Source organism: Lithobates pipiens, unplaced genomic scaffold (assembly GCF_037356315.1).
Source record: "Lithobates pipiens isolate NorthernLeopardFrog02 unplaced genomic scaffold, aLitPip1_a1.2 Scaffold_11, whole genome shotgun sequence".
NCBI classification, from domain to species: domain Eukaryota; kingdom Metazoa; phylum Chordata; class Amphibia; order Anura; family Ranidae; genus Lithobates; species Lithobates pipiens.
Genome location: NW_027507696.1, coordinates 24,052,430 through 24,124,518, shown reverse-complemented (window position 1 = coordinate 24,124,518; position 72,089 = coordinate 24,052,430).

The following is a 72,089-nucleotide window of genomic DNA, read 5'->3' as shown; positions in this document are numbered from 1 at the left end:
TGTAATTGAACTTTGTTGCAACATTCATATGGAGGTATCTCTGTTAATAACTATATACCTGGTTATAGGTGCACAGTTCCATCAGGAGTCTTGTTTGGCCCTTTTGCTGATAATCACTGTTTGTACATTGGATGTACAGTATGTACTATTGTAAATCTTTTCGTATGTAGAGATTGTACTATTTCCATACTGGTGTGCATCTATATACAGCTATATACTTATGGTTAATGTTATATACTGGTTACAGTAGTTTCTTTGCTCCCAATTAGGGATGAGCCAAACATCCCCCGGTTCGGTTCGCACCAGAACCTGCGAACGGACCGAAAATTCATGCAAACTTTAGAACCCCATTAAATTCTATGGGACTCGAACGTTTGAAATGAAAAGTGCTAATTTTAAAAGCTAATATGCTAGTTATTGTTCTAAAAAGGGTTTGGGGACCCGGCTACTGCCCCAGGGGACATGTATCAAAAAAAGATTTAAAAACTTACGTTTTTTCAGGAGCACTAATTTTATTGACGCTTAACGTGAAAAAAAAAGTGAGATATTCCTTTAAATATCATGCCTGGGGGGTGTCTATAGTATGCATGTGAAGTGGCAGAACTTGTTTGAAGTGGCAGAAAGTGTTTAGAACAGTCCCTGCACAAAATGAAATTTCTAACGGAAAAAAAGTCATTTAAAACTGCTTGCGGTTTTAATGTAATGTCTAGTTCCGGCAATATGGATGAAAATCATTGAGAAAAATAGCATGGGTAGCCCCCCTGCCCATTATCAGCCCCTTTGGGTCTTGTATGGATATTAAGTGGAATCCCGTACCCAAATTAAAAAAAGAAAGGCGTGAGGCCCACAGGCCCTATATACTCATAACAGCAGTATACAGGTGGTGCAAACAAGACAGGGACTGCGTAGGTTTGTTGTAAGTAGAATCTGTTTGAAATGTTGAACTGGTACATTTTTAAAGTGTAGCTCCAGTCAAAAAAACTATTTTTAATCTTTTTTGAAAACATAGGGAAGGGTTATCACCCCTGTAACATTTTTTTTTCCGTCTGTGCACCTCTTCAGAAGATTTCACCACATTTTCTGTCCCAATGACCAATGTTTTTTGAAAATTTGGTGTTTTTAGTAAAGCAAGGATTGGGATAAAGCATCAATGGAGAGGAGACACATTTTTCCCTTATCAACTCTTACAGGAGAGAATTTCCCTTCCTAGGGGTAGATGTGCCTAAAACACAGCACAGTATATACCTGTATCTACCCTTTATTGCTGGTGTTCTCTAATACAGGCATCTGCAGTAGTTAGTGGGTGCTGTGTGCCTCCAGCACAGTATACACCTGTATCTACCCTTTATTGCTGGTGTTCTCACATACAGTCATCTGCAGTAGTTAGTGGGTGTTGTGTGCCTCCGGCACAGCACAGTATACACCTGTATCTACCCTTTATTGCTGGTGTTCTCTCATACAGGCATCTGCAGTAATTAGTGGGTGTTGTGTGCCTAAAACACAGCACAGTATACACCTGTATCTACCCTTTATTGCTGGTGTTCTATCATACAGGCATGTGCAGTAGTTAGTGGGTGTTGTGTGCCTCCAGCACAGCACAGTATACACCTGTATCTACCCTTTATTGCTGGTGTTCTCTAATACAGGCATCTGCAGTAGTTAGTGGGTGCTGTGTGCCTCCAGCACAGTATACACCTGTATCTACCCTTTATTGCTGGTGTTCTCTCATACAGTCATCTGCAGTAGTTAGTGGGTGTTGTGTGCCTCCGGCACAGCACAGTATACTCCTGTATCTATCCTTTATTGCTGGTGTTCTCTAATACAGGCATCTACAGTAGTTAGTGGGTGCTGTGTGCCTCCAGCACAGTATACACCTGAAGCTACCCTTTATTGCTGGTGTTCTCTCATACAGTCATCTACAGTAGTTAGTGGGTGTTGTGTGCCTCCAGCACAGCACAGTATACACCTGTATCTACCCTTTATTGCTGGTGTTCTCTCATACAGGCATCTGCAGCAGTTAGTGGGTGTTGTGTTCCTCCAGCACAGTATACACCTGTATCCACCCTTTATTGCTGGTGTTCTATCATACAGGCATCTGCAGGAGTTAGTGGGTGTTGTGTACCTACAGCACAGCACAGTATACACCTGTATCTACCCTTTATTGCTGGTGTTCTCTCATACAGGCATCTGCAGTAGTTAGTGGGTGTTTTGTGCCTACAGCACAGCACAGCACAGTATACACCTGTATCTATCCTTTATTGCTGGTGTTCTCTCATACAGGCATCTGCAGTAGTTAGAGGGTGTTGTGTGCCTCCAGCACAGCACAGTATACACCTGTATCTACCCTTTATTGCTGGTATTCTCTCAAACAGGCATCTGCAGGAGTTAGTGGGTGTTGTGTGCCTACAGCACGGTATACACCTGTATCTACCCTTTATTGCTGGTGTTCTCTCATACAGGCATCTGCAGTAGTTAGTGGGTGTTGTGTTCCTCCAGCACAGTATACACCTGTATCTACCCTTTATTGCTGGTGTTCTATTATACATGCATCTGCAGGAGTTAGTGGGTGTTGTGTGCCTACAGCACAGCACAGTATGCACCTGTATCTACCCTTTATTGCTGGTGTTCTCTCATACAGGCATCTGCAGTAGTTAGTGGGTGCTGTGTGCCTCCAGCACAGTATACACCTGTATCTACCCTTTATTGCTGGTGTTCTCTCATACAGTCATCTGCAGTAGTTAGTGGGTATTGTGTGCCTCCGGCACAGCACAGTATACTCCTGTATCTACCCTTTATTGCTGGTGTTCTCTAATACAGGCATCTGCAGTAGTTAGTGGGTGCTGTGTGCCTCCAGCACAGTATACACCTGTATCTACCCTTTATTGCTGGTGTTCTATCATACAGGCATCTGCAGGAGTTAGTGGGTGTTGTGTGCCTACAGCACAGCACAGTATGCACCTGTATCTACCCTTTATTGCTGGTGTTCTATCATACAGGCATCTGCAGGAGTTAGTGGGTGTTGTGTACCTACAGCACAGCACAGTATACACCTGTATCTACCCTTTATTGCTGGTGTTCTCTCATACAGGCATCTGCAGTAGTTAGTGGGTGTTGTGTGCCTCCGGCACAGCACAGTATACTCCTGTATCTATCCTTTATTGCTGGTGTTCTCTAATACAGGCATCTGCAGTAGTTAGTGGGTGCTGTGTGCCTCCAGCACAGTATACACCTGTATCTACCCTTTATTGCTGGTGTTCTCTCATACAGTTATCTGCAGTAGTTAGTGGGTGTTGTGTGCCTAAAACACAGCACAGTATATACCTGTATCTACCCTTTATTGCTGGTGTTCTCTCATACAGGCATCTGCAGTAGTTAGTGGGTGTTGTGTGCCTCCAGCACAGTATACACCTGTATCTACCCTTTATTGCTGGTGTTCTATCATACAGGCATCTGCAGGAGTTAGTGGGTGTTGTGTACCTACAGCACAGCACAGTATACACCTGTATCTACCCTTTATTGCCGGGGTTCTCTCAAACAGGCATCTGCAGGAGTTAGTGGGTGTTGTGTGCCTACAGCACAGCACAGTATACACCTGTATCTACCCTTTATTGCTGGTGTTCTCTCATACAGGCATCTGCAGGAATTAGTGGGTGTTGTGTGCCTACAGCACAGCACAGTATACACCTGTATCTACCCTTTATTGCTGGTGTTCTCTCATACAGGCATCTGCAGGAATTAGTGGGTGTTGTGTGCCTCCAGCACAGCACAGTATACACCTGTATCTACCCTTTATTGCTGGTGTTCTCTCATATGGGCATCTGCAGTAGTTAGTGGGTGCTGTGTGCCTCCAGCACAGTATACACCTGTATCTACCCTTTATTGCTGGTGTTCTCTCATACAGGCATCTGCAGTAATTAGTGGGTGTTGTGTGCCTAAAACACAGCACAGTATACACCTGTATCTACCCTTTATTGCTGGTGTTCTATCATACAGGCATGTGCAGTAGTTAGTGGGTGTTGTGTGCCTCCAGCACAGCACAGTATACACCAGTATCTACCCTTTATTGCTGGTGTTCTCTCATACAGGCATCTGCAGTAGTTAGTGGGTGCTGTGTGCCTCCAGCACAGTATACACCTGTATCTACCCTTTATTGCTGGTGTTCTCTCATAAAGTCATCTGCAGTAGTTAGTGGGTATTGTGTGCCTCCGGCACAGCACAGTATACTCCTGTATCTACCCTTTATTGCTGGTGTTCTCTAATACAGGCATCTGCAGTAGTTAGTGGGTGCTGTGTGCCTCCAGCACAGTATACACCTGTATCTACCCTTTATTGCTGGTGTTCTATCATACAGGCATCTGCAGGAGTTAGTGGGTGTTGTGTACCTACAGCACAGCACAGTATACACCTGTATCTACCCTTTATTGCTGGTGTTCTCTCATACAGGCATCTGCAGTAGTTAGTGGGTGTTTTGTGCCTACAGCACAGCACAGCACAGTATACACCTGTATCTATCCTTTATTGCTGGTGTTCTCTCATACAGGCATCTGCAGTAGTTAGTGGGTGTTGTGTGCCTACAGCAGGGTATACACCTGTATCTATCCTTTATTGCTGGTGTTCTCTCATACAGGCATCTGCAGTAGTTAGTGGGTGTTGTGTTCCTCCAGCACAGTAAACACCTGTATCTACCCTTTATTGCTGGTGTTCTATCATACAGGCATCTGCAGTAGTTAGTGGGTGTTGTGTGCCTCCAGCACAGTATACACCTGTATCTATCCTTTATTGCTGGTGTTCTCTCATACAGTTATCTGCAGTAGTTAGTGGGTGTTGTGTGCCTAAAACACAGCACAGTATATACCTGTATCTACCCTTTATTGCTGGTGTTCTCTCATACAGGCATCTGCAGTAGTTAGTGGGTGTTGTGTGCCTCCAGCACAGTATACACCTGTATCTACCCTTTATTGCTGGTGTTCTATCATACAGGCATCTACAGGAGTTAGTGGGTGTTGTGTACCTACAGCACAGCACAGTATACACCTGTATCTACCCTTTATTGCTGGTGTTCTCTCATACAGGCATCTGCAGGAGTTAGTGGGTGTTGTGTGCCTACAGCACAGCACAGTATACACCTGTATCTACCCTTTATTGCTGGTGTTCTCTCATACAGGCATCTGCAGGAATTAGTGGGTGTTGTGTGCCTCCAGCACAGCACAGTATACACCTGTATCTACCCTTTATTGCTGGTGTTCTCTCATACGGGCATCTGCAGTAGTTAGTGGGTGCTGTGTGCCTCCAGCACATTATACACCTGTATCTACCCTTTATTGCTGGTGTTATATCATACAGACATCTGCAGGAGTTAGTGGGTGTTGTGTGCCTACAGCACAGTATAACACCTGTATCTACCCTTTATTGCTGGTGTGCTCTTATACAGGCATCTGCAGGAGTTAGTGGGTGTTGTGTGCCTCCAGCACAATATACACTACCCAATTGCTGGTTTTCCCATCTCCCTGCAGGCCATTACTATGTCTGGAAGGCCAACACGGAGAGGCAGACAGTCACAAGCCAATAAAAGAGGGCAAGCAGGCTCTGTGTCTAGAGACAACAGTGCTGGTCGTGGACGTGGTGCATCGTCATCAGAACGTGGCCATGGGACATGCTAAGAAATAAAGCCCATGGATTTGCTAACAGCTAGAGCGGTGTTCCCATATGCAGGGCGTAAGAGTGTAGCCCTGCATATGGGAACACTGCTCTAAATGTTAGCAAATCCATGGGCTTTATTTCTTAGCCCTTTGTCGGGTCCACTCTGCGGGAAAGGTTCCAAACAGTTTTAAATGACTTTTTTTCCGTTAAATGTAATTTTGTGCAGGGACTGTTCTAAACATGGGAAACATGTAGCACGTCACAGGCATACTATAGACACCCCCCAGGCACGATATTTAAAGGAATATTTCAATTTTTTTTTCACTTTAATCGTCATTAAAATCAGTGCTTCCAAAAAAACTGCAGTTTTTAAAAACATTTTAGACATTGTTCCCTGGGGAAGGAGCCTGGTCCCCAAACCCTTTTTAGGACAATATCTTGCATATTAGCCATTAAAATTAGCACTTTTTATTTCGAACGTTTGAGTCCCATAGACTTCAATGGGGTTCTAAAGTTTGCACAAATTTTCGGTCCGCTCAAAAGTTCTGGTGTGAACTAAACCGGAGGGTGCTCATCCCTAGTGGTGGTGGTGCTGATGCCACAATACTGTAAGTCCTCACAGTTACTCTTGGTGGGTGCTGGAACAGGCCCTGCTGTGAAATATTATTTCAAGAATTGTAATTACATGCACCTGTTAAACAGGGGCTGCAAAAATTGGGCCTTAGGCACTGGTGCCACAAAACGGCAACACCTCACAGAAACTCTAGTGGAGAGCAGGAATGAGCCCTGCTGCAAAGTATTGCATCAAAAATTGTAATTACATGACCCTGTTAAACAGGGGCAGAAAAATTGGGCCTTAGCCACTGGTGGCGGTGCCCAGAACCAAAAATGTTCTTCCAAGCTATCAGCAGGATCATTGAGGAAGAAGAGGATAGTCAGTTAGTATAATAGGATAGTCACTCAGCATCAGCATAGGCAGTCTTGAAGTGATGGGACATTTAAAAAAAATATATTCTGTTACATCAGCTTCGGGTGCTTAGTAGCTGGTGGGGATCCAAGACTGATTCATCTTTATGAAGGTCAGTCAATCAACTGAGTCGGTGGACAGGCGCACCCTGTGATCGGTTACAAAGCCTCCAGCAGCACTGTATGTGCGTTCTGAAAAAACGCTGGATGCAGGACAGGCCAGTAGCTCAATTGCATAATGTGCAAGCTCTGACCAATGATCCATCCTCAAGACCCAGTAAGCCAGAGGATTTTCGGGGGGAAAGGTGTCCAAGTCAGATCTTGCCCCTAGCTATTCCTGCACCATGTAAATCAGACGCTGGCAATGGTTGCTGGAACTGATCATACCTTGGGGCTGTGGACTAAAAAATTGTCTGAATGCATCTGTCAGACGGACTCCTTCTATGACTCTATGACTGACCGAAGCCTCAGCAACACGTTGTCCAGGACCAGGAATTTGTAACCTCCCAGTCTCCGGGAACGCGTTGCACAGACCTTTCTGCAAGGCCTCCCGGAGATGTCTCATCCTCTGCTCCCTCTGCGACAGCAAGATAAGGTCTGCAACCTTACCCTTGTACCGTGGATCAGGGAGAGTTGGCAGCCAGTAATGATCCCTCTCCTTGATCCGCTGAATACGAGGATCCTTCCACAGGCTTTGCAGGATCAGGGAGGCCATGCAGCGTAGGTTAGCTGAGGCATTCGGTCCGGAGTCCTCTGGGTCACTAAGGAAGACATGATCCGCAGCCACCTCCTCCCAGCCACATAAAAGTCCAAGGGTTTCTTGGGACTTTAAATCATCGTTAAAAGACTGTTGCTGATGCTGAGTGACAGGCTCCACCTCCATGCTGACACAATCCTCCTCCTCCTCTTCCTGTGTGAGCAGGAACACTGTCTTGATAAAGGGGGCCTTGAGAGGCAAGGAAGTCCTCCTTTTTTCTTGCCTCTGTTCTACCTCAGTGCCCTGTCCATTATTCCACACAGCGTATTCTCCAACAGGTGGACAGTGTCACTGATGCATGCACTGTCACTGCTCGCCGTCCTCATGGCCTCCTCAAATGGTGACAGGACAGTGCATGCATCCCTGATCATGGCCCACTGGCGTGGGGTTAAAAACCGAGCTCCCCTGACCCTGTCCTGGTGCCAAAGTCGCACAGGTTCTCATGGGCATGTCACAGATTAGGCGGTTCTTGGGCAGGTTCAATTCCTTTTGGAGCTCAGGTAACCGAGCACAGGCATTATGACCGGCAGAAATGTACACAGACTTTCCTGGCCTGCCTCAGGACATCCTGTAAGCCTGGGTACCTGCCCAAGAACCTCTGCACCACCAAGTTAAGGATGTGAGCCACACAGGGCACATGGGTCAGTTGGAGGATGGAGGATGGAGAGGAGGTTGGGCGCCATTGTCGCAAACCACCATTCCTGGCTTAAGCTGGAGTGGCGTTAACCACCTCTCAGCCTGCCCCTGCAGAGCTGACAGAATATCTGCCCCAGTGTGGCTCCTGTCCCCCAAACACACCAGTGCAAGCACGGCATGGCATCTTTTTGCCTTTTTACTTGCATAGCCCCTTGGACGTCTATGGAGCACCGCTGGTTCTGAGGACAAAGCACAGGAAGAGGCCATGGAGGAATAAGAAGAGGAGGGGGTAGAGGAGAGAGGTGTGTCACAACCAGTAGTAGCATTTTGGAGGCGTGGTGGTGAAACAACCTCCAACACTACTGCACCTTCTCCTGCATCCTTCCCAGCTGCCAGAAGAGTCACCCAATGCGCTGTGGAAGATAGGTAGTGTCCCTGTCCATGCCTGCTGGACCATGACTCAGCGGTAATATGCATCTTACCATTGACTGCCCTGTCCAGCGAGGCATGGACATTGCCTTCCAGATGCCGGTAGAGAGCCAGAATCTCCTTCTGTGAGAAAAAGTGGCGTTTGGGAACCTGCCACTGAGGAACCGCACATTGCACAAACTTACAGAAGGGGGCCGAGTCTACCAACTGAAAAGGCAGCAGTTGAAGTGCTAGCAATTTAGCCAAGCTAGCATTCAACCGCTGGGCATGTGGATGGCTGGGAGTGAACTTCTTTCGACGGTCCAGCAGCTGGGGCAGGGAAATTTGTCTGGTACAATCAGACCTCGGTGTACCGCTAGCAGATTGCCCACAAGTACATGGCTGTGATACACCTAATTCTACACCTTCATTCCTCTCAGTGCAGGTTTCAGAGAAGACTGAAGGCATAGTGGGGTTGGAGATCCCAGATGATGAGGAGCAAGGAGAGATCCGCGTTGTTCTTTGGTGTGGGTCTTTAAGGTACGCTTGCCAATGAACTGCATGGTAGGTCAACATATGTCTGGTCAAGCATGTGGTGCCCAAGCGACTGATGTTTTGGCCACATGAGATACACTTGAGACATATGTTGCAAATAGCAGTGGTGCGATCGGATGCACTGGTCTCAAAAAAGGCCGACACCAACGAACTTTTGGAATAACACGCAGAGGCAGCGCCCTGCACAGGCGGAGCTCTGCGGTGTGATTCAGTTGGTGTGCTGCCCTTAAGCTGGCCCCTGGAGGGCATCCTGCCTCATTGGAGATGTGCCTCCTCCTCCTCCTCCTCTCTCCTATCAGGCACCCACGTGGAGTCAGTGACCTCATCATCCCCTCCCTCCTCAAACCTGGCAGTATGCTGCAGCTGGTGGAGCAGCTGGTGGAACATTACTGCTAGATTGCTGTCCTTCTTGGGCATCCCCTCTCTCTGGGCTCACACTACTGCCTTCCTCTAGCTGGGTATCATCATTAGAGCCTTCAAAACGCTGGGCATCCTCCTGGAGCATGCACCCAACACTGTGGTCAAACAGTTTGAGGGACTCCTCAGGAGGACATGGTGGGTCTAGGGAAGGAGTGACTGATGGCATTGAGACAAGGGAAGAGGCCGCATTTGCAGCTTCTTTGCCAGTACCCTGAGCCTGGGTGAGAGAGGATGAGGAGGATGAGGGGGGCTTGGTCATCCACTCTACCAAGTCTTCGGCATGTTGCGGCTCAACACGTCCAGCTGCCGAAAATAAGGACAATCGTGTCCCATGGCCACATGCTGATGAGGATGCACCGCATTCAGGACCAGCACTCTTGCCTCTAGACACAGAGCCTGCTTGCCCCCTTTTATTGGCTGGTGACTGTCTGCCTCTCCTTGTTGGCCTTCCAGACATATTAATGGCCTGCAGGGAGATGAGAACACCAGCAATTGGGGTAGCTTTAGGTGCACACTGAGCAGATGACACAGTACACCGACTGTAATTACTGCAGCTGCCTGCCTGTGGTATAGGATCTGAAGAACACCAGCAATTGGGTTAGCTTTAGGTGCACATTGTGCAGATGACATAGTACACTGACTGTAATTACTACAGCTGCCTGCCTGTGGTATAGGATCTGAAGAACACCAGCAATTGGGGCAGCTTTAGGTGCACACTGTTCAGATGACACAATACAGAAACTGTAATTACTGGAGCTGCCTGCAGTATAGGATCAGCAGAACACCAGAAATTGGGGTAGCTTTAGGTGCACACTGTGCAAATGACACAATACACCAATTGTAATTACTGGAGCTGCCTGCAGTATAGGATCAGCAGAACACCAGCAATTGGGGTAGCTTTAGGTGCACACTGTGCAGATGACACAATACACCAATTGTAATTACTGGAGCTGCCTGCCTGCGGTATAGGATCGGAAGAACACAAGCAATTGGGGTAGCTTCAGTTGTACACTGTGCGGATGGCACAATACACCGACTGTAACTGCTGCAGCTGCCTGTGGTATAGGACCAGAACAACACCAGCAATTGGAGTAGCTTTAGGTGCACACTGTGCAGGTGGCACAATACACCGACTGTAACTGCTGCAGCCTCCTGTGGTATAGGATCTGAAGAACAAGAGCAATTGGGGTAGCTTCAGACACAGAGCCTGCTTGCCCCCTTTTATTGGCTCGTGACTGTCTGCCTCTCCTTGTTGGCCTTCCAGACATAGTAATGGCCTGCAGGGAGATGAGAACACCAGCAATTGGGGTAGCTTTAGGTGCACACTGAGGCAGATGACACAGTACACCAACTGTAATTACTGCAGCTGCCTGCCTGTGGTATAGGATCTGAAGAACACCATCAATTGGGTTAGCTTTAGGTGCACATTGTGCAGATGACATAGTACACTGACTGTAATTAATGCAGCTGCCTGCCTGTGGTATAGGATCTGAAGAACACAAGCAATTGGGGTAGCTTCAGGTGTACACTGTGCGGATGGCACAATACACTGACTGTAACTGCTGCAGCTGCCTGTGGTATATGACCAGAAATTGGAGTAGCTTTAGGTGCACACTGTGCAGGTGGCACAATACACTGCCTGTAACTGCTGCAGCCTCCTGTGGTATAGGATCTGAAGAACACGAGCAATTGGGGTAGCTTCAGGTGTACATTGTGCAGGTGGCACAATACACTGACTGTAACTGCTGCAGCTGCCTGTGGTAAAGGACCAGAACAACATCAGCAATTGGGGTAGCTTTAGGTGTACACTGTGCAGGTAGCACAATACACTGACTGTAACTGCTGCAGCTGCCTGTGGTATAAGTCCAGAACAACACCAGCAATTGGGGTAGCTTCAGGTGTACAGTGTGTAGGGGGCACAATACACCGTCTGTAATTACAATAGCTTCAAAGGAAATGAAGACACTGTCTCTCCGTCTATCTCTCTCTATGAGCCGCAGCACACTACACAATATATAGTGTGGGGTGTGTACTAAAGCCCCTGAGCCCTTGCCTGTGGCAAATTATGGCTCTCTTCGCTGATGTTGCTGTGATTGGCCAAGCATGCGGGTCATAGTGCATGCTTGGCCAATCATCAGCCAGCAATGCACTGCAATGCAGCAATGCATTATGGGCCGTGAGCGCCACTCGAATTTGGCGCTTACGGCCCATAATGTTCTGGTTTCGCCAAACGGCGAACAACCGGTGTTCGAGTCAAACATGGGTTTGACTCGAACACTCAGCTCATCCCTACTCCCAATTACTTTGATTAGGTTACTGGCATAGTCATGTGCATAGGGTGTGCCGGGTGTGCCTGGGCACATCCTAATTCCCATGCTGCCTGAGCCAAAAGTGAGACATCTGTTTAGCCCCCTGATATTTCACCAAAGCCGCCCAATGTGTAATAATAAAAAGGGATATTGTAAAAAAATACAAACATTTTTTTTTAAAAAAGATTATAAATAATAAAATAATAAAAATAAAAGTCTTCTGACACTGTCCTATGCCCTACTGATACCTCCCACTGCTCTACTGACACCAATTTCTGCCCTATTGACATCATCCACTGCCCTACTGACACCGTCCATGTTTTAATACATTTTTAAATGTTTGTTTACATTTATTTATAAGAGTGTGTGTGCCATATATATATATATATATACAGTATATTTCTACACACTGCGTGTGTGTTTAGCTTTGGGGTGCATACCGTAATACAATAGGCTGCTCACACCTATGGTTACTGGTTAATTTACCAGGAAGGGAATCCCCTCTGTTCACAGAGGCCCTGTGCTGGGTGGAGGCACTGACAACTTTATTATCAAACCAACTCTTCCACTTAGTAAAGGTTCTGGTTCTCTTATTTACCTACAGGCAGGGGTGGACTGACCATTTGGGCCCTTGGCACTGCTGAGGGCCCGGGGCCACTAAGGGGCCCCAGCAGGGTTGCCAACCTCAGTAAAACCAGGGACTGTATGTAAAAATCTGTGTTTTTTTACACCTGTCCCTGAAATGTCTGATACTGACATCCTTTTGGTGTAAAAAAACTGAGATTATAGATGCTCCGCCTCTTCACTGACTCCTCAGCCAATGGCAAACAGTTTACCCCCCCCCCCCCCTTCCCCAGCGCAGCTTCTTTAACTTCAGAGCAAGAGATGCCAACTGCTGGAGGACAGGAGAGGGAGGTGGGGACAGCCTGCAGTGTGGGACGGCCTGTTGCCTACTAAAAGAAGGTGAGCTGAGCACGATGTATTCTTGTCAGTGCTTACCCTGGTGGAGCGGGGGGAGGGGGGGGGGTTTCCTCAGGCTAATATACTTTAGGTTATTCAGTTAGCTGCAGTTTATTTAATATATATATATATATATATATATATATATATATACAGTTAGTCTTGTGTGTGTGTGTGTATGTATATATATATATATATATATGTATGTATATATATATATATATATATATATATATATATATATATATATATATATATATATATATATATATATATATATATATATACTCCATCCAGTGTAGCCAAGCCTATATCTGATTACAGGCCATTCCTGGTGTACTTTTTCTAATATACTTCAGGTGATGTACACAGTACCGTGCACCCATAGTGCAGTTGCTACTACTTTTCTGGTGGTGTACACAGTACATACAGTGCACCCATAGTTGCTATTAGACTTCTGTGGTATACACAATGCCATGCACCCCTAGTGCAGTTGCAACTACTTTTCTAGTGGCGTGCACAGTACACAATACATACAGTGCACCCATAGTAGCTATTAGACTTCTGTTGGTGTACACAGTTTCGTGCACCCATAGTGCAGTGGCTACTACGTTTCTGGAGGTGTACACAGTACACAATACATACAGTGCACCCATAGTTGTTATTACACTTCTGTTGGTGTACACAGTACCGTGCACCCATAGTGCAGCTGCTACTACTTTTCTGGTGGTGTACACAGTACACAATACATACAGTGCACCCATAGCTGATATTAGAGTTTTGGTGGTGTACACAATACCATGCACCCCTGCTACTACTTTTCTGGAGATGTACACAGTACACAATACAATGTAGTGTGGTTTTCCTAAACAAAATCCCAAGCAGTTCATTGGCAACAGCACTTAAAAGACCCACATCAAAGAACAAGGCAGACCTATCCTTGCTCCTCATCAACTGGGATCTCCAACCCCACTATACCTCCAGTCCTCTCAGAAACCTGCACTGAGAGGAATGAAGGTATATAAATAGGTGTCCCAAGTACTTGCGGCCAATCTGCTAGCGATACACCAACATCCGATTTTAGCAGGCAAATTTTCCTACCTCAGTTGCTAAACCATCAAAAGAAATTCAGTCCCAGTCATCCACATGCTCAGCGTCTGAATGCTAGCTTGGCCAAATTGCCTGCGAAAGGACCCTAGGATTTGTGGTATCAAGGAGAGGGATCATTACTGGCTGGCAACCCTTCTTGATCCACGTTACAAGGGTAAGATTGCAGAACTTATCCAGCCTTCGCAGAGGGAGCAGAGGATGAAACATCTTTGGGAGGCCTTACAGAAAGGTTTGTGTAATTCGTTTCCAGAGCCTGGTTACAACTTCCTGGTGCTGGACAACGTGTTGCTGAGGCTTTGTTCAGTCACAGAAAGTGTGGTGGAGAAGGTGGTTGGCTGACCGGTGCCTTCAGACAATTTTTCAGTCCTCAGCACCAAGGTCTGATTGGTTCCAGCAACCATCGCCAGCGTCTGAATTACATGGTGCAGGAATATCCTGCCAATTCCTGCCAATGCAGCTGCCAAAGCAGCCCATTCCATTGGCTCCATGTCAACAGTCACTCCTTCCCTAGCCCCACCATCATGCAAGGAGGAGTCCCCCGAACTATTCAACCACAGTGTCGGGTACATGCTGCAGAAGGATGCGCAGTGATTTGAAGGCTCCGATGATGGTACCCAGGTTGAGGAAGGGAGTAACGTGAACCTAGAGAGAGGGGATGCCCAAGAAGGACAAGAAACTGGCAGTCATGTTCCCCCAGTGGCAGCATACTATAGCATAGTTTGCTCCAGTAACGAGGAGGGAGGGGATGATGAGGTCACTAACTCTACTTGGCTGCCTGATAGAGGGGGGCAGCTTAAGGGCAGCAACCCTATTGCATCACACCACAGAGCTAAGCAAGTGCAGGGAGCTTCTGACTCCCCGCATATTTTTCTTTGGTGTGGACCTTTTTTGACACATGTGCAGCAGATCACACCATTGCTGTTTGCAACATATGTCTGAAGCGTATCAAGCGTGGCCAAAACAGCAGCCACTTGAGCACCACATGCTTGACCAGACATATAATGACCTCCATTGGCAACAGCACTTAAAAGACCCACATCAAAGAATAAGGCTATCCTTGCTCCTCATCAACTGGGATCTCCAACCCCACTATACCTCCAGTTCTCTCAGAAACCTGCACTGAGAGGAATGAAGGTATATAAATAGGTGTCCCAAGTACTTGCAGCCAATCTGCTAGCGATACACCAACATCCGATTTTAGCAGGCAAATTTTCCTACCTCAGTTGCTAAACCATCAAAAGAAATTCAGTCCCAGTCATCCACATGCTCAGCGTCTGAATGCTAGCTTGGCCAAATTGCTAACAACTGCTGTCTTTTCAGCTGGTAGACTCTGTCCCCTTTTGTGAATTTGTGGAATGTGTGGTACCTCAGTGACAGGTTCCCAAACATCATTTCTTTTCCCAGAAGGCCATTCCGGCTCTCTACTAGCATGTGGAAGGCAATGTCTTGGCCTCGTTGGACAGGGCGGTCAGCAGTAAGGTGCATATTACCGCTGACTCATGGTCCAGCTGGCATGGACAGGGATGTTACCTTTCTTTCTCTGCGCACTGGGTAACTCCACTGGCAGCTGGGAAGGATGCAGGAAAGGGTTCACTTTTGTTGGTGCTTAATCTGCCACCATGCCTCCAAAATGCTAGGGGTGATTCTGCCACAGCTCTCTTCTCCACCCCCTCCTCTTCTTCTCCATCTATGGCCTCTTCCTCTGCTGATTTCTCCTTTGAACCAGCGGTGTTCTGTAGGCATTCAAGGGGCTACACAAGCACTCAGGCAAAAAGATGCCATGCCGCGCTTGAGTTGGTCTGCTTAGGGGACAGGAGCCACACTGGGGCAGAGATTCTGTCAGCTCTGCGGGGGCAGGCTCAGAGGTGGTTGACGCCACACCAGCTTCATCCAGGAATGGTTGTATGCGACAATGGCACCAACCTCCCCTCCGCCCTCCAACAGGGACACTTGACCCATGTTCCCTGTTTGGCTCACATCCTGAGTTTGGTGGTGCAGCGGTTCTTGAGGAGGCACCTGGGCTTACAGGATCTTCTGAAGCAGGTCTGTGGTCATTTCCGCTGGTCATATAATGCCAGTGCTCAGCTGGCTGATCTTCAAAGGGAATGCAACCTGCCCAAGAACCGAACCACCTCATTTGTGACATGCCCACCAGGTGGAACTCAACGTTGGCAACTCTGCAGTCTTCAAGGGATCTTTTTCAGTCCCCATAAACCCACGGAGTTGTAAGTGGCTGGTAGGAGGTGGTTGAGGATCATGTGACCTTAGTGACCCAGAGGACTCAGCATCGAATGCCTCTGCAAACTTACGCTGCATGGCCTCTCTGATCCTGCAAAGCCTGCGAAAGGACCCTAGGATTTGTGGTATCAAGGAGAGGGATCATTACTGGCTGGCAACCCTTCTTGATCCACGTTACAAGGTTCCAGCAACCATCGCCAGCGTCTGAATTACATGGTGCAGGAATATCTAAGGTCAAGATCAGACTTGGAGACCTTTGCAACAGAACATCCACTGGGTTACTGGGTCTTGAGGATGGACCACTGGCCAGAGCTTGCTAAATATGAAATTGAGCTACTGGCCTGTCCTGCATCCAGTGTTCTTTGTGAATGTGCATTCAGTGCTGCTGGAGGCTTTGTAACCAATCACAGAGTGTGCCTGTCAATAGACACTGTTGATCAGCTCACATTCATAAAAATGAATCAGTCTTGGATCACCAGCTACCAAGCACCCGATGCTGATGTAACCGATTGATTTTTGTATGGATGTGGGATCCCTTGAAGACTGCATATGCTGAGTGACTATTCTATTATGCTGAGGGACTATCCTATTCCTCCTCAATCTTTATGATGATAGCTTCTAAGAATATTTTTGGTTCAGGGCACCACCACCACTGCCTAAGGCCCAATTCTTCTGCCCCTGTTTAACAGGGGTGCGTAATTACAATTTTTGATCAAATATTTAACAGCAGGCCTCGTTCCTGCGCTCAACAAGAGTATCTGTGAAGGGGTGCAGTGTTGTGGCACCACTACTGCCTAAGACCCAATTTTTCTGACCCTTTTTAACAGGGGCTCGTAATTACAATTTTTTATCAAATATTTAACAGCAGGGCTCGTTCCTGCACTCAACGAGAGTATCTGTGAGGGGTTGCAGCATTGTGCCACCCCCTCCACCACCGCCTAAGGCCCAATTTTTCTGCCCTGTTTAACAGGGGCATGTAATTACAATTTTTGCTCTAATATTTCACAGCAGGACCTGTTCCTGCGCTCAACAAGAGTATCTGTGAGGCTTTACAGTGTTGTGCCACCACCACCACCACCTAAGGCCCAATTTTTATGCCGCTGTTTAACAGGGGCATGTAATTACAATTCTTGATATAATATTTCACAGCAGGGCCCGTTCCAGTGCCCACCAAGAGTGAGGGGTTACAGTGTTCTGGTACCATCAACACCTGGCTGTATAGTATATACAGGGGGTCCCCCATTTTCAAACATCAGACTTACAAATGACTAATACTTACAAACGGAGGGAGACAACAGGAAGTTAGAGAAAATATACCCCTAAGAAGGGAAATTCTCTCCTGTAAGAGTTAATATGGGAAAAAGGTGTCTCCACTGATGCTTTATCACCAATCTCCGTTTCCCTAATAACCCCAAATTTTCAAAATCTAATTGTCATTGGGACAGAAAGTGAGGTGAAATCTTTTGAACAGGGGCACAGACAGCAAAACAAATGTTACAGGAGTGATAAGCCTTCCCTATGTTATCCAAAAGGCTGAAAAATAGATTTTTTGGCTGGAGCTACATTTAAAACATTTACATGTCCCAAATTACAAACAGATTCAACTTAAGAACAAACCTACAGTCCCTATCTTGTTCTTGTTTGTAACCAGGGGACCGCCTGTATACTGCTGTTCAGAGTATATAGGGCCTGGTAATGGGCTGGGGGGGACAAACCCATGACTTTTTTCTCAATGATTTTCATCTATATTGCCGGGACCCGACATTACATTACCTGGCATTACATTACAGTCGCAAGCAATTTTAAATGACTTTTATTCCTTTTAGAAATGTCATTTTGTGCAGGGACTGTTCTCAACACAGGAAAAATGTGCCACTTTGCAGGCATATGATGGTCACCCCCCAGACACGATGTTTATCCACTTGCCGACCGCTGTCGGCAAATGTACGTCGGCAGAATGGCACGTCTGGGCAAAGTAATGGCACGGCTGGGCAAAGGCACGCAAGCTCCATGACCGTGGCCATGGGACCCACGGACTCGATCGCTGCGGGGAATCCCGCGATCTTTTCACAGGCCTCAAGAACGGGGAGATGCCGATGTAAACAGCATCTCCCCATTCTGCCTAATGACAGGACACTGATCGTCTGGTCCCTGTCATCGGGAGCTGCGATCAGTGTCATGTCACACACAGCCCACCCCCCAGACAGTTAGAAACACTCTCCTAGGACACACTTAACCCCTCCCCGCCCCCTAGTGGTTAACCCCTTCACTGCCAGTGACATTGTCACAGTAATCAATGCAATTTTATAGAATTGATCGCTGTATTAATGCCAATGGTCCCAAAAATGTGTCAAAATTGTCCAATGTGTCCACCATAATGTTGCAGTCACAATAAAAATCACTGATCGCCGCCATTACTAGTAAAATAAAAATGATTAATAAAAATGCCATAAAACTATCCCCTATTTTGCAGACGCTATAACTTTTGCACAAACCAATCAATAAACGCTTATTGTAATTTTTTTTTATGAAAAATATGTAGAAGATTACAGATCGGCCTAAACTGAGAAAAAAATGTTTTCTTTTTATATATTTTTGGAGGATATTTATTATAGCAAAAAGTAAAAAATAATGCGTTTTTTTAAACGTGTCGCTATTTTTATGTTTATAGCGCAAAAAATAAAAACCACAGGGGTGATCAAATACCACCAAAAGAGCGCTCTATTTGTGGAAAAAAAGGACGTCAATTTTGTTTGGGATCCACATCGCATGACCGCGCAATTGTCAGTTAAAGCGACACAGTGCCGAATCGCAAAAAGTGCTCTGGTCAGAAAGGGGGTAAATCCTTCCGGGGCTGAAGTGGTTAAAGGAATATTTCACTTTTATTGTTTCACATTAAGCATAATTAAATCACTGCTCCCGAAAAAACTGCAGTTTTTAAAACTTTTTTTTGCATTGATAGATGTCCCTGGGGCAGAATCTGGGTCCCCAAACACCTTTTATGACAATAACTTGCATATTAGACTTTAAAATTATCACTTTTGGTTTCTCACGTTCAGGTCCCATAGACTTTAACGGTGTTCGCACAAATTTTTTGCCTGTTAGCATGTTCTGCCACGAACCGAACCAGGGAGTATGGGGCTCATCCCTACTCAACAAGCCTCACAGCAAATTCTTTGGGGTATCTACTTTTCAAAATGGGTAATTTGGGGGGGTTTGTACTGCTCTGCCATTTTAGCACCTCAAGAAATGAGATAGGCAGTCATAAACTAAAAGCTGCATAAATTCCAGGAAATGTACCATAGTTTGTATACGCTATAACTTTTACGCAAACCAATAAATATACGCTTATTGAATTTTTTTTTACCCAAGACACGTGGCTGAATGCTTTTTGGCTTAAATGTATGACTAAAATTGAGTTTATTGTATTTTTTTTTATAACAAAAAGTAGAAAATATATATTTTTTGCAAAATCTTTCAGTCTTTTTTCATTTATATTGCAAAAAATAGGTGATCAAATATCACCAAAAGAAAGCTCTATTTGTGGGGAAAAAAAGGATGCAAATTTTCTTTGGGTACAGCATTGCATGACCGCGCAATTACCAGTTAAAGCAGCGCAATGCCAAATTGTAAAAAGTGCTCAGGAAACCTTCCCGGGCTGAATTGGTTAACCACTTCCCGACCGCTTCACGCAGATATACTGTGGCAGAAGGGGGCTCCATGACCGTGATCGCGGGTTCCACGTAACTGCTGTCAGTGGGAATGCCCACCATCATCTCACGGTGAGGAAGAACGGGGGGTGCTAATGTAAGCAAGTATCTCCCCGTTCGGCCTAGTGACACTGTCACTGATCAGCTCTCCCTGTAATCGGGAGTGCTGATCAGTGACGTGTCACACACAGCACCTCCCCCCCACAGTTAGAATCACTCCCTAGGACACACTTAACCCCTACAGTGCCACCTAGTGGTTAACCCCTTCACTGCCAGTGACATTTTTACAGTAATCAATGCAATTTTTTGGCATTGATCGCTGTATTAATGCCAATTGTCCCAAAAATGTGTCAAAATTGTCCGATGTGTCCGCCATAATGTTGCAGTCATGATAAAAATTGCTGATCGCCACCATTACTAGCAAAGAAAAAACTATCAATAAAAATGCCATAAAACTATCCCCTACTTTTAGACGCTATAACTTTTGCACAAATCAATCAATAAACGCTTAATGCGGTTTTTTTTTTACCAAAAATATGTAGAAGAATACGTATCAGCCTAAACTGAGGAAAAAAATTTTTTAATATTTTTTCGGGATATTTATAATACCAAAAAGTAAAAAAAAATGCTTTTTTTTCAAAATTGTTGCTATTTTGTTGTTTATAGTGCAAAAAATAAAAACTGCAGAGATGATCAAATACCACCAAAAGAAAGCTCTGTTTGTGGGAAAAAAAAGACATCAATTTTGTTTGGGAGCCACATCATGGTTAAGTGGGTAAAAGTTAGAACCCCAGGTAAGTTTATATTGCTTTCTGTGTCCTAATATTCTAGTCAGGGGTCAAGTCCTGGGGAAAAAAGTGTGGGAACTCCCACCCAAGATCCATTCCCCCACCAAAAAAAAAAAAAAAAAAAGGTACGCTCATATGCATATATATTTCACAGAAAATACAGTATAACATTTATTGTAAAGTGCCAGTTTACAAAAACAAAATAAGTTAACTTGTCAAACAGAATAATCAACACAATGGGTGATGATCTTTCCCTCGCAGGGAATTTCTAACACAAATACATCCTGTTCCAAATTCTATGTTACACAGCCCATTAGAAAATATCCCACAAACTGGAATAACGTTGCCCTTGCCGTGCAAGATTATCGACAACGGATCAAAAAACTCACGAATCGGATCATTCCTCGGATCAGAGTCACGGATCAGCAAATAATAATTGTTTTTGCAAAAACCTGTGAAAATGCCACCACCATATAGTCCCCACTGCAAAATACATCTCCCCCACTGAAATATACATCTCCCCCACTGTAATATCCACGTCATCTCCCCCAGTGTAATATTGGCTGAGCATGGATGGGTATGGCTGGGTATTGGCAGAGTAAGTATTGGCAGGGTATTCCAGAATATTGGCAGGATAAGTATTGGCAGGGTATTGCAGAGTATTGGCAGGGTATTGCAGATTATTGCTGGGTATTGCAGATTATTGACAGGGCATTGATGGGTATTGCAGGGTAAGTATTGCAGAGTATTGTCAGGGTAAGTATTGGCAGGGTAAGTATTGCAGAGTAAGTATCGGCAGGGTATGTATTGCAGAGTATTGGCAGGGTATTGAAGAGTATTGGCAGGGTATTGCAGAGTATTGGCAGGGTAAGTATTGCAGAGTATTGGCAGGGTATGTATTGCAGTGTATTGGCAGGGTATTGCAGAGTATTGGCAGGGTAAGTATTGCAGAGTATTGGCAGGGTATGTATTGCAGAGTATTGGCAGGGTATTGGCAGGGTAAGTATAGCAGAGTATTGGCAGGGTATGTACTGCAGAGTATTGGCAGGATATTGCAGAGTATTGGCAGGGTAAGTATTGCAGAGTATTGGCAGAGTCAGTATTGCAGAGTATTGGCAGGGTAAGTATTGCAGAGTATTGGCAGGGTATGTATTGCAGAGTATTGGCAGGGTAAGTATAGCAGAGTATTGGCAGGGTATGTACTGCAGAGTATTGGCAGGATATTGCAGAGTATTGGCAGGGTAAGTATTGCAGAGTATTGGCAGAGTCAGTATTGCAGAGTATTGGCCGGGTATGTATTGCAGAGTATTGGCAGAGTAAGTATTGCAGAGTATTGGCAGGGTAAGTATTGCAGAGTATTGGCAGGGTAAGTATTGCAGAGTATTGGCAGGGTATGTATTGCAGAGTATTGGCAGGGTATGTATTGCAGAGTATTGGCAGGGTATGTATTGCAGAGTATTGGCAGGGTATGTATTGCAGAGTATTGGCAGGGTATGTATTGCAGAGTATTGGCAGAGTATGTATTGCAGAGTATTGGCAGAGTATGTATTGCAGAGTATTGGCAGGGTATTGCAGAGTATTGGCAGGGTAAGTATTGCAGAGTATTGGCAGGGTAAGTATTGCAGAGTATTGGCAGGGTAAGTATTGCAGAGTATTGGCAGGGTATGTACTGCAGAGTATTGGCAGGATATTACAGAGTATTGGCAGGGTATGTATTGCATAGTATTGGCAGGGTATTGGCAGGGTAAGTATAGCAGAGTATTGGCAGGGTATGTACTGCAGAGTATTGGCAGGATATTGCAGAGTATTGGCAGGGTAAGTATTGCAGAGTATTGGCAGAGTAAGTATTGCAGAGTATTGGCAGAGTAAGTATTGCAGAGTATTGGCAGGGTATGTATTGCAGAGTATTGGCAGGGTATGTATTGCAGAGTATTGGCAGGGTATGTATTGCAGAGTATTGGCAGGGTATGTATTGCAGAGTATTGGCAGGGTATGTATTGCAGAGTATTGGCAGGGTATGTATTGCAGAGTATTGGCAGGGTATGTATTGCAGAGTATTCGCAGGTTAAGTATTGCAGAGTAAGTATTGCAGAGTATTGGCAGGGTAAGTATTGCAGAGTATTGGCAGGGTATGTATTGCAGAGTATTGGCAGGGTATGTATTGCAGAGTATTGGCAGGGTATGTATTGCAGAGTATTGGCAGGGTAAGTATTGCAGAGTATTGGCAGGGTATGTATTGCAAAGTATTGGCAGGGTATGTATTGCAGAGTATTGGCAGGGTAAGTATTGCAGCGTTTTGGCAGGGTATGTATTGCAGAGTATTGGCAGAGTAAGTATTGCAGAGTATGTATTGCAGAGTAGTGGCAGAGTAAGTATTGCAGAATATTCGCAGGTTAAGCATTGCAGAGTAAGTATTGCAGAGTATTGGCAGGGTAAGTATTGCAGAGTATTGGCAGGGTATGTATTGCAGAGTATTGGCAGGGTAAGTATTGCAGAGTATTGGCAGGGTATGTATTGCAGAGTATTGGCAGGGTGAGTACTGCAGAGTATTGACAGGGTGTGTATTGCAGAGTATTGGCAGGGTATGTATTGCAGACTGCAACTTAGTTAACACACTAACCTGGAGGAGAGAAGTAAACTGGCAGCAGTGCAGCGGCTGTGGATCGGCGGTGGCCCCAGGAGGCCAGGACTGTCTGGCACTGGGCAGAGGGGAGGGAGGGGACAGTCCGGATCCAAGCGGTGTGTCTGTGGCTGGCCGTAGGTGCGCTGCCCACTGACTCCTGCCAGTGCGTGCCCACGTGTACGGCCGACGTCATGTGACCGGTTGCTAGACACGGAGCAGCCCTAGCCTAGCAACCAGTCACTCGGGCGGCCGCGGCATACGCAGGATAGGCGCAGGCGGCGAATAGGAACGGCATTCCTGTTGGAAATAGTACAGGAACGTCGTTCCCATGCGTTCCCACAGGACTCGAGTCCTGATTCTAGTGACACCTATCCTCTTAATTGGCTGTGCTGTTGTCACATGTACAGTAAGTGTCAGAAATCAACAGCATACATACAGAAAATTGGGACCAGACTGAGTATGCTTTAAGTGAGATTTATTTACAGTGAAACAAAATCCATAAGAAACATCAGCACACAACAAACATAAAGATATAAGTGAACCACAAAGTAGTGACAGAATACTTGTCAACAGAAAGCTGAAATACAACTAACTACAGTATATATGATTTGCACAACATAGGGAACACAGAAAGTTGGGAAAAACTGGAGGTGACAAACACAGATGACAAGGGGGATCCAAAACTGGGAAAAGGGAACAAGTGAGAGGAGGAAAAAGGCAGCTGGGTACTGGGTACAAAGTAAAGATCAGGAGCAAGATCAGAATTGCTGGCAGCAAGATCTGGCGGCAGCAAAACACTGGAGAAGGGAGGACCTAAATACTTTCCCATCAACCAGTATCAGGTGGAGACTGATTACTGGAAACTGCTGGCTGATGGGAGACAACCAGTGGTGGACACTGGAGATACAACCCTTCGCCCATGGAACCGTAGTGCCAATAGCAGGCGATCCAGTTAGTGAAATTAATATGTTGTAAATGGGTTCACAGACATCAATAAAAAAACTGACAGCATTTTGAACAGTTCTCGGCTCTTTTCAATAAGAAAAACAGTTTTGGCTGCATTTGGGCTTTAAATATGAAAATGGAATTGTATTAATGAGGCAGTCTCTAGCTGTGTATAATGCAATAAATGTTTGGGCGGGCAGGTACCGCTAAAAGATTTTGTGAGTAACATCAAAGGAAAGTACGAGTCACATATGTCTCCCAAGACACTTGTGGGGTAAAAATGCTGCAAATGACACTCCCAGAAAACTGATAAGTAAAGCTATACCTTCCCAACCCATACAATCAATTAGGTGCCCATGCTGTGCTATGGACTCATTATGTTTCTAAACTTGTAGGTGTTTATATAACTGCTGTTTCATTTGTGCTGTAAATGGCAAATCTATCAGCATGCTACTAAGGTAAGTAAGCTTTTAGTAAGAACTTTATCTTACACGTATTTAGAAATATACATAATCATTGGAAATGAATACATTCAGTAATATTTTGACCATAGTAGGACATTTAGTAAAAACGTTTTATTCATTTATAGATCAATTCTGCCATATATGCAGAACTTTTTTGCCAATAACACCGTCAAAAAAGTGTACTTCTTGGGCATTCAATAAAAGAATAAAAAGAACAATGCACAACTATCTCACATAACTTAAAAAAAGATACAAATACAAGATAGAAAATGTAATATTATTTACATCACAAACTAGTATCTCTCTCAGGTACTTGTTAGAAGAATGCACCAAGTTGCACCTGAATTAAACAAGATAACAAGGTAATTAACCACTTAATTAACCACTTAAGGCTCAGGCCTAGTTTTCAAACTTGTTGTTTACAAGTTAAGGCTAGGTTCACACTGCTGCGATGCGGGAACACTGCGAATCTACTGCGGGTTCCCGCATCGCATGCCTCCCGGCGGCAGTTCACACTGCCCTATGCTGCCCTAACTGCTGGGAGTGTCAATTAAAAGTTAATGACACCTTCAAATCAGTTTACATATCGCAGTGCGATCTGCAAACTCGGACAGGAATTGGATTGCATGGTGTGAACACGATTCTGCTGCGGACCAAAAAAAAGGGTCCTGTACGAGTTTGGGCCGGATGCGATGCGAATTCAGCCATACTATCTGTATGGCTGAAATCGTATCGCATGTGATTTGCACTGCAGTGCGGTGCGAATCACATCCGATCTCGGAGCCTCTGTCTCCTGTTCATTCATCTTTAGAGTCCGTTCACACAGGGGCAACTTGGGATCCGACTTCAAGTCGCCCCAAGTCGCCTCAGGTCGGACAACATTTAAAAATCAATGTAAGTGAATGAGGCCGCGTACACACGGGCGGACTGTTCGCCCAACTTAGTTCGTCAAACAATCCGACAGACAGTCCGTTCAAAATTAGCATGAACGGACTTGACCACACACGATGAACGAACAGTCCGCTGAAAACGTGCGTGATGACGTGTACAGCACGTACGACAGGACTAGAAAAACGACGTCCTATACACTGCAATGCAACCTTCGGCCGTGTAAACCCTTTCTGAGCATGCGCGATACTTAGTCCGTCCAACTTGCCTACACACGAGCGGACTGTCCGCTGAAACCAAGTTTGGACGGACTGTCTTACGGAAATTCCGTAAGACTTTGTCAAACTGTCCGCTGAAACAGTCCGCTGAAGCCCACACACGAGCGGACTGTCCGCTGAAACACTGTTCAGCGGACTAAGTTGGGCGAACAGTCCGCCCGTGTGTACGCGGCCTTAGAGCTGTCTTAATGCACGCTACTGAAGTCGCTCCGACTTCAAAAACGACTTCAAAAGAAGTTCCTGTACTACTTGAATCCGACTTGTAGGCGACCGGTACCCATTGATTTCAATGGAGGTCGCCTCCAAGTCGGATTTCTGTCTATACGGAGGCGACTTTGACAGAATTATTAGCTCTGAAGGGGGAACTCCACGCCAAATTTCTGAAAAAAATTTGGCGTGGGTTCCCCCTCCGAGAGCATACCAGGCCCTTAGGTCTGGTATGGATTCCAAGGGGAACCCCCTACGCCGAAAAAACAGCATGGGGGTCCCCCCAGATCCACACCAGACCCTTAGCAGACCCGAGCACGCTACCCGGCCGGCCAGGAAAGGGGGTGGGGACGAGCGGGTGCCCCCCCCTCCTGAGCCGTACCAGGCCGCGTGCCCTCAACATGGGGGGGTGCCTTGGGGGAGGGGGGGCGTGCGGCCCCCCCACCCCAAAGCACCTTGTCCCCATGTCGATGAGGACAAGGGCCTCTTCCCGACAACCCTGGCCGTTGGTTGTCGGGGTCTGCTGGCGGGGGGCTTATCGGAATCCGAGAGCCCCCTTTAATAAGGGGGCCCCCGGATACCGGCCCCCCACCCTATGTGAATGAGTATGGGGTACAATGTACCCCTACCCATTCACCTGTGAAAAAAAGTACAAAAAAAACACAACACAGGGTTAAAATATTTTATTGCACAGCTCTGGGGGTCTTCCGTCTTCGGGGGTCTTCTCGCCGGACTCCTCCGCTATCTTCTTGTAGCTCTTTTGCTAGCGGAGGAGTCCGGCTTTCTTCCTCGCCGCCGGCCTCTTCTCCTGACTTCGGGGGTCTTGTCCTCCTCTTCGGTTCTTCTGCCGGGCCACGCGCCTTCTTATAGCTCTTTTACAGGCGGTGGCCCGGTCTTCTGTCGCCGCCGTCACCGCCGCCGCCTTCCGTTCTTCTCCTTCTTCTTCTCCTGGAGATGTTGACTCGACGAGCTCTCCGGCCGCAATGCCAGGGACGCGCTGCGCTGCCACTTATATAGGGACAATGGGGCGGTGTCACATGGGTTGATGTCACATGGGTTGGTCACATGGGTTGATGTCACATGGTGACAGTCCCAGCATCCTCCGGGACTGTGACATCGTAAGGGGGCGGGGTCACCATGTGACATCAACCCATGTGACCAACCCATGTGACATCAACCCATGTGACACTGCCCCATTGTCCCTATATAAGTGGCAGCGCAGCGCGTCCCTGGCATTGCGGCCGGAGAGCTCGTCGAGTCAACATCTCCAGGAGAAGAAGGAGAAGAACGGAAGGCGGCGGCGGTGACGGCGGCAACAGAAGACCGGGCCACCGCCTGTAAAAGAGCTATAAAAAGGTGCGGTGGCCCGGCAGAAGAACCGAAGAGGGGGACAAGACCCCCGAAGTCGGGAGAAGAGGCCGGCGGCGAGGAAGAAAGCCGGACTCCTCCGCTAGCAAAAGAGCTACAAGAAGATAGCGGAGGAGTCCGGCGAGAAGACCCCCGAAGACGGAAGACCCCAGGAGCTGTGCAATAAAATATTTTAACCCTGTGTTGTGTTTTTTTTGTACTTTTTTTCACAGGTGAATGGGTAGGGGTACATTGTACCCCATACTCATTCACATAGGGTGGGGGGCTGGTATCCGGGGGCCCCTTATTAAAGGGGGCTCCCGGATTCCGATAAGCCCCCTGCCCGCAGACCCCGACAACCAACGGCCAGGGTTGTCGGGAAGAGGCCCTTGTCCTCATCGACATGGGGACAAGGTGCTTTGGGGTGGGGGGGCCGCACGCCCCCCCTCCCCCAAGGCACCCCCCCATGTTGAGGGCACGCGGCCTGGTACGGCTCAGGAGGGGGGGGTGCGCTCGCTCGTCCCCACCCCCTTTTCTGGCCGGCCGGGTAGCGTGCTCGGATAAGGGTCTGGTGTGGATCTGGGGGGACCCCCACCCTGTTTTTTCGGTGTAGGGGGTTCCCCTTGGAATCCATACCAGACCTAAGGGCCTGGTATGCTCTCGGAGGGGGAACCCACGCCAAATTTTTTTCAGAAATTTGGCGTGGAGTTCCCCCTTCAGAGCTCATTCTCTGATTGGCCACGGCAAAAGTCGCCTGGCCTGGGGCGACTTGTAAGTCGTCCCAAGTCAGGTTGAAGTCATCACAAGTCGTGTTGAAGTCATCCCAAGTCGCGCTGTGATCTAAACTCAAGTCGTGTCCAAGTTGCCTCACTCAAGTCGCCTACAAGTCGTGTTGCCCCTGTGTGAACGGACCCTTAGGCCTAATGCACACTGGACGTTAAAATAACGTTATAAAAATGTCAGTAGCTTTTCAGTGAGTTTTTCAACTTCTTCCACGTTTTTGCAATAGCTTTTTTAAGCATTAATTAGCATTTTTATGCGTTAGCGTTTTAGTGGGGGGGGGGGGGGGTTTTGAAGAAAAAAATAGTTTTTTTTTCAATGGATCAAAAACGTTAAAAAATGCTGGCGAGCGATGTTTTTGAGCGTTTATCTGCGTTTATCAACGTTAGAGCGTTTTTAGAGTGGAAAATCCTCCCTCAAAACCCACTCATTTTTTTTTTTTTACTGCTCAAAAACACCACTGCCCAAAACTGCTGACACATGATGGAGAGTTTAACCACTTACAGACCGGACCATTTTGCTGGTCAAAGACCAGACCACTTTTTGCGATTCGGCACTGCGTCACTTTAACTGAAAATTGCACGGTCGTGCGACCTGGCTCCCAAACAAAATTGACATCCTTTTTTCCCACAAATAGAGCTTTCTTTTGGTGGTATTTGATCACCCCTGCGGTTTTTATTTTTTGCGCTATAAACAAAAATAAAGAGACAATTTTGATTAAAACACATTATTTTTTACTTTTTGTTATAATAAATATCCCCCAAAAATATCTAAAAAAACATTTTTTCCCTCAGTTTAGGCCGATACATATTCTTCTACATATTTTTGATAAAAAAATTGCAATAAGCGATTATTGATTGGTTTGCGCAAAAGTTATAGCGTTTACAAAATAGGGGATAGTTTTGTGGCATTTTTATTAATAATTTTTTTATACTAGAAATGGCGGCGATCAGCGATTTTTATTGTGACTGCGACATTGTGGCGGACACATCGGACATTTTTGACACATTTTTGGGACCATTGTCATTTATACAGCAATCACTGCTATATAAATGCAGTGATTCCTGTGTAAATGACACTGGCAGTGAAGGGGTTAACCAGTGGGTGGCAGTGTAGGGGTCACGTGTTCCTAGGGGTGTGTTACTAACTGTGGGGGCTGGGCTTTCATTTAGTGAAAACTGATCTCTGCTCCAATCACATGGAGCAGAGATCAGCATCACTAGTTGCTAGGCAGAATGGGGAAATGCTGTTTACAATGGCATTTCTCCATTCAGCCGCCCCGTGAGACGATCGCGGGTATGCCTGCGGTGATCGAGTCCGCGGGACTCACAGGGGTCCCGACCAGCACGCAAGTGTGCTGCCAGTGGCGCGCTCGCGATGGCAGGGCGGCATTAAAGATTGAATATGCCTGCCCCTGCCATTCTGCCGACGTACATCGGCATGCGCTGGTCGGGAACCGGTTAATGATTGTAGAAAAAAAGTCTACAGCCAAAAACAGCTGCTGTAAAAACGTAAAAAAACATCCAGTGTGCATGAGGCCTTAGTGATGAGAAAGGGAAAGGGGAATGTTGTCCTTAGTCCCTTTGTCTGTCTCAAATGGGAGATGTCAGGGGTCTCACCAAAGCCCCCTAAAAAAAGTTGTAAAAAAAAAAAAAATCTAAAAAATTAAAAAGTGTAAAAAAATAAATAAATAAAAAACTACTGGCACCACTCTCCTCTGCCCTACCAACACTGTCCACTGCCCCACCCCCAAAAAAAAAGATTGTAAAAAAAAATATATAAAAAAAAAAAATACTGACAACGTCCACCTACCACCCAACCCCCCACTCCTTTCCCCAGAATCACTTTGAAATTTTTTTTGCGGGCGTCAAAAATAAAAACGCCAGAGGAGATCAAATACCACTAAAAGAAAGCTCTTTGTGTGGGAAAAAAGGACATCAATTTTATTTACAGCATCACAGGACTGCGCAATTGTCAGTTAAAATAACGCAGGGCTTTATTGGAAAAAATGGCACGGTCAGGAAGGGGGTAAAACCTTCCAGAGTTCAAGTGGTTAATTGATGCTTTTTAGCTATAACTTGTGCAATAACATCAAAGTGCCCGCGACCTACAGAGAGATGATAAGTGGTTCCGAGGGATCGGTTGAGCAGCCGGGAAGAAAGCTGTGGATCAAGGAATAACATGTGTAGAGTTGCTTTTAATATTCCCTCTAGATGGCAATTTATTGCTTGCAGTGTGGGACAAGGGAGTTTTTTTCTCCTTGGAGGGTTGCCCTACATTCCCTGAGCGTCCTCTATGTTTTATCCCCCACACCTGGCAACATTTTTGTCTACTGTCCCTGGACTCGCTCTTTCTTAGCTCGCTTCTGTCTCTGGAGAGAGTCTTCTATGAGGTGCCTGATAAAATAGGCATTTGCAGTGGAAATAAAATACAGATTTGTGAGAAATAACAACCATTAAAGTTAAATATCATTTCATTTAAAAGGATTGGGGGTTGTTTCAATACCTATGTGATAGTAATGTTTGTGACTTCAATATTTTGATGAGGAAATTATGAGGTAAATTAATGAACACAGTTATAGAATCCATACAGCTTGGTGAACTGACCCTAATATCAGGGTGCTGGATCGTGCATAAATGTGAAGCTTTTAAAAGCAGATAAATTACACTTCAAATTTCACTATGTGTTACTAATGACAACTTATATATATATATATATATATATATATATATATATATATATATATATATATATATATATATATATATATATATATGTATTAAGCCTAAAAATATCCTTTGGGCTTTCTCTGACTAAGCTATCCACCAGATCTTCTTGGTTTTTTAATTACAACAATCTTTACAACATCATTAATGTTTCCCTGAAAGTACACTGCTCTACATCATGGGGAGATTATAATGAGAAATTGAAGCTGATACTGGAAGATCTGCAAGCTTTTTATAATATGGCCTGGGAACAACTGTATTATTTAACCTTGTTTTTCCCAGTGAACTTAGTGCCTACTGAACAGACAAAGAATATTTTATGTTCCCCTCCGAAATAACTTGTAAAGCATTAGGATATCCAAAGCAAGTCCGCAGCGAAAAATCTACACAACAAAAAAATAGAAGAAAATCACAAAAGATGATCATAAAGCCCCCATACACACTATCAGATTTTCTGCAGATTTTTTTCCTTCAGATTTACCAAAACCATATAATATGAGGTCAAACTTTAGGAGTTTCAATTTGTATGCAATCAGGCAGGCCCTTGCACTAAATGGTTTTGGTAAATCTGAAGATAAAAATCATGAGAAAATCTGATAGTGTGTATGGGGCTTAACCGTGAAAAAAGGCCTTTGCGCTACTATTTATAGGTGAGAATAATCAATAAAAAACAGGGTAATAATATACCTCATATATGAAATTAATATGGAAAATAAATAAGAATACATAAAGTGAATAATGCAATAAATAAATACACGTGCAAATATTGCAATAAGGTGCTAGAAACTGCAGCTGAACCTGATAGCGTTACACAAAACTACCGGACAAAAAATACAAGTGAAAAGTGATCCTGTGCAAGTCAACCATAAACATACATAAAGTGCTACGTGCTTATAGACAAAATAAAATAATACAAGTAATTAAAGCGGGGTTCCACCCTAAAGTGGAACCTCCGCTGATCAGAACCCTCCCCCCCTCCGGTGTCACAATTGCCACCTTTCAGGGGGGGGGGGGGTGGAGATACCTGTCAAAGACAGGTATTTACATCCACTTCCGGGCAGAGACTCCAGTGGGAGTCTACGCCATTTCCTGTCCTGCTGCGCTGTCTGCTGGGACACACACGGGTCTCAGAGACAGCGCGGACAATTCCTATTGCGCTGCGCGACTCGCGCATGCGCAGTAGGGAACCGGGAAGTGAAGCCGATTCGCTTCACTTCCTGATTTCCTCACCTAGAATGGTGGCGGCAGCAGCCGAGGGCCGAGCGATCGATCGGCCTGGGCTGCCGGCATCGCTGGAACCCGGGACAGGTGAGTGTCCGTTTATTAAAAGTCAGCAACTGTAGTATTTATAGCTGCTGGCTTTTAATATTTTTTTGTAGGTGGAATCCCTCTTTAAATATATAGAAAGCAGGCAAAAACAAAGTCCATATAGTAGATCTCAAAATCTTGTTCAATGGCACCAATTAGGAAAACAGCAGGCAAGAAGGTACTTCTAAAAATCGGGGGGCTAAGGGCTCCCAGAACTCTCACCTCAAACTGTAGAAAAGTAGGCACATCAAGCAAAGCAGACAACCTCCATTCTCATTACCAGCCACCAGGGGGTCCTCTGCCACGGCCGACTAGGAAACAATAATCTCCGCACAAGGCCACAAGGGGGCCATATATTACTGTGTAGACTGTACTGTAGCTACGAAGAGGGTTTCCACAGGAGTGTGCAGCTCAAAAAAATATAAACATGGAGAGAGAGGGAAGGCTCTGATAGTGTAGTATTTCTTAAAATTTTTAAGTTTAATCAATAAAAAGTGTATAAATCGGACTCTCACATCTTAAACAATAAAACAGCACATTAAGTAAAATGGTGTCCTGGCGTTTTCCGCCAGTCCTACTTCACTTCCGGTATGACGTTATGGCCACTCCCTATGCGTTTGTCAATCACGTGACTTCTTCAGGGGTTTGTGATTGGCCGCTATCAGATTCCTTAAATACACCATAACAGGAAGTGCCAATTCGCCATCTTAGTCATGGTAATTCAGGAAAACAAATACAAACCGGAAGTATAGGTTCCGCCATCTTGGTACTCTCGGCGAGGAACAACATAATAAATAGGAAGCAGTAGATTCTAAATTAAAAGAATGTCGATATAAACAACTATATTGGATAGGGAAAGACACTATATCAATGCATAGACTATAGTTCATTCCCAGTGTATCGCAAAGCGTAATTTCAATGTCCACAAATAAACAACATGATTTTAAATGTCAACAGACATCTATATGTATCTGTATATGGACAGCAATAAATTTATAATATATCGAATAGAGCGATTTCAAGATTCACAAATGATTTAAGCAAAACCATAAAAATATACTAATGTTTCTTAGATGCGATCAACATCTTAATAGAAAAGTATTAGTATAAAAATCAGTATACCTTACCAATAAATTCTGAATAATTACAGAGATATCTAAATATATATAAAAAATATAAAAAATAAAAAATATAAAAAAATATTTTTATTTATTATATAAAATGTAAAAAATATAACATGAGGGAAAAAAAAACGCATATTGAGAAATTATATGCTAAAAAATAAAATTGCATACCGGAAAGGAAGTAGGACTTTCACATACGTAAACAAGATACACAGATATCATATCATAAAAACAATCAAGAAAAAAAAAAAAGCATAAAAAGACAAAGTATATATCAAAGAAAAAAAAAAAATATATATATATATATATATAAAATTATATATTAAAAATTACTTAAAAAACAGTTCAAGTCGAATTCGACATTGAGGCTCTCAGGGCAGAAAGTTCTCATAGTATATATCCACCTGGATTCTTTTTGGCTAATAGTTCTAATTTTATGACTGCCTCTCCATGATGGATTATATCTCTCAATACCCCAAAATTGCAAGTGGGAAGGATCCCTATTATGTACCAGGTCAAAATGTCTAGCGACACTGTGCTTGGGAAAGCCGTTAAGAATATTTTATACATGCTCCTTTATTCTTACTCTTAAAGCTCTCTTAGTTCTTTCTATGTATTGCAAATTACAACTACATTGCAAGCAGTATACAACTCCTTCGGTATGACACCCAATGAAATCACGGATGGTGTATGTTTGTCCAGTAGTAGTAGCTACAAATTCAATTATTTTACTCTGAAATTTTTTAGACTGTCGACAAGCAAAGCAATTTCTACATGGGAAGAAACCTTTCCCTGTAAAAAAAAGTGAAACCCTTCTTAGTTGGTGGTTCTACTACTGATTTAGCAATAATGTCCCTTAAAGTGGCGGCCCTTTTATAAATAATGTTGGGTTTCTCAGGCAAGATGCTTCCCAGATCTCTATCTTTTTTCAGGATATGCCAATGACGTCGAATAAGTCTAGATAATTCTTTATGTTGGACACTGTAGTGTCCTAATGTAAACAAGCATCTCCTCATTCTGCCTAGTGACAGTGTCACTGATCTCTGCTCCCTGTGATCGGGAGCAGAGATCAGTGACATGTCACATGTACCCACGCCCCCCCCCCCCCACAGTTAGAAACAATCCCCAGGGCACACTTAACCCATACACTGCCCCCTAGTGGTTATCCCCTTCATTGCCAGTGTCATTTACACAGGAATCAGTGCATTTGTATAGCACTGATTGCTGTATAAATGACAATGGTCCCAAAAATGTCCAATGTGTCTGCCACAATGTCGCAGTCACGATACAAATTGCTGATCACCGCCATTACTAGTAAAAAAAATGTAATTAATAAAATTAATATAATGCCATAAAACTATCCCCTATTTTGTAAACGCTATAACTTTTGCGCAAACCAATCAATGAACGCTTATTGCGATTTTTTTTAACCAAATATATGTATAAGAATTTGTGGTTAAGATGAGCACCTAATCCCCTTAAGAAGTTAAAAAAAGTATGCAGACAAGATTTCACAAGGACTCAGTAATAAATTATTAAGTCATATTTAAAGCATAACTGTATAAAAGGCCTCATTCACATGGCAGCAAAAATGTAATTTCAAGCATTTTTTATTTACGGATCTTGTTTTTAATGGAGACATTCACACAGCTGCATAAACATGCACTGCATTCAGATCTACAAAACAAAATCCAAAAATTTGCATCCGAGGCATGTGTATACACATACACAATTGAACAAAAGAACAGGACAATTTTATTACATTAAAAAAACGGATCTATTTTAGCAGGAACTTTTGTTTCTTGACTAACCACCAATAATATTTTTATAGCTAAGTTATGACCATATGAACGTAGCCAAAGAGATTATTAAACAGTGCCAGGCCTCATGCACAGGGGTAAAAAAAAAAGTTGCTTTTAAAGTCATCTGACATTTTTTTCTTGCCTCTGAAAGCAGCTCTAGGTTATCTACTGTGGCAATGCAGGTATAATAAATGTGTTGTGCTTAATACAAGCACATGCACATTGGGGCTGATTTACTAAAGGCAAATATACTGTGCAGTTGGAATTGCACTACAAACATAATTACTCTAGATCTGAGAGAAAACTCTGAAATGAGGGAAAGCTCTGCTGATTTCTATCATCTAATCATGTGCAAGCAAAAATGCTGTTTTTTTTTTAAATTTTCCTTGAAAGTTCCCCTCAGATTTAGAGCAACTGCCCTTGTGGGTGCACTTGCAGTGCACAGACTATTTACCTTTAGTAAATCAACCCCAATGTGTCATTTATAGGTGTATTTTGGACTTGTGTTTAGTGCAGTGTTGCCAACAGTCAGTATTTTTACTGGCAGCCAGTAAATGGCAGTTAAAGGTTGCCAGTAAAAAATATGGCTGTGACGCTGGGCTTGGTCCGGAGCTGGCTGAGACCATCCGAGTGTCTGCTACAGTGTGATCGAGCAGCTCTGGCGGAGGCGGTGCCTGAGCAGCCTGAGCATGTTGCGTGATATCATAGTGCAATGGAGCCAGCAGAACCTCGTGTGCAGGTCTGCGGTATGGGAGCAAGGCAGGCTGGGACCAGGGCCATCAGTGCTGTTTAGACTGGAGTGAACTGGAGGGACTACTTGGTTTGGAGAGAGACTGTCACTGTGGCTCAGGAGGGGACATGTTGTGTCAGTGAGGTGTCATCATCATCAGTCCTGCTGCATACTGCTGTCAGTGTCACTGTGAGAGTCAGTTTTATGTGTGTGTGCTGCCCTTTCTAGTTTCATGCCCTCCTGTCTCCTGTCCCTGAGCTACTTACTTACTATATCGAAAAAGAAATATGTTTTTTGCCTTATTACCGTATATACTCGAGTATAGGCCGACCCGAATATAAGCCGAGGCCCCCAATTTACCCCCAAAAAAACTGGCAAACTTATTGACTCGTGTATAAGCCGAGGGTGAGACATGCCTGTCCATCCCTGTGTGTGTGTCCGTCCATCCCTGTGTGTCCGTCCATCCCTGTGTGTCCGTCCATCCCTGTGTGTCCGTCCATCCCTGTGTGTCCGTCCATCCATCCCTGTGTGTGTGTGTGTGTCCATCCATCCATCCATCCCTGTGTGTGTGTGTCTCCATCCATCCATCCATCCATCCCTGTGTGTGTGTGTCTCCATCCATCCATCCATCCATCCATCCATCCCTGTGTGTGTGTGTCTCCATCCATCCATCCATCCATCCCTGTGTGTGTGTGTGTCTCCATCCATCCATCCATCCGTGTGTGTGTGTCTCCATCCGTGTGTGTGTGTGTGTGTGTGTGTGTGTGTGTCCAGCCTACCTGTGTCCCGAGCCTTTGTCCCGAGCCTCCGTCCCGTGTCGTGCCTTGCCTTCGTCCCGTCCCGTCCCGTCCCGTCCCGTGCCGTGCCTTGCCTTGCCTCCGTCCCGTGCCCTCTTCGTCGGCGGCCATTGTAAAATTCAAAAGCCGCGCCTCCTCCTTCGCCTGTGATAGGCGGAACACTGAATTTCCCAGCAGCCTGTGTTCCGCCTATCACGGACGTCGTATCATCCTCGTCCGTAGTACGAGGATGAGCGGATGCCCGTGATAGGCGGAACACAGGCTGCTGGGAAATTCAGTGTTCCGCCTATCACAGGCGAAGGCGGAGCCGGAGGCGCGGCTTTTGAATCAGAATGGCCGCTGTCTGTCTGCTCGACATGCTGATCGAGCGGGCAGACAGCGATGACTCGAGTATAAGCCGAGGGGGGCACTTTCAGCCTCAAAAAAGAGGCTGAAAATCTCGGCTTATACTCGAGTATATACGGTATCTACCTTAAATCATATTACTAATTACATATTGTATTTGTTTGTAGCCTAAATACTCAAATTTGCACTTAAAACTGCAATTTTGTAACTTTTAGAAACGCCAGTAAAAACTTTGCTGTGCCAGTAAATTTTGAGTGTTGTGTCAGTAAATTTCAATCTGGTAGGTTGGCAACAATGGTTCAATGGTGTCAAAAAATGCTCCAAATCTGCATGCAGAGAAGAGTTTTTAGAATAATTTACACCTGTATGCACATAAATGCATCTAAACACACATCAACTCACACACGTGTATGTAAATTTATACCTGTGACTTTAATTAATAAATGTTATAACCAAAAGAGTGTATTAACACTCATATGCTTCAAAGCGCTATACGCATATAAACACGCCTAAACACACATACATGCACATTTGAGGCATTTTATTCAGCCAAGTTCTGATAGCATATTTGGAGCTTAAAGGGATTGTAAAGTGATTTTTTTTTTTTTAAATAACAAACATGTTATACTTACCTCCACTGTGCAGCTCGTTTTGCACAGAGTGGCCCCGAACCTGGTCTTCTGGGGTCCCTCGGCGGCTGTCTCTGCTTCCTCCCACAGATGCTTCTCACGTTCATGCGAGGGAGCTCGCATGGTGTGAAGCATCTGCGGGCGCGCTCTCGTGATACAGATGGTGGCTATAGCCGCTCGCTGTATCACACGGCCCCGCCCCCGGCGCTCCGCGTCAGTGGATGTGATTAACAGCAGCGCGAGCCAATGGCTGCGCTGCTTTCCATCCTTCCACTCCAGCCAATCAGCGGCCAGGCTGAACAGTGGAAAGGACGTCGGGGGACGAGCGCGGGACTTTCGAGGGGTGAGGTAAGTAAAACGGGGGGGCTGGGGGGGCAGGCACTGTCAGATGTTTTTTCACCTTAATGCATTCTATTTACCCTTACATCCCCTTTAACATCATAACGCCCTTGTGCATGTTGCCATAGAACAACTGCTATGTGTCAAAAATTGTTACTGCAGCTTTGTTGAAAGTACAAATAGATCTGACCAGCTGGTCATAGCACAGAGTCTTGTCTTAACCAGTTTCTCAAAGCACTTGTGAATTTGGGATCCTTTTTCCTGGGTCGAGTAAAGAGAAATTGCAGCAGCTGGTATCACTGCTGTTAGATTCTGCAACCAAGAATGAACATAGATAGCAAGTGCATCCACTACCTTTCAGTTATAATTCCTTTTATAGTTTTGTGCTATGCTTCTCACAGATTGCCCGCTCTCCCCTGCTCCTCAATTCTTCAAGAGGAGCAAGAGATGAATCCTTAAAACAGAACTTCCACCTTTGGGTGGAGCTCCACTTTAATGTTCGGCATTTGGTTGAACATCCTAACAGTGAATGTTTGGTCTAAGCAACACTTGAACTGCACATTCCCTCATTCCTAGTCCAAGAATACAGAACTGCCAGTCTGGCATTCTGTATGAGTAAGTAGCTTCTTTTTTTGGGGGGATCCTGTGTGTGTATAGTCTTTTGAAGTTCTCTGGGTATGAGGTGACCTTAACCCTCCCTCCCTGGAGTTTATTGGCCCTAATAAACTCTATTCAACTGGTGCCTGTGTGTTCATAACTCCGCTAAAAATCATGGACTCAAACCTGAGGTGAAAAGCTAGCCCACCCAACCATTGGGGCTCCTAACTGCTCATAATGGGCTGCTCCATCTTTAAACTGGAGGAATTCCCACCTATACCTTCCAGTCCTGTGGAACAGAGCACACTGAAGTAATAAGCATATCCTATGCCATTTTTTTAAATGACCTAAAGGGCCTGGTATGGAATTTGGGGGGACCCCCACTCAATTTTTTTTTTAATTTTGGTTCGGGGTTCCCCTTAATATTCATATCAGACCCAAAGGGCCTGGTAATGGACTGGGGGGATCCCATGCCGTTGTTTTCAATGACTTTTATCTGTATCGCCAGGACCAACAATTCATTATAGCCGCGAGTACTTTTAAATGACTTTTTTTTCCTTTAGAAATGTCATTTTGTGCAAACACAGGGAAAATGCGCCACTTTACAGGCATACTATAGACACCCCCCAGGTACGAAATTTAACCACTTGCTTACAGGGCACTTAAACCCCTCTCCTATCCAGACCAATTTTCAGCTTGCAGTGCTGATGCACTTTGAATGACAATTGTGCGGTCATACAACATTGTACCCAAATGAAATTTTTATCATTTTTACAAATAGAGCTTTCTTTTGGTGGTATTTGATCACCTCTGCGATTTTTATTTTTGGTGGGCATAGATAGGTGGCACTTGTGGGCATTGATAGGTGGCACTTGTGGGCACTGTAAGGTGGCATAAATGAGGCGTAATTGCCTCTTCCTCTTCGAGACTGATGTCCCTTTCAGATGAGCCGTGATCGGCTTTTTTTTCTCCTCAGCTGTGATTGGCTGACAGCTGATCACATGGTAAGGGGCCAGGACTGGCCCCTTACTCGGATCGCTGATCACCCGAGTCTCAGTGACTTGGTGATCACAGTGCGCTCCGCAGGGAGCGTGCACAGGGGTGGACGTCATATGACAGCCTCCCGTGAATTCAGATCCGCGCTGTGGCCGTCATTCGGTTAAAGGAATATTTCACTTTTATTGTTTCACTTTAAGCATTATTAAAATCACTGCTTCCGAAAAAAGGCAATTTTTAAAACTTTTTTTGCATTGATACATGACTCCTAGGGCAGGACCCGGGTCCCCAAACACTTTTTATGACATTAACTTGCATATAAGCCTTGAAAATGATTGATTTTTCATGTTCATTTCCCATAGATGGTGTTCCGGCGTCTTTCGAAATTTGCCCCGAACACCGCATATTCGGTGTTCTGTAGTTCTGTTCTGAACTTATGCTCAGGGTGAACCGTTTGCCCATCCCTATCATCAGGACACAGGCGATGTGCCAGATCATAAACTAAGCTGCGCATGAGCAACTCAGTGAACATGCTACAGAAGACTGTGAGCAGGCAGTTAGGTTCATTTTACTGCAGAAGAGTCATGCAATGAAAGAGAACATGGCAGTTCCCAGTTTTTACTTTTTAGACTTTACTTCCACTTTGAGCATTTTTAAAGTTTCAATTTTTTGATTTAGAAAATCCCTGCTCCCAGCCAAACTGTACTTTTTTTGTATTGGTACCTGTCCCCCAGTGGGCAGTGCACAGTTCCCAATGCCTTATGTTTAAAAAACCCTTGCCCTCAAAATGTCCAGTATTGATTATAAAGATTTGACTCCCATTGACTTTTTGTGAATTCTAGATCGATATTCAGGACTTAGGCATAGTTCTGTGAACCAAACCCATGTACATTTGGCTCAGTTGAACCGCTTTGCACCCCTTCATACCTAACTCCTGCTGTGCTTCCCTAATTTTACCATGATCAGCTTCTGCTCTGCTTCATTTCATTCCCAACAACCATTTGTTTAACAACCATTTTGCTTCCTCACCCTTGGCCCATGATCAGCTGAAAGGTGATCCTAGGTAGGTCATGATCAGTTCCTGGGCTTCAGTATACAGCCCCCTGCTCCACAATCAAGGTTTTCCCCATAATCATTTTACTTTAGAAAGAACATACAGTATAAGTTATTCTTGTCCATATAAAATATACGAATACTAATGTACTTCTTCACTGACTGCATTGTACTGATGCACCTCTCTGTTGACCGCCACCATAGTGATACATCCTCTGCAATTGTATGCTACACAAGTGGTTCTCAACCCTGTCCTCAAGTACCCCCAACAGACCATGTTGGCAGGATTTCCTTTATCTTGCACAAGTGCTTTAAATCAGAATCAATGGCTTGTTATTTTGGACAGCTATTTTAGCTAAGGCTCCATACCCACTATTAGATTTTCTGCAGATTGTTGACCATAATAAATACTAGGATCTGATGCATGGGGGCCAAACCACTGGTGTACTGGTGGCTTCACACATGACTTTTTCCTGTGATTAGATGCTCCTGCTTTAAAGCAGGTTTAGACACATTTAGGTAAATTTAGATGTGTTTAAATGCATTTAATGTTTCTAATTTGAACCTGGACACACAAAATTCTGTTCAAACTGATTGCACCTAATGGCAGGTAAATGCTTAAGGGTTGCTACAACTAAAACCGGAGAATGCTAAATCTAGTGTAGCTGTGCAAGATAGCCAATCAGCTTCTAACTTCTGCTTTTTCAGTTAAGCTTTGAGAAAAAATCTTGGAAGCTGATTGGTTCCTTTGCAGGGCTGCACCAAATTTTACACTTTCCAGTTTTAGTAAATCATCCCCTTAGTGCTAATGGCACCATTAAAAAAACATTACAAATGTTTAAATGTATTATAAATTTCCTCAAAACACATAAAAATGTAGACAGTGCCAATGTGAACAAGGCCTAACTAGCAAAGCATCAATAACACAAGCATGCTTCCAGTCTAAAAAGTTCAAGAATAGCTATTTTCAATCCACTTGTTTGTGAAAGATTTTTTCTGTAAAATACCTCAAATTACAACATACATACCGTATATACTCGAGTATAGGCCGACCCGAATATAAGCCGAGGCCCCCAATTTACCCCCAAAAAACTGGAAAAAATTATTGACTCGTGTATAAGCCGAGGGTGAGACATGCCTGTCCATCCCTGTGTGTCCGTCCATCCCTGTGGGTCCATCCATCCCTGTGTGTGTGTCCATGCATCCGTGTGTGTGTGTGTGTGTGTCCATGCATCTGTGTGTGTGTGTGTGTGTGTGTGTCCATGCATCCGTGTGTGTGTGTGTGTGTGTGTGTGTGTGTGTGTGTCCGTGCAGCCTACCTGTGTCCAGCCTGCGTGCCGTCCAGCCTCCAGCCTGCGTCCCGTCCAGCCTGCGTCCCGTCCCGGCCCGGCCCGGCTCGTCCCGTCCCGTCCCGGCCCGGCCCGTCCCGTCCCGAGCCGAGCCTCCGTCCTTCAGCTCTTCGTCGGCGGCCATTCTAGGATTCAAAAGCCGCGCCTCCGTCGGTGATAGGCGGAACACTCAATTTCCCACTGACTGCTGTTCCGCCTATCGGATGTCCGTGATAGGCGGAACACTCAATTTCCCAGCAGCCTGTGTTCCGCCTATCACGGGCATCGTCTCATCCTCGTCCGTAGTACGAGGATGAGACGATGCCCGTGATAGGCGGAACACAGGCTGCTGGGAAATTCAGTGTTCCGCCTATCACAGGCGAAGGCGGAGCCGGAGGCGCGGCTTTTGAATTCTAGAATGGCCGCTGTCTGTCTGCTCGACACGCTGATCGAGCGGGCAGACAGCGATGACTCGAGTATAAGCCGAGGGGGGCACTTTCAGCCTCAAAAAAGAGGCTGAAAATCTCGGCTTATACTCGAGTATATACGGTAACAAAAACCACGAGGAAAGAGACAAAAGAAGAGCCACAAAAAACAAGTTCTTTATCTTTGTAGCTTTTTGTAGTACAAATTAAATGACATAACAGAGTGGGTGTAATGTTGGCGAGTAGTGGCTAGCCTTATAATAACATGTATGTAAAATTCTCATTTACACAATATATTATGGTTGATATGAGATCCAGTCATTGTAGTTCAAGCACAGATTCTTGGGAAGTCATTCCTTGTGCTTTGAGCTTGTATTTTCTAATAGAAAATTACAATGATCAAGATGGCATCTTGATTACAGGTTGCAACTGAGGGAAGCAATTGCTTGCTAATTTGATTATTTTGTAGCTTGCAGTAATGTGCTAATTAAGTAAATTATGGTGGAAGTTAAATGTGTTTTTTATGGTATTACAAAATGGTCATTTGAAATATTTTGCTTTACAGAAACAAAATGTACAGCAGTTGTTTTCAAATATTGATTGATCACAAGCCTTAAATTTGAGATTGAAAAAAAACAACATGGTGGAGATTTGATTACATTGCCACGTTGAGGGTTTAAAAGGGTTGTAAACTCGTACTTCACTACCAGTAGATGGTCAGAGCTGGAGATGAGTGTCACCAGTCCTGTCCATCCCTGTTCTATGTTGTGGTCGGACCTATCCTCCTCCATAGCTCAGCTTAGACGCATAAACCTTGGGCCAATGCTCTTTACCTTGTCCATATGGAAAAAATGCCATAGGAAGTTCTCTCTCTCTTCTCCATGCCCACCCCTGTTGAGTGTCATCTTCAACCCCGACTTGCCAGACAGCCTCTCTGCGAAGAATATGTTCCCATGGTTTAGATCGGGCATCTTTCAACTCCGCCACTTGGTGCATCCGATATCCCGTAAACTGCTACCCTTTCCAGAGCTTCAGAATAAATATGACATTCCGAATCAGCTCTTTTTTTCATTCAAACACTATTTTCATTCCAGATCTCCTGCCATGACCTTAGCTAATCCTAGCGCCTTTGAGACTTTATGCACCCAGGGCCCTTGTCAGAAAGGCCTCATAGCCTCCATATATAACATACTCCACAATTCAATCTCCCCTACAATAGATTCCTCTATATGAGGAGATGGGCCAAGATCCTACCAACTTCTTTAACCCTCTCTTTAACCCTCTCTCAATGGCAGGAGATCTGGACGTCCACTTCAAAAGTCTCTAGGTGTGTGGAGCAGAGAGAGACGGCCTATAAGGTACTGATGTTTTGGTACAAAACCCCGGAAGTGTTACACAAATATAATCCCTCCTTATCTAGACTTTGCTGGAGGTGTCTACGGAATGAAGGCACCCATTATCATATCTTCTGGAGCTGTCCATTAATTGTACCTTTCTGGTCCTCGGTCCAATCCCTGCTCCACTCAGTGCTAGGGATAGATATCCCTTTAGACCCTACGCACTATCTATTAGGCCTGCCAATTATGACTCTAAACACGCCAAGAAGTTGACAGCTTTTATTCTCTTGGCTGCCAAGAGAGTAATACCTGCCCTCTGGCTGTCTCCTACCCCCCTGTCCATTCACAGCTAATCTCTGCCATTGCGCATATACGCAGGATGGAACACATGACTGCGCTGGTACAGGATTCCTTACCCAAATTCTCTAAGATATGGGATAGGTGGGATAACTCCACGTTCAACCTGGAGACGGTACCCTGATATGATGATACAAACTCCCAGGAGTGTTTTACCAGGGTTCGGTCTCCGGATTCACATTACATACTCCTTTCACGACTTTTATTTTAACTATGCAACTCTTGTGTTCGAACCTGTGGTGTATCCTCTTCCCCCCCCCCCCCAACCGTGATTTATATGTGTCTTAACACTTTATACCCCGCCTGTGGCAGATCTTGATGTTATATTTGTAATGACAATTTTGACTATCTATACCAGAAGTATATTTTTCCTGTTGTGTAAAAATTCTTTTTTCAATAAACATACATTTAAAAAAAAAAAGGTTGTAAACCTCGGGAAAAAAAAACCTGAGGTAGTATGCATAGGACTTTCTTTTGGTGGTATTTGATCACCTCTGAGATTTTTACTTTTTGCGCAACAAATAATATAAAATAAAAATTTAGAAAAAATTTAAATAAGTACGTTTTCTTCTTCAATGACAGGCACTGATATGGCTGCACTGATGGGCACTGATAAGGCGGCACTGATGGGCACCGATGAGGTGGCACCGATTAGGTGGCACTGATGAGGTGGCACTGATGAGCACTGATGATGGGCATTGATAGGTGGCACTGATGGGCACTGATATGCAGCACTGATGGGCACACATAGGCGGCACTGATGAGCACTCATAGGTGGTGCTGATGGTTACTTATTGGTGGAAATGATGGGTACTTATGGGTGGCACAGTTGGGCACTGATGGTCACTGATAGGTGGGCACTGATGGGCATGGATGGGCACTGAGAGGTGGCACTGATGACACTGATGGGTGGCACTGATAGGTGGCATTGCTGGGCATCACTTTTTTTTTTAGCTGGACCATAATGTTGCCAGTCAGTGCCCATTTATGGGCACTGATTGGCATGTATTGTGCACATTTTTTCATATGTGGATGGCTATGGTGTACTGGCCATCCACATGTTTCCCCCTTCCCTGGTGGTCCTGGGCTGTTGATGGTGGTCCAAGGTGGGCATCCGTGGGGCGGCTGCGCTGATAAACAATCAGCACAGACCTCCCCTGTCAGGAGAGCCACCGATTGGCTCTCCTCTACTCGTGTCTGTCAGATGCAAGTGAAGAAAAGCCGATCACCGGCTCTTCCTGTTTACACTGTGATCAGCCATGATTGGACACGTTGGAGGCTCTTTACCGAGATCGGTGTAGCGGTGTGTCAGACTAACACACCACATCACCAATGGCCGATATGCGCCCCCCTACGGGTGCGTGGTGGCTGTTAGCCAGAAAAACGTCATATGATGCCCAGTCAGGATAACTGAACCACTGCCCGGCTGTCATTCTGCTATAGGCCAGGAGGAAAGTGGTTAAATAGGGGCTCATTCAGCTTCTAGAAGCTTCCAAAAGCCCAGCTGACTTCTCTCCACCTATCACACCTGACCTTTCCAGAATGTTCTTCCCATGTGACTTCTGTTGACCTATCATAAGCCCCCCTTTGATTTTATACCAGTATGAGCATTCACTTGAATGGGTCGAGCTCATCAGGGGGTATAATGCCATGTCACTTGGACTAATGGGAAGTGCCCCAGGCTCAGAGGGAAGGGCCCCAGGCTCAGTGGGAATGGCCCCCGGGACCGATGGAAGGTCAGGAGGGGGCCAGGAGGGTCATTCGTGCTTTCTTGCACCAGGGCCCTGAAGGTTTTAGTTATGCCTCTGATCTTCTCTTTTTGTATGCACTACTTGAGGCAGAATGTTTTTATTTATGCTTACGTTGATTGAGCAGATGGACCCAATTTGATATGATGGCTTGATTTATACATACTTTTGTTTGGCAAGTTAGTGGAACGCAATTGTAATATGATATCCACTAGGGATGGCCGAACGGTTCGCCCGGCGGTCGTTTTGTGGCGAATTTCGGCTGTTCGCCGTCCGCCCATCCGGCGGACTATTGCCACCGTTCGCCCGGCGGACTTCCGTGTTTACTGTGTAAAAGAACTTTGACCTATGATGACACATCCATCATGGGGTATAGGACAGCCAATCGAGACATTACAGCACATGGACACTTGGACATTCCCCCTAACTTATAAATAGACCCGATCCGGCGGCCATTTTACATTCTTTCTTCTGTCACTATAAGGAGAGGTTGCTGTGTGGAGCAGGGAGAGACTTCTGTGACCCAAATCGCTATTTATTAGGTCCACAAAAGTTCTTTTAAGGACTGGTATCATGGTATAGGTGTTAGGTGTAGTTCAGGATATAGGTTTGAGGCAGTGCTGTGCTAGTGATTGTTGCAGCAGCCTGAGTGTCTTTTGTCAGTGTAGAGAAAGGGGCAGGACGCTGTGTGCTGCAGGGACAGTCAGTGTAATCATTAGCTGTTACTATTAGGTCCACAAAAGTGCAATTCAAGTTATTGTTCCAGCAGCCTCTGTTTTGTCAGTTTATATAGGGACAGGCAGGAAGCTGTGTGTGAGGCAGTGAGGGACAGTCAGTTTAATCAGTAGCTGTTACTATTAGGTCCACAAAGTTTCTTTTCAGGACTGATATGGTAATAGGCTTGTACACGTATAATATTCTTTCTTCCAAATATAGAAAGAATATTACACTTGACTGCTGCCCTTCTGCTGCAGTCTGCTAATCATTCACAACCTACTTTTTCCACAAAGGTCCTTATAAGGACTGGTAAGGTCTAGGGTGCTACAGTACATAGGGTTGAGTGAGGTACAGTCTGCTATTCCATAAGGACTGGTATAGGTCCACAATACATAGGTTTGAGTTGCACTACTGCTGACCGCTGCCCTATACTGCAGCATTCCTTCATCATTATAGGGAGTGACGTACAGTCTGCTAATCATTCACAACCTACTTGTTCCACAAAGGTCCTTATAAGGACTGGTAAGGTCTAGGGTGCTACAGTACATAGGGTTGAGTGAGGTAAAGTCTGCTATTCCATAAGGACTGGTATAGGTCCACAATACATAGGGTTGAGGTGCACTACTGCTGACCGCTGCCCTATACTGCAGCAGTCCTTCATCAGTATAGGGACTGACGTACAGTCTGCTAATCATTCGCAACCTACTTGTTCCACAAAGGTCCTTATAAGGATTGGTAAGGTCTAGGGTGCTACAGTACATAGGGTTGAGTGAGGTACAGTCTGCTATTCCTTAAGGACTGGTATAGGTCCACAATACATAGGGTTGAGGTGCACTACTGGTGACTGCTGCCCTATACTGCAGCAGTCCTTCATCAGTATAGGGACTGACGTACAGTCTGCTAATCATTCACAACCTACTTGTTCCACAAAGGTCCTTATACGGACTGGTAAGGTCTAGGGTGCTACAGTACATAGGGTTGAGTGAGGTACAGTCTGCTATTCCATAAGGACTGGTATAGGTCCACAATACATAGGGTTGAGGTGCACTACTGCTGACCGCTGCCCTATACGGCAGCAGTCCTTCATCAGTATAGGGACTGACGTACAGTCTGCTAATCATTCACAACCTACTTGTTCAACAAAGGTCCTTATAAGGACTGGTAAGGTCTAGGGTGCTACAGTACATAGGGTTGAGTGAGGTACAGTCTGCTATTCCATAAGGACTGGTATAGGTCCACAATACATAGGGTTGAGGTGCACTACTGCTGACCGCTGCCCTATACTGCAGCAGTCCTATATCAGTATAGGGACTGACGTACAGTCTGCTAATCATTCACAACCTACTTGTTCCACAAAGGTCCTTATACGGACTGGTAAGGTCTAGGGTGCTACAGTACATAGGGTTGAGTGAGGTACAGTCTGCTATTCCATAAGGACTGGTATAGGTCCACAATACATAGGGTTGAGGTGCACTACTGCTGACTGCTGCCCTATACTGCAGCAGTCCTTCATCAGTATAGGGACTGACGTACAGTCTGCTAATTATTCACAACCTACTTGTTCCACAAAGGTCCTTATAAGGACTGGTAAGGTCTAGGGTGCTACAGTACATAGGGTTGAGTGAGGTACAGTCTGCTATTCCATAAGGACTGGTATAGGTCCACAATACATAGGGTTGAGGTGCACTACTGCTGACCGCTGCCCTATACTGCAGCAGTCCTTCATCAGTATAGGGACTGAGAGTTTTGTCACAGGGTCATTTAAAAAATGACAGGCAGAGGAAGAGGCAGGCCCTTCCGCAGGGGTGGTAGGGGTAGGGCAGGAGCAACATGCTTGAGCCAAAGTGGGAAGTTGCAGAAGTTGCGTTCAATTCATTTAAAGGACGCACCAGACTTGGTTGAGTGGCTCACTCAGCCTTACTCTTCTGCACTCTCCTCATCCTCTCGATCTGCACCCTCTTCTTCACTCTCTGCTATGTGCACCCCCAAAGACACTACCACCAACAACAACACCACTACCACCACCACATACCTTCCGCTTGAGTCACAGGAATTATTTTCCGATCCATATCAAGACATTTCTGATGCGCAGCCACTCTTGGTATTGGATCAGGAAGATGAGGTAGCAACAACCGCTACTCAGCAGTCTGACGACAGTACCCAGATCAGCCCAAGGAGGAGGTTGGTCCCCGATGTTGCTGCCTACTCCGAGATCTCTATTTATAGCAGTGGGGAAGGTGACGTCGATGATGACGTGTCTAGTGATGTCACATGGGTGCCCACAAGAGAGGAAGAGGAGGGGAGTTCAGAGGGAAATATGGACCAGCAGATAGGGAGGAAAAGTAGGAATAACTTACATTGCACAGGAGGGACAAAGCAGACTGCAAATGTATCAGGAGCGAGTCATCGACCATGAACGGTCACATCTGGCGCTCCCAGGACACCGGCACATGGCTCTGCAGTGTGGGCTTTTTTTAACGTGTCCGCTGCTGACAATATCGTTGCCATCTGCAATCAGCCCAACACTCACCTAGGGACGACTGCCTTAAGAAGGCATATGAGCAGCCATCACCGAGCCCAGTGGGAGCAACAGAACACACAAAGCCACACTCCAGGCTCTCACCCTCCAGCCTCGTCTTCTACTTCTCCTTCTCCTCTCTCCTCACAATTGTCCTCCCCTCCACCTTCCATCACGCCAAGCTCACGTTTTTCTGCAAAAAGGCAGGCTTCTGTGGGCCTAATGTTCGAGCGTAAAAAAATGATGACGCCGGAGAAACCCTCTTGCCCAACGGTTGACGGCTGGCTTGTCAGAACTGATAGCCCGCCAACTACTGCCATATAAACTGGTGGACTCGGAGGCCTTTCGCAAATTTGTGGCCATTGGAACACCACAATGGAAGGTCCCAGGAAGGAAGTATTTTTCAGAGAAGGCCGGTTTGAAGATGTGTTGGTGACTTCGGATATGAGGTCATTCTATCAGCTGACCCATCGACAGGTGTCATCCGGATCCAGCATCAGGGAACGCCTAGACTGTCAGGTGTCCGACTACATCGGGTTAACGGCCGATGTGGACGCTCTGAGGAGTGATGAACCCCTGGACTACTGGGTGGGTAGGGTTGACCTCTGGCCAGAGCTTGCAGAATTTGCAATCGAACTGTTGGCTTGCCCCTCGTCCAGTGTCCTGTCCGAAAGGACGTTCAGCGCAGCAGGGGGGATCGTGACCGATAAGCATACTCGCCTAGCTCACGACAGTGTTAACTACCTCACATTTCTAAAAATGAATGAGGCATTGATTTCGGGGGAATTCAACACATGTGACCAGTAGACCATGTATATGTCTATAAACAATTTTTTTAATCAAGCACACAGACCTTCTTTCTTCATTTGGCTCACTTCCTTGTCCAAAAAAAGCACACCGTACTATATGCCCGTACCCTCCTCTTTGAAGAGGTTGAGCGGTGTCATATTTCTACTGGGGGCTGCTTATTATGAGAGGCTCCCACCATCCCTGTGCTGTGCTGACTTCCTCCTGGGGCTGCTTATTATGAGGGGCTCCCACCATCCCTGTGCTGTGCTGACTTCCTCCTGGGGCTGTACCTCTGCTGTGCATATTATGAGGGTCTCCCACCATCCCTGTGCTATGCTCATTATGAGGGGCTCCCACCATCCCTGTGCTATGCTTATTATGAGGGGCTCCCACCATCCCTGTGCTATGCTGACTTCCTCCTGGAGCTGCTTACGGTGCAGGTGTCAGTGCTGTATATCACGGTGCTGGTGTCAGTGCTGTATATAACGGTGCTGGTGTGAGTGCTTTATGTCACGCTGCTGATGTCAGTGCTCTCTATCACGGTGCTGCTGTCAGTGCTGTATGCCACGGTGCTGGTGATAGTGCTTTATGTCACGCTGCTGATGTCAGTGCTCTCTATCACGGTGCTGTTGTCAGATCACTCTATCACGGTGCAGGTGTCATTGCTGTATGTCACGCTGCTGATGTCAGTGCTCTCTATCACGGTGCTGCTGTCAGTGCTGTATATCACGGTGCTGGTGTTAGTGCTTTATGTCGGCCTGCTTATGTCAGTGCTGTCTATCACGGTGCTGTTGTCAGATCACTCTATCACGGTGCAGGTGTCATTGCTGTATGTCACGCTGCTGATGTCAGTGCTCTCTATCACGGTGCTGCTGTCAGTGCTGTATATCACGGTGCTGGTGTTAGTGCTTTATGTCGGCCTGCTTATGTCAGTGCTGTCTATCACGGTGCTGGTGTCAGATTACTCTATCGCGGTGCAGGTGTCATTGCTGTATGTCACGCTGCTGATGTCAGTGCTCTCTATCACGGTGCTGCTGTCAGTGCTGTATATCACGGTGCTGGTGTTAGTGCTTTATGTCACGCTGCTTATGTCAGTGCTCTCTATCACGGTGCTGGTGTCAGATCACTCTATCACGGTGCAGGTGTCATTGCTGTATGTCACGCTGCTGATGTCAGTGCTCTCTATCACGGTGCTGCTGTCAGTGCTGTATATCACGGTGCTGGTGTTAGTGCTTTATGTCACGCTGCTGATGTCAGTGTTCTCTATCATGGTGCTGTTGTCAGATCACTCTATCACGGTGCTGCTGTCAGTGCTGTATGTCACGGTGCTGGTGTTAGTGCTTTATGTCACGCTGCTGATGTTAGTGCTCTCTATCACGGTGCTGTTGTCAGATCACTCTATCACGGTGCAGGTGTCATTGCTGTATGTCACGCTGCTGATGTCAGTGCTCTCTATCACGGTGCTGCTGTCAGTGCTGTATATCACGGTGCTGGTGTTAGTGCTTTATGTCACGCTGCTGATGTCAGTGCTCTCTATCATGGTGCTGGTGTCAGATCACTCTATCATGGTGCAGGTGTCATTGCTGTATGTCACGCTGCTGATGTCAGTGCTCTCTATCACGGTGCTTGTGTCAGATGAATCTATCACGGTGCAGGTGTCATTGCTGTATGTCACGCTGCTGGTGATCATCTCATGCACCCTCTTCTTTGCCTACCCTGACCTTCCCTCTCCTCCATTGCCTTCATGCGCTCCACAGTCTTGAATTGTCACAACAATTTCACATATAAAAAAAGAATGCTTGTAGTTGTCGATCCCAGATTCACCTCATACATGTGTTATGTCATTGGCCACGTGGTGGGACATTGTTTGCACAGCTATTAATTATTTTGTGGCTGCAAATTTGACCTGTAGGTTTGCAAAGTTCGCCTCCCATTGAAGTCAATGGGGCCCGTCGGAAGTTCGTCCATCACTAATAACCACTACTCTTTTCTGTTGTCTATTATTTTATGACCTGTGAAATTCTATAGGCCAACCTACGAGATTGTATTCTTGCCTTCTGCCATTATCGTCTCTTGATGTTTCATTTCTCTTTCTTGAAAAAATCAATAAACATATTAAATGAGAAAAAAAAAACATGCAAAATAATATAGTGAGAATATGTGCAGTCTTTACATGCTTTCACAAGGATGATGTGTCAACAGAACCCACATAAGGCATTTTTACATCAAGAAGTCAACGTTAGTTTGTATTTATTTCACTGAAAAAGGCCCCCAAACCAAAACACTTTCACTAGGTTGCTCTGTCAACATAACCCACACGACCATTTATTAAATCAAGAAATGAATAATAGAGTTTATTCTATTCTTTCACTGAATAAATCCCCCAAAGTATTATAGTGAGTACATGCACTCATTTTCATTTTGAACACGACCCACACCAAAAATGAAATCAAGAAATCAACATTAGAGTGTATTTATTTTGCAGAAAATGCCCCTATAAAATAGTTGTGAGTACTTATCACATTTATTTAAACCCTTTGACTTGGACTTTCTACAGGACAAGCACTAGCAAGCTTTCAATTAAAATATCAACATATTAGTATTTTTATTTCATCGAAAAAAGCTCCCAAAAATATGATAGTGGATATATGCACAATCTTTAAACACTTTTACTAAACAGCAACCCTAGTCTTCACACCACTTTTATTAGGTTGATTTTTCAACAGGAACCCCACCAGCCAGTCTTTAAAAAAAAAATTAAGAAAAATCAACATTACAGTGTATTTATTTCACAGAAAATGCCCGCAAAATAGTATAGCGAGTGTATGCACAGTTTTAAATATTTTTGCTAAACAGTACCCCCCCCCCCCCCTTTATTTTTTCCCTGACATGACTGAAAGTAAAACATTATATAAAAATGTGAAAAAATGGTACAGCAGGTTGTTAAGGATGCTAGTGGGTGCAGAGTCCTTAAAGTGATTGTAAAGGTTTGCTTTTTTGTTTTTTGTTTTTAAATAACAAACATATTATACTTACCTGCTTTGTGTAAGGGTTTTGCACAGAGCGCCCCAATCCTCCTTTTCTGGGGTCCCCTGGTGGCGCTCCTGGCTCCTCCTCTGCATCTAGTGCCTCCACGGAGAGCCACATTTCATGGGGACACTCATGCGGGCACGCTTCCGAGTCCTGTTGCTGCATCCATTGAGACAGAGAGCAAGACTCGGCACCACAACGTGTCACTGGATTTGATTGAGAGCAGTGGGAGCCAATGGCTCCCACTGCTCTCAGTCTATCTAATGAGGACCAGTGACAGCAGCTGGAGCTGCTGGGCTCATTCTCACTGCTGGAAAGATTGGGTTCAGGTAAGTAAAAGGGGGGCTCCGGGGGGGGGGGGGGGAGTTGCACCACAAAAGGTTTTTCACCTTACTGCATTCTATGTTAAAAACCATAAGAATCTACAACTCCTTTAACAACCAATGATGTCACCAACTCCATTCACTTACATAGCTTAAAATCTGGGAACAATTAAAAAAAATGGCATGAGGTCCTCCTCATATTCTTTACCAGACCCTTATCTGAGCATGCAGATCTTCTGGTCTGGTATGAATTTGCAGGGGAACGCCATGCAGAAATCAATAAAAATAAATAAATAAATAATAATAAGCCCCCCACTCCCCCGCCCCAAAAAAAAAATACACACCAGACTATTAGGGTATATTTGAACCGTTACCTTGTAAAACAACCCATTCAATAAACAACTGAAATACAAGGCAAAATGTTTGTGTGTGTGTATATATATTTTCCTTTTGTAAATAGGGATGCACCCATCTGAGCTCGATTATTGATACTTTTTCTTCGCTGATACCAATTATCAATACTCATTTTTGGGTCATGTGACAGTTTTTTTACAGCTCGTCCACACCATAAATGCATAAAAACTGTTAGGAAAATGCACAGATCACAATTGCTGGGACATCAGTTTCACATCAGTTTTCATGTGCATTTCAGTGAGTTTTTACAGCCTGTTCCCATTTGTGCGGGCTGGCCACAGTGTGATTTGAAAAGAGTCCGGTGCGATTTCAGTCCTACTCAGGTGCGATTTCTAATCTCCTACACTACAATTCCCATTGGAATCACCCGAACCACTGAATGGAATCGCACCGGACCTGGCTTTAAAATTGCACTGCACACTGGCCGGAGCAGGAGACTCAATAAAAGTACTATTTGGTTCAGTAAAGACTTTGCATATGGCATGTACATACAAGTAAATCATTTTGTTAAAAACGCTCCCCTTACAATATATATAGAGGGAGGGGGAACCCCCAACATCATCTCTCCAGATGTATATATGTCTGTTGCAAAGTCTCTCAAACCAAAATAGAGTACGTGTGTATCAAACTAAATGCGAAGAGGAAAATATATGCACCAAAAAGTCAGAAACCAAAGGACTATGATATGGCCTGAAAATAAAATATTAAGCTCATGTAAAAGCCCAAAACAATAATGCAGATATACTTGTGTGCTCAGGAATAAATTTATATTTTTGTTAAGTATAATTTCATGCTACCTCCATGTCCCTGTGGAGGCTACATTCCTCCAGATCTCCCCTTCCCTTTAAAGTCTTTTAAGCCAATTGCTATTTGGCATCAAAGCAGGAAGATGTGCAATGGATAGCCGATTGGTTATATCATTAAAGCACCCAAAACAGGGGAAGAAGACCAGCAACACACCTCACAGTGCTGCCATGCCCACCAACACCCTCTCACTGCCCAAAACCAAAAACATGTTCAGGGCCATGGAACATCGGGTGGGGGGGGGGGCTGGAACATTTGGGACCTGCCCCTACAGAGAATTAACCCAGAAGGAGACCACCCCCTGGCATTGCATACAGCCCAAATATGAGGCAGATGTCAAGACCCCTGGTAAACAACAAATGATATGATATGACAAAAATGCAGTACCCAAATAAATAACCAATTTGCTTTCAGGGAATGATCAATCATCTTATTTTTATATATATATATATATATATATATATATATATATATATATATATATATATATATATATATATATATATATATATATATATATATATATATATGTATATGTAGTGCCAGCTCCTGAAGAGCACGCGCTATTTGTTTTGTCAGTTAACTATTCCTGGAACCGCAGTTTGGTTTTGGGTTCAATTACACAAAATTTTGGCCTCAGTACTAGTCTGGCTGGACTGCATGGTGTTCTGCCTCACCATAGGTGGTGCTGTCATCTCTGGTAGGGTTTTGAACGCAGTCTAGTTGAGTGCATTAAGTGTTTATTCTCTCTTAGAACCAGCCCAGTGGGAGTGTTCTCTTGCTGTGCATGGTGGGAGAGGGTACTTAAGGTGCTGACGTCACGTGCTTCGGGGTTCCGGTCCAGAAGATCTTTCTGTCTGTTTGGTCCTGGTCCTCCTGACCAGCCCCCAGGGCTCTTATGGCCTGGGGTGCGGATCCACCGGACTCCAAGTCTCGGGGCTGGCTAGCCCCATGCAAAGTAACTGAAGGAAGGATTCAAAGGTGGTCCGGTGCTGTCTCGGTTAGTGGAGAGGCCCAGCAACTATAGAAGCATCCAGGGGAGGACTCTTCGGGGGAAGACCGAAAAAGGGTTGGCTTCTCGGAAAGAGCCTGGAGGCTAAGTTGAAAGTCCCTAAGCGAATCTGATCTCATATGGTATCGCCGGACCGGCTGCAAGATACTCGTGCTATACTATATTGTTTATTCTTTTGCAAATAAAAATCCCTTAAGTGGATCTGGCGTCAGTCTCTACAGTTCTTGGGCCATCTGCCTCGGGAAACCCCTAGACACGCATGAGATGAAGAAGGTAACGGTAAGCCAAATCAGCCGCTCCTTCGGGGGGTCAGTGCTACATATATATATATATATATATACCGTATTTATCGGCGTATAACATGCACTTTTTCCCCCTTAAAATCGGGGGAAAGTCGCGGGTGCGTGTTCTACGCCGATCCCCGCTGTCTGTGAGTCTAAAAGACCGAGCGCGGCCGAAAAAGAGCAATCGCCGCAGAAAAAGACCGAGCCGTCTGCTCGGCTCCGCTCGTAGTCCCGCCTCCCTGCTGTTTCTGGAGCGAGCGCTGCCGAAAAAGACCGAGCTGACTGTACTGTGTACTCGGCTTGGCTCGGCTTGCAGCCCCGCCCATACTGGTTGAGGGGCTCCAGGGGAGTTGTTTATTTGGGAGGAAACTGGCTTTTCAGTTTCCTCATTGTTTCCAAAAATCCAGTTGGGGACCTGGAGCCCGGAGATTCCATAGTTTTATGGGTGGGATGGAATCTCCAATCCTGGGACTGGGTTTTGGGACTCACCAGCACACTGACTGGTCAGGTGTGTGTTGGTCTATTTCAAGACACCTGACCATGGTTCTGGGCTCCACCCTCCCGAGTTCAGGCAAGCAAGGGAGAAGCATGCATGTCTGTATGGTATAATCAGAGGGCCCAAAGCTGTGGGCTGAGTAGCAAGGAAGATAAAAAGAGGTACAGTAGTTGTACGACATCTCTGTTATATGGCCAAGAGGGCTGAAGTCTAAAGCCTGAACGGCAGTACTGCTGAAGAGAGCCAGGTGGCTTGGTATTTTTCTGTTTATTATTACGTTGTTGCTGTGGAAAGCTAAAACCACTGTGTGGGAAACCCTCCTGTTATTGGACTTGTTTTCTTTTACTTTTAATAAAAGTGGGCCAACAAGCCCTTAAATGGCATGCCTGGCGTGGACTCTGCTCACTGGTGTGCTCTACACAGAGGCTAAATAACCCCCAAATATTACAATATATATATATATATATATTTATGTTTCTGGCTATTGTCTCTCAGATAATTTTTCTTGCAAGGTAGAGCGTGCCTTGTCTTTTTTTGCTGCCTATTGAAGTGTTCGCTTACTATTAGCACAAGGCAGTTTCTATCAAACACTTACCTAAAACCTATAATTGGAATGTTTTGGGGTTAATATGGGGGTGGGAGAAGATTCATGGAATTTGAGGTTGTGCTTTTGAAGCGTATTTGTGCACTTGTTTTGGATAGTTTTAAGACAATGCATTACCATGTTAAAAACAGGTTTTATAGCCAACACTACCCTAAAACGATACAGTGTGAACACTGGAATCGGCACTCCAAGATTGCTCCATAAATCCCCTACAGAGGCTATAATAGTAAGGATAAGGGTGAATGCTCTAAACGGTGGGAGTATATCGGTAACTGTACAAGTTGAAAAACTGAGTCAAAAGGCCTGATTTGAACTACCAAAGAACTACATAGAACTACATAGAATGTATACAGTGGGGGCGTGGCTTAGCGGCTGATGTAGGAGGACATGTGCGCCTGGAGCTCCACCGGCCATCCATGCTTTTATCCTTTCCTGGCTTGCCCCGGACCGCTGCTTTTTATCATCCTGCTCCACCGGCCACTGGGAGACACTCAGACCTCAGCTGTACCCACCGAACGGGCCGCCGACATGTCAAAACAACACAACGGAGGCAAGATGCAGACGGACCCCCCAGGCCAAGATGGCGCCAGCATGAGACGTGAGGCCAAAGACCAGTAAAAGGAGGCCGTACAGAAACTCCTGTGGGGGGGGGGGGGAACTTATAAGGATGCCCTAGCTGGTCAGCCTGCAACAGGAGGCACCCCTGGAGGCTCCCCGGAGGTAGATGACACAGTCCCCTTGGAGGATGAAGACAGATTATCATCTGCATGGAACACAGTGAGTACTCCTAAAGATAATATGTCTGAGACACAGATCACCATCCCCAGAGCAGATAAAATAGAACCCGCATTGAGAGACATATTTACTGTTGTAACAATATCCGTGCCTTGGGAACCCCGGAGCGGGCAGAGGGTAAAAACCCAGTAGACTTTATAGCTATGGCTAATCTCTGCGTTTGGCAGGGAATCCTTCTTGCCACTTTTTGCGGTAGAACGTGCCCACAGAGTGCCCACTCGTCCATTACCTCCAGGCAACCACCCCAGACCCTTCCTGTTTAAACTACTTAATTACAAGGATCGGGATGCAATATTGTCCAAAGCAAGGGGCCTGCCTGACAAAATGGAGCTTGATAATTTTCCCGGAATCTCACTGTTTCCAGATTTTTCAGCTGAGCTGCAAAAAAGAAGAGCAACATTTAAAGACGTCAAAAGAAGGCTCAGAGATCTAAACATACAATACAGCATGCTATACCCGGCCCGACTTTGCATCACTGCCCTTGGCGCAACCCACTTTTTTGACCGACCTGTGGCGGCCGCACAATGGTTGGACTGGGAAGACAAAGCACTCAACGATGCAAGACAGCAACGTCCTTCACCATAATTTGGGGCCCAGTTGCAACTAGCAAGATGGAATCACATATATACAAGCCTGGCGGAGTGAGAAGGACATTGTGATAGTTATCTAACCACAAGTTGCTCCATGTCGTCTGCACATGTGAAACCCTATCTGTCACCTAGAAGCAATTTTTATGGGAGTTTCCATGGCCTCCCCCGCCCCAAGAGTACATGTTGGGGGCTTTTTCTACTTCAGCCTTACAGGTTGAGAGCCCTGTTGGCTCCGCAAATGACATCTTAACGGTTTTACATTTTTTTGGTTGTTTTTTCTTTCTTTTTGTTTCCTTTTTTCTTCAGAATCACACGAGACATTGACTGTTTACTTGATCTTCCGGAGCTACTTCTGCGACTTCCTGTTAGATCTGCCACTAATGGACTATATAAGGGTGCCTCAGGTACTACTGTAAACAGGATAATCATAGATGTCGAATTAAGGTCAAATGCACTTACTTGCCTTAGCTTAATTGCGTTGGTACCCATGCTATTCATACATATAATCGCAGTACATACCACTGTTGGCTACTATTAAGCTCCTATCATGGAACGTCAGAGGGATAAGTAATCCTGTGAAAAGACTAGCAGTTCTGAGACACCTTAAAGCTATGGGAGCTGGAATCGTATGTCTGCAGGAGACCCACTTTGCACCTGATGCCCTGCCTAGTCTTAGTCCTAGAGTATATAATACCCAATTTCACTCTACATACTCTGCTTACGCCAGGGGAGTGAGTGTTCTGATTCGTCAGGAAGCGCACTTTACCTGCTCCCAACAAATCATTGAACCAGGAGGGAGGTACATTTTCTTACTATGTAAAGTGGCCCATATGATATGCATTATTGCTAATATATATATATATATATATATATATATATCACCTCTTTACTCAGCTGAAGTTCTTAGATGCCTAGCTAGGTATATGGCATGGTTCCCCAATGTGCCCTTGTTAGCAATGGGAGACTTTAATAATTATTTAAATTATAAATGGGATAAAGTGCCTCTACCCCCCGCCATACCTACCCGCCCTGGGGTTCACACTCCATTCATGGATTTACATGCTGAGCTTGGCTTGACAGATGTGTGGAGAAGAACCCACCCCCAGTCTAGACAGTACTCATGCTGCTGCACAGCCTATGGAAGCTTGTCTAGGATTGACCTGGGGTCGGGAAATACAACTTTACTTCCGACTGGTTGCAGACTCTGGGTATGGGGATAGACACATTTCTGACCATTCCTCCTTCTGGGTTGAGATTACAGTGCCCATTGGCGTTAAACTCAGGGGTAGGAAACTCAACCCTTTCTGGTTTGCACTATTTCCTTCGCCCGATCCCATAAGGGATAGTCTTAAAATTTTTCTGCAGGATAATATAGACTTGGCCCTGTTGGGAACTGTCTGGGATGCTGCAAAGGTCTTTTTACGAGGGCAGTTCATAACTACTATTAATGGTATAAAAACGAACACTAAAGCCTGGGAACGGGAGGTGTGCAGGGTACTTAGAAAGTCAGAGGACAACTATATTAACAATTCCACAGAGGACACAAAAAATGCCTGGCTGGGGGCGCAACCCATGTCTAACCAGCTTGCACTCCAGCTGGCTGAAAAAAATAGATTTTTCTTGCAACAAACGCACTTTGGAGAGGGAGAGTCCACCGGGCATATGTTGGCCTTGCTGGCACGGGCCCAGGGATCCACCCCTGTGGTTTCTTCCTTGTGTGATACACAGGGGATAACCCATATGGACACCTCCTCCATATTACAAATTTTTCGTTCATTTTATGCTGACTACACCTCCAAAGTACATCCTAGCGATAATGATATAGCAGATTTCCTTGAAAAATGTGAGCTTCCTCACTTGTCTACCTAGCTCTAGCATTGGAACAAACCCACAACAATAAAGCCCCGGGAGCTGACGGTTTTCCATCTGAGGTTTACAAGAGATATGCTACCACATTACTGCCTACACTTTTGAAAGTATTTAACAATGCATTAGAACTCGGAACATTACCAGACTCCATGAATGAAGCAGTAATAATAGTGATTTTGAAACTGGGCAAGGCTGCAACGTCTCCTGACTCTTATAAACCCATCTCCTTACTTACGACAGATGTTAAATTGCCATCAAGAGTGCTGGCAACGAGACTATCCCAGGTCATACAAAAACTGATCCACAGGGATCAGTCAGGTTTTATACCCACGAGATCCACAGCCCAAAATATTAGACGTCTCTTTCTAAATATCCAAATCCCAGTGGAGAACCCTGGTAACCAGGCCATTCTCTCACTGGATGCGGCTAAGGCCTTCGACAGTGTCGAGTGGCCTTACCTGTGGAAGGTCTTAGAGAGAATGGGCATGGGCAATACATTCATCAGATGGGTTAAATTGCTATATGCTCAACCAACAGCCCGAATTAGAGTTAATGCAGAACTGTCCGAGCCATTTCCGCTGTTCAGAGGCACTAGGCAGGGGTGCCCATTGTCACCCCTGCTGTTCGCCCTGGCATTGGATCCACTCGCAGCAAGAATGAGAGATAATAGTGAGATTATAGGGTTCAAAAGGCACACAGGGACAGATGTGGTGTCATTGTATGCTGATGACACCCTAATATACTTAGGGGACACTCAGGGATCTCTGACTGCGACTATGAACCTAATTAAAATATTTGGCACATTATCTGGCTTTTCAATAAATTGGAATAAGTCTGTGCTGATGCCCTTGGCCTCACTGACAGTACCTCTTCCTGACTGCATGGCCATGATTCAAATAGTGCCCTCTCTTCGATATCTGGGTTTACAGGTGTCCCCGGAGGTCTCACAATATATCCCCCTTAACCTTCTACCTTTGCTAGCTACATTTAGAGAGAAATGCAAAGCCTGGTGCAAACTACCGCTATCCGTACTGGGGAGGGCTAACCTCATAAAAATGGTATGGGCACCGCAACTACTTTACGTCTGCCATAACTCCCTGATGTGGATCCCTAGGCACTGGTTTGACAAGATAGACTCCCAGTTTAGGGAATTAATATGGCGCACAAAGATTGCCAGACTCAGCTTAAATACTCTACAATATAAAAAATAAGAAGGAGGACTGGCAGTACCGCATGCTAGGACTTACTTCCTGGCCTCCCAGTTACAAGAACTGGGTGGCTGGGGACTGGAAGACCCCCTGGACCCAATACGTAAAATACTGGGTACCTCTAGAGACGACTGTATAGCACTCTCCAACCTAGAGGCAGGATATACACACCAAGACAGAGGTTCCCGAACCATAACCCTATTAATTACCCTATGGTCCCACGTTAAACGCTTGCTACAGGTGCTTGGTTTTCTAACCCTCACTCCTATCTGGGGTAGTGTTGGTCATCTTACTTTAAAAAAGTAATTAGTTAAAGCGGGGTTCCACCCTAAAGTGGAACTTCCGCTGTTCGGAACCCTCCCCCCCTCCGGTGTCACAATTGGCACCTTACAGGGGGGAGGGGGGTGGAGATACCTGTCAAAGACAGGTATTTACACCCACTTCCGGGCATGGACTCCCATGGGAGTCTATGTCATTTCCTGTCCTGCCGCGCTGTCTGCTGGGACACACACGGGTCCCAGTGACAGCGCGGACAATTCCTATTGCGCTGCGCGACTCGCGCATGCGCAGTAGGGAACCGGGAAGTGAAGCCGATTCGCTTCACTTCCTGATTCCCTCACCTAGAATGGTGACGGCAGCAGCCGAGAGCCGAGCGATCGATCGGCCTCGGCTGCCGGCATCGCTGGAACCCGGGACAGGTAAGTGTCCATTTATTAAAAGTCAGCAGCTGTAGTATTTATAGCTGCTGGCTTTTAATATTTTTTTTTTAAGGTGGAATCCCTCTTTAACCACTTGCAGACCGGACCATTTTGCTGGTCAAAGACCAGACCACTTTTTGCGATTCGGCACTGCGTCGCTTTAACTGACAATTGCGCGGTCGTGCGACGTGGCTCCCAAACAAAATTGACGTCCTTTTTTTCCCACAAATAGAGCTTTCTTTTGGTGGTATTTGATCACCTCTGCGATTTTTTTTTTTTGCGCTATAAACAAAAATAGAGCGACAATTTTGAAAAAAACGCATTATTTTTTACTTTTTGTTATAATAAATATCCCCCAAAAATATATAAAAAAACATTTTTTCCCCTCAGTTTAGGCCGATACGTATTCTTCTACATATTTTTGGTAAAAAAAATCGCAATAAGCGATTATTGATTGGTTTGCGCAAAAGTTATAGCGTTTACAAAATAGGGATAGTTTTATAGCATTTTTATTAATAATTTTTTATTATTTTTTTTTTAGTAATGGCGGCGATCTGCGATTTTTATTGTGACTGCGACATTGTGGGGGACCCATCGGACATTTTTGACACATTTTTGGGACCATTGTCATTTATACAGTAATCACTGCTATATAAATGCAGTGATTCCTGTGTAAATGACACTGGCAGTGAAAGGGTTAACCAGTGGGTGGCAGTGTAGGGGTTAAGTGTTCCTAGGGGTGTGTTACTAACTGTGGGGGGGTTGGGCTTTCATTTAGTGTACACTGATCTCTGCTCCAATCACATGGAGCAGAGATCAGCGTCACTAGTTGCTAGGCAGAATGGAGAAATGTTGTTTATACAGCATTTCCTCCATTCGGCCGCTCCGTGAGACGATCGCGGGGATGCCCGTGGCGATCGAGTCCGCGGGTCCCGCGACCGGACTCACGGGGGTCCCGACCAGCGCGGGAGCGCGCCGCCGGCGGCGCGCTCCCGATGGCAGGGCGGCATCGAATATTGGACGTACCTGTACGCCAATATGCCTGCCCGTGCCATTCTGTCGACGTACATCGTCGTGCGCTGGTCGGGAAGTGGTTAAGTTACAAATTACTTCTCCCAAAAAGTAATTGCGTTAGTAACGTAACTCAGTTACTACATTGGAAAAGTAATTAGTTACTTAGCAAAGTAACTGTGACTTTTTTTTTATATTCTAAGAGGCGGGTCTAGTATTACTGTAAGCAAGGGGCACGTTCCCCCCTGCACATCTATTTCCCCTCTGTACCCCCTTGCACGTCTATTTCCCCTCTTTTTCCCTTCCCCCCACACACATATATCTGTTCCCCACTACACAACTGTCATCACCCCCACAAACATATATCTGTTTCCCCTTTGTACATCTGTCCCCCCCAAACTCACAGATCGGATCGTTCCTCGGATCAGAGTCATGGATCAGATAATTTTTCGGATCAGCAGATAATAATTGAATTTGCAAAAACCTGTGAAAATTCCACCACCATATAGTCCCCATTGTAATATCCACAATCTCCCCACTGTAATATCCATGTCATCTCCCCCACTGTAATATTGGCTGAGTATGACTGGGTACGGCTGAGCATGGCTGGGTATCGCTGAGTATGACTGGGTATTACCGAGTATTGCAGAGTATGGCAGAGTATGGCTGGGTATTACCAAGTATGGCAGAGTATGGCCGGGTATTACCGAGTATGGCAGAGTATGGCTGGATATTAACGAGTATGGCAGAGTATGGCAGAGTATGGCTGGGTATGGCTGGGTATTGCAGAGTATTGTCAGGGTACCTACAATTGAGACATGCATTGCAATTGCAGTCCCGACTCACGCCAATCCGACTGAATGACCATGCCATTGTGCAATTGATCCTAATGGAGAGAGAAAAAAAGATATGATATCTAGAGGGTATGGCATTATTCTTAATGCACTTCAGGATTCTGCTGGTCTACCATGTAGGCGAAATGGGTGGAAGATCTGGGACCGATGAATGAAGAGACATGCAATCTCTGCCTCGCCTCCGCCCCCTTGGTCTCAGCGTCGGCCTCCCAAAAGCTGACACATCTCTATTTACTGCCCCCAGTCTACAGAACACCTGCCAAGCTACATGGTTGGGGCCTCCGTGATACACCCTTATGCCCTATGTGCATGAGAGACCATGGCAACCTCCTACATATGTTCTGAAAGTGTCCAAAACTGGTGTCATATATCAGATAAGACCAGAACTGTGTGGACTGCAACAGAGGAAACCCAAACGTGTATACGTGAAATATAATTATTTATTAAGGGAAGTAAATAATATAAGTACAACCACACAGTGCAATAAATCAACCAACAGAGACCCCCAAATAAAACCAAACAGATATGTACAATAAATGGGAAATACCAGGATCATAAACGATAGGCAGGCCAGGGTCATGCACAGAGGATCAGTAGATAAACAAGGGCAGTCCAGAATCAGAGACACAAGCCAGGCCAAGGTCATACACCAGGAGATTAGCAGATGGGGTAAGGAACACAGGACAGGGAGAGGATGGACGGATCAGACTGCAGGGCAGGGATGATGGTAACAGGTGGGACAGGGTAGGGACCAGGACAGGGAAACAGGTTCAGGGCACAGGAGCAGGTACAGAACCAGGCTCAGGATCAGGATCAGGACCAGGATCAGGATCAGGATCAGGATCACAAGCAGCAGGTCAGGGCACAAGGACAATACCAAGGCAAACATGTGAGTGCTTGCCAGCTATTTATAGGCCTGTGATTGGCCTCAAGTGACACCTGATTGCAGGAGGTTCTGTCTGCTCCATACTGCCAGGATCCATCCGCTGGTGGACGCCAGTACTGTAGCCCAAAGATGAAATAACATCAGCAGGGAAAAGCTCTCCTGACAGTTCCAAACTGCCAGGAGACACCTGCTGGTGGACCTCAGTACTGCATGCCAAAAGACAGATATTATCAGCGGATGGAACATTTCCTGACAACTGGTTCGTTACTGGAATGGGATCCTCAAGGTTATTTCTCAGGTGTTTGCGGTCGTCATTCCAAAGAATCCCGTGGTATGCCTGTTGAGAGCCCTGGATGAAGAGGCATTGACTCCAGCTGCCCATACGACGACAATCCGACTACTTTATGTAGCCCGGAAATGAATAGCGCAATTATGGATAACTTACAGGGTCCCCACCAGGCAACAATGGATCGATCAAGTAAACAAAATGTTAATAAGGGAAAAGCTGGCCTACCAGCACAGAAATGCATCACAAAAATTGTATACAATGTGGCAGGATTGGCTGGATATTCCGGGACTGGCGCCTCATCAGCTGATGATGGTCTGGAGAGTTATTACTTACCGGTTGCTCATGGGTGTGAACGAAGATGTGGATGCATCCTGTCAAAAAGTGATAGGTATCTGGGGTTCAGGGAACATACCCAATCTTGTAGCCCATGTGTGTTGTGTGTTCCGAATGTTTTTTTACATTTTCTGTTTTATATTTTTCTTTGACTTGACTTGTTTTTGATTCACAATGCCACTAGCAATGTGTAAATCTAATGTATAATTGTCCCTTGTGGACCACTGTAACATGTATGTCCGATGTCGACTGCTTTATTGTGTTTTGACATTGTTTGATTATCTGTGGCTTGTAACAATTCAATCTTTAATAAAAAAACTTTTCAGATTTAAAAAAAAAAAAATGTATACAGTGCCTTGCAAAAGTATTCACCCCCTTGGCCTTTTTTTTGTGTTTTGTTGCCTCAAAACCTGGAATTAACATGGATTGTTTGAGGATTTGCATCATTTCATTTACAGAACATGACCACAACTTTGAAGATGCTTTTTTTTTATATTGTGAAGCAATATTCACCCCCTAAAGTCCCCCTAAAGGGGGTGAAAATCAATACTTTCACCCCTTTAAAGTCAATATTTAAGTCTGACCGCAGATTTTCTATTGGATTGAGGTCTGGGCTTTGACCAGGTCATTCTAACACATTTACATGTTTCCCCTTAAACCACTCAAGTGTTGCTTTAGCAGTGTGTTTGGGGTCATTGTCCTGCTGGAAGGTGAACCTTCATACTAGCCTCAAATCACACAGAGAGTGGTACAGGTTTTGCTAAAGAATATCCCTGTATTTAGTACCATCTATCTTTCCCTCAACTCTGACCAGTTCCCCAGTCCCGACTGCTGAAAAACATCCGCACAGCATGATGCTGCAGGGAAGGTGTTCTTTGGGTGATGTGATATGTTGGGTTGGGTTTGCGCCACACATAGTGTTTGCTTTGATTGCCAAAAAGTTCAATTTTAGTCTCATCAGACCAGAGCACCTTCCTCCATACATATTGCAAGTCTCCCACATGCCTTTTCGTAAACTCAAAACGTGCTATTTTGTTATTTGCTGAAAGTAATGGCTTTCTTCTGGCCACTCTGCCATAAAGCCCAACTCTATGGAGCGTACAGCTTATTGTCGTCCTATGTACAGATACTCCAGTCTCTGCTCTGGAACTCTGCAGCTCCTCCAGGGTTACCGTAGGTCTCTGTGCTGATTCTCTGATTAATGCCCTCCTTGCCCGGTCTGTGAATTTTGGTCTGCGGCTGTCTATTGGCAGGTTTTCTGTTGTGCCATGTTCTTTCCATTTGGCTATGATAGATTTGATGGTGCTCTTAGGGATCATCAAAGATTTGGATATTTTTTTATAACCTAACTCTGACTTTTACTTCTCAACAACATTGTCCCTTACTTGTTTGCAGAGTTCTTTGGTCTTCATGGCAGTGTTTGGTTAGTGGCGCCTCTTACTTAGGTGTTGCAGCCTCTGGGGTCTTTCAAAAAGGTGTGTATATGTAATGATAGATCATGTGACACTTAGATTGCACACAGGTGGACATCATTTTACAAATTATGTGACTTCTGAAGGTAATTGGTTGCACAAGAGCTTTTTGTTGGGCTTCATAACAAATTTTAGTGAATGGCCACGTGTCTTATTAACCACTTCAGCTCCGGACCAATAAACACCTTAAGGACCAGAGGTCTTTTTGCAATTTCGCACTGCGCTGCTTTAACTGGTAATTGCGCGGTCATGCAATATTGCACCCAAACGAAATTTGCGTCCTTTTCTTCCCACAAATAGAGCTTTCTTTTGATGGTATTTGATTGCCTCTGCGATTTTTTTTTTTTGCGATATAAATGTAAAAAGAGCGAAAATTTTGAAAAAAAAAGATATTTTCTTCTTTTTGTTATAAGAAAAATCGAATAAACTAAATTTTAGTCATACATTGAGGGCAAAATTTATTTAGCCACATGTCTTTAGTAAAAAAAATGTCAATAAGCGTATATTTTTTGGTTTGCGCAAAAGTTATAGCGTCTACAAACTAGAGTACATTTTCTGGAATTTACACAGCTTTTAATTTATGACTGCCGATCTCATTTCTTGAGGTGCTAAAATGGCAGGGCAGTACAAATCCCCCCCAAATGACCCCATTTTGGAAAGTAGACACCCCAAGGAAATTGCTGATGGGTATGTTGAGCCCATTGAATATTTATTTTTTTTGTCCTAAGGGATTGAATAATGACAAAAAAAAAAAAAAAAAAATTTTTTTACAAAAAGTTGTCACTAAATGATATATTGCTCACACATGCCATGGTTATATGTGGAATTGCACCCCAAAATATATTCCGCTACTTCTCCCGAGTATGGCGATACCACGTGTGTGGCACTTTTTGGGAGTCTAGTCGCGCACGGCACCCCGAAAACCAATCACCACCTTCAGGATTTCTAAGGGTGCAAATTTTTGATTTAACTCCTCACTACCTCACAGTTTCGAAGGCCATAAAATGCCAAAATAGCACAAAACCCCCCAAAATGACCCCATTTTGGAAAGTAGACACCCCAAGCTATTTACTGAGAGGCATGTTGAGTCCATGGAATATTTTATATTTTGCCACAAGTTGCGGGAATATTACAAACTTTTTTTTTTTTGCACCAAGTTGTCACTAAATGATATATTGCTCACACATGCTATGGGCATATGTGAAATGACACCCCAAAATACATTCTGCTGCTTCTCCCGAGTACGGGGATACCACATGTGTGGGACTTTTTGGGAGTCTAGTCGCGCACGGCACCCCGAAAACCAATCACCACCTTCAGGATTTCTAAGGGTGCAAATTTTTGATTTAACTCCTCACTACCTATCACAGTTTCGAAGGCCATAAAATGCCAAAATAGCACAAAACCCCCCCAAATGACCCAATTTTGGAAAGTAGACACCCCAAGCTATTTCCTGAGAGGCATGTTGAGTCCATGGAATATTTTATATTTTGCCAAAAGTTGCGGGAATATTACAAACTTTTTTTTTTTTTGCACAAAGTTGTCACTAAATGATATATTGCTCACACATGCTATGTGCAGAAGTCAAATTACACCCCAAAATAAATTCTGCTGCTTCTCCCGAGTACGGGGATACCACATGTGGGGGACTTTTTGGGAGCCTAGCCACGTACGGGACCCCGAAAACCAAGCACTGCCTTCCGGATTTGAATATAAAATGCTATAAAAAACAAACTAACCAGAGTCACCCGTAACACTTATACGGTGATCAGTGGTGAAAGGGTTAACTAGGGGCAATCAGGGGGTTCAAATTTTTATTAGGTAGTATATGGGGGTCCCTGGCGCTATATAAAAACCTGACGGGGAACCTAAATAACTAACTGGCTAACCAGCGTCACCAGTGACACTTATACTGTGATCGCTGGTGAAAGGGGGTGAAAGGGTTAACTAGCAGCAATCAGGGGGTTAAAACCATTATTGGGTAGTATATCGGGGTACCTAGCGCTATAAAAACCTGGCGGTGAACCTAAAAAAATAACTAGCTACCTAGCGACACTAGCGACACTGATGCAGCGTTCAGAAAAATTATCGCTTAGTGACACTGGCAAAAGGGGGTGAAAGGGTTAACTAGCGGAAATCAGGGGGTTAAAACCATTATTGGGTAGTATATCGGGGTACCTAGCGCTATAAAAACCTGGCGGTGAACCTAAAAAAATAACTAGCTACCTAGCGACTGTAGCGACACTAATGCAGCGATCAGAAAAACGATCGCTTAGTGACACTGGCAAAAGGGGGTGAAAGGGTTAACTAGCGGCAATCAGGGGGTTAAAACCATTATTGGGTAGTATATCGGGGTACCTAGCGATATAAAAACCTGGCGGTGAACCTAAAAAAATAACTAGCTATCTAGCGACACATGCAGCGATCAGAAAAATGATCGCTTAGTGACACTGGCAAAAGGGGGTGAAAGGGTTAACTAGCGGCAATCAGGGGGTTAAAACCATTATTGGGTAGTATATCGGGGTACCTAGCGCTATAAAAACCTGGCGGTGAACCTAAAAAAATAACTAGCTACCTAGCGACTGTAGCGACACTAATGCAGCGATCAGAAAAACGATCGCTTAGTGACACTGGCAAAAGGGGGTGAAAGGGTTAACTAGCGGCAATCAGGGGGTTAAAAACATTATTGGGTAGTATATCGGGGTACCTAGCGCTATAAAAACCTGGCGGTGAACCTAAAAAAATAACTAGCTACCTAGCGACACTAGCGACACATGCAGCGATCAGAAAAATGATCGCTTAGTGACACTGGCAAAAGGGGGTGAAAAGGTTAACTCTAGGGGCAATCAGGGGGTTAAATCTTTATTGGGGGGTGATAGGGGGCTACCCTGGACCTAACACTAACTGTCCTGACAGTTTTTACTGTCACAACTGACACTGAATGCATTGATCAGTAAAGAAATGATCAATGCAATCAGTGACACTGTGACTGGGGGGGGATCGGGGGGCGATCGGGGGGGGGGATCGGGGGGGGGTTTGTGTGCCTGTGTGTACCTACATGTCAGTGTAGTGTTGGTGCACACTTACTTTTACTGTTCTCCTCGTAGTCCGGTCAAAAAGACCGCCCCGAGGAGAATGACATCACTTCCTCCTTCCTGTGTAAACAATACACAGGGGAGGAAGCTTCTCATTGGCCAGGAGCGATCCAGAGGGGGTGGCCGAAAACCAACGGCCATCCCCTCATCACGGAGCGCTCCTGGACCGAATCGGACCGCCGTAACCAGCGGGAGGGGGTCCGATCGGACCCCCCACCCGCTGGAAGGCAATCACGTAGATGTACGTGATTATGCCTGCCTGTGCCATTGTGCTGACGTACAATGGCAATACGGCGGTCCTCAAGTGGTTAAACTCCCTTCCACAAAAAAGTTTTATCCCTATTTTGGGGTCACCAGTACGGTATTTGTACATTGAAATCATATCCCCTCTCAGGCGTCTCTTCTCCAGACAGAGCAAGTTCAGTACTCGTAACCTTTCCTCATAACTAATGTCCTCCAGACCGTTTATTAGTTTTGTTGCCCTTCTTTGGACTCTCTCCAGTTCCAGCACATATTTCCTGAGTACTGGTGCCCAGAACTAGACAGCATACTTCAGGTGCGGTCGGACCAGAGTCTTGTAGAGTGGGAGAATTATTGTTTTATCTCTGGAGTTAATCCCCTTTTTAATGCATGCCAATATTCTGTTTGCTTTGCTTGCCGCAGCTTGGCATTGCATGCCATTGCTGAGCCTGTCATCGACTAGGACCCCCAGGTCTTTTTCCATCCTCGATTCCCCCAGAAGTCCCCCCCAGTGAGTAAATTGTATTCTTGCCACCCAAATGCATTATTTTACATTTTTCCACATTAAACCTCATTGGCCATGTAGTTGCCCACCCCATTCATTTGTTTAGATCGTTTTGCAAGGTTTCCACATCCTGGGGAGAAGTTATTGCCCTGCTTAGCTTAGTATCATCTGCAAATACTGAGATTGAACTGTTTACCCCATCCTCCAGGTCATTTATGAACAAAATAAATTGGATTGGCCCCAGCACAGAGTACTCCCCATTTATTACCACCCTCTGAACTTGCCCTTGTAGCCAGTTTTCAATCCATGTACTCACCCTATGGTCCATGCCAAAGGACCTTATTTTGTACAGTAAACATTTATGGGGGACTGTGTCAAATGCTTTTGCAAAATCCAGATACACCACGTCTACGGGCCTTCCTTTATCTAGATGGCAACTCACCTCCTCATAGAGGGTTAATAAATTGGTTTGAAAAGAATGTTTCTTCATGAAGCCATGCTGATTACTGCTAATGATACCGTTCTTGTTACTAAAATCTTTTATATAGTCCCTCCAAGAGCTTGCATACTATTGATGTTAGGCTAACTGGTCTGTAATTCCCAGGGATGTATTTTTGGCAGTTTTAAAATATTAAAATGTCCAAAGTGCAGCACTCAAATAAATCAAAAATGAAATGTGATTGTCAATTTGAAAATCAAAATAAATTAAATATTAAATGTGATTGTCCATATAAAAATAAAGATGACGTAGATCCTCCACCAAGTTTCAATGTGCATATGAAAAGCACACCACACCCACATGCTCTCATTCTGCTTACCAGAATTATATGAAAACGTTTTGATTTATTTGAGCGCTGCACTTTGGACTTTTTATTGTTTATGTTTGATGAATCAGCAAACTGTGCTGGCTGCTGTTGTTGCTTTTTTGTTTGAGTTAGCGCAGATATTCGTTCACCCAGAAGTTTTTAAATATTGGCGCTACATTGGCTTTTCTCCAATCACCTGGTACCATTCCAGTCAGTAGAGTGTCAGTAAAAATTTGGAACAATGGTCTGGCAATTACTTGACTGAGTTACCTAAGTACCTGCTGATGCAAGCCACTTGGTCCCGGTGATTTATTAATGTTACGTTTCCCAAGTCTAATTTTAATTCTGTCCTCTCTTAACCATGGAGGTACTTCCTGTGATGAGTCTTAAGGATAAACACTGCAGTTTTGGTTACTGAAGCCCCCCAATTCCCTCGTGAAAACTGAGGAGAAAAATAAATTCAATAACTTCACTATCTCCCCATCCTTTGTAAACAGATCTCCTTCCTCATTCTTTATGGTGCCTATATGGTTTTTCCTCCTTTTTTTACTGTTTACTTACTTAAAGAATTTCTTGGGATTTTTCTTTGCTCTCCTCTGCTATGTGTCTTTCGTGTTCTATCTTAGCCGCCCCAATTGCACCCTTACATTTATTGTGGCATTCTTTATAAAGTCTGAATGCTGATGATGATCCCTCAACCTTGCATTGTTTGAAGGCCTTCTCCTTTGCTTTTATATGCATTTTTACATTGTAGTTAAGCCATCCAGGACTTTTGTT